The 60,948-nt window shown below is 42.3% G+C and overlaps 2 protein-coding genes across 4 annotated transcripts; one reads left to right on the top strand and one right to left on the bottom strand.

The window, feature by feature from the left end:
• Positions 1-2,818: 2,818 nt before the first annotated feature.
• slc4a1ap.S (solute carrier family 4 member 1 adaptor protein S homeolog) lies at positions 2,819-23,822 on the bottom strand. Of its 2 annotated transcripts, none has more exons than XM_041564212.1 (14): positions 22,629-23,822; positions 20,365-20,557; positions 19,877-19,999; positions 18,743-18,803; positions 17,726-17,865; positions 15,191-15,351; positions 14,393-14,462; positions 13,812-13,995; positions 11,316-11,415; positions 11,000-11,213; positions 9,700-9,801; positions 8,578-8,648; positions 7,989-8,061; positions 2,819-3,277 (listed from the first exon to the last, which is right to left on the bottom strand). In XM_041564212.1, the coding sequence occupies exons 1-14, from the start codon at positions 23,820-23,822 to the stop codon at positions 3,099-3,101; spliced, it is 2,865 nt and encodes a 954-aa protein (XP_041420146.1). In that variant the 3' UTR covers positions 2,819-3,098. The 2 variants fall into 2 exon arrangements, with proteins under 2 accessions (XP_041420146.1, XP_041420147.1); XM_041564213.1 differs by lacking the exon at positions 2,819-3,277 and adding an exon at positions 5,289-6,285.
• A 25-nt stretch (positions 23,823-23,847) lies between these two features.
• supt7l.S (SPT7 like, STAGA complex gamma subunit) lies at positions 23,848-34,589 on the top strand. Of its 2 annotated transcripts, none has more exons than XM_018264903.2 (5): positions 23,848-23,983; positions 26,604-27,154; positions 27,655-27,979; positions 29,332-29,569; positions 34,165-34,589. In XM_018264903.2, exons 2-5 carry the CDS (start codon positions 26,742-26,744, stop codon positions 34,425-34,427), a joined length of 1,239 nt encoding a protein of 412 aa, XP_018120392.1. In that variant the 5' UTR covers positions 23,848-23,983; positions 26,604-26,741; the 3' UTR covers positions 34,428-34,589. The 2 variants fall into 2 exon arrangements, with proteins under 2 accessions (XP_018120392.1, XP_018120391.1); XM_018264902.2 differs by having other exon boundaries at positions 23,945-24,082.
• Positions 34,590-60,948: the final 26,359 nt, after the last annotated feature.

The raw sequence follows: 60,948 nt of genomic DNA, 5'->3' as shown, positions 1-60,948 counted from the left end.
TCTTTGGCAAATTGTAAGCTCTTCGGCATGTCTTTTTTTTACAGGTAACTAGACCTTCTTTGATCTTCCTGGAGCTGATCAATGGATCATTGAGTCTTTTCCATTTTGGCTATTCTTCTATCCATTTAAATGGTAGTTTTCTGTATTCTTCCTGGTCTTTTAGGTTTTGGTTGCAAAACTAAGGAGGCTGTTCCCAGTAGTGGAGTAGCTAAGGGCATAGTATCCATTATGTATGATCTAGTCTTTAACTCTCAAGATGTTTTGGAATAGAGGTTGCACAACTGGAAGCCGTAGTTGTTTGCACCGTCCTCATATGAATCTCTTAGGCTCAATGGTGATTCTTTCCCCTCCTGAGCTCAGGTTGTTCCCAATTATTCTATGCCAGGAGTACTCTATGAGCTCTACTCTATGAGCGGCCCAGTGTTGCTGCCAACATTACTGGAATCACAATGTGGACCTCACAGTAGGAAGGCACTAGCTTAGAGGGCGCATAGAAAAGATGTGTTTACATCTTCTAATAACCGGTAGGGATTAGCTCAGGCCTTTTATGATTTCAAACTGAATCAAAATGAAATTGGCTGCTGCTCACACAAACTATTTTAAGCTTCTAAGAGTAAAACAAATCTTGGCCGGAGGAACGAGACATCACTTTTGGTGCCAAGCTCTCCAAATAAAACAAAAACCAATGGCAGTGCAATATAAATCTGAAGAAAGTGCAAGCAGCTGAATCATTGTATCACTGTTATACACTCTGGCGAGACATTGGGTCCTGTAAGGCCCTGTAAGCACATACTTTGGGTCCCATCAGTGCTAGGAGGAAAGTTGTAAATGGCATTTTTAAGTCTCAGAAACATGAGCATCCCATTAAAAATTGAGATGGATCCTGTAGATACAATAGCAGATCCCATAACTGGCCCAGAAAAATGATATTTGTTCTTTAAGGTTACTGTGGAGCCCTGATAATTTGTAATTGATGTCCCAATGTTAATGTAGGAACGATGATTGGAGAACCTTTACAACTAGATTCAGATTTAGGATGGATTCTGGAGAAGGCCTCAAGGTTCAGAAATAGACATTGTGCAGCTGAAACCTTGGTAGACTAGGTGAAGAGAACCTACATTATCGGTGAGGAACGACCTTTTATCGTCATACAGAAGGGAACAAACTTTATCTTGAACTTTTAATACAGTGTTGGACCAGGTTATCATATGTAGAACTTTATCTTCTAGATGTTTATCCATTTTATCAAGACTCGAACCAGGATGTTTTAATCACACACCCAATAAGTCAACAGGCTTCCAGTCACAAAGTCCCTATGGCCTTAGCCATAAACAGTGAGTGAAATAATTCCCCTGGTGCAGATGTGTTCTGGTTAGTTAAAAATCATTAACACATATCCCTGTTAAAGCACTGGAATGTTGGAGCAGCTCGACATTATCTGCATGCTCATGGGATGGAGCAAAGGATAGATAGTATACAGTAAATGCTTTACTTCCTTTGGTAGCTTCACCACTGAGAGGCCCTAAGCAAGTCCTTGTTGAATCCAAAGTTGGTAGACCACGGAATCTGTACACTTAGGGATTACCAATCCTCGACCATGCCTGTATGTTCAGGAGATGTAACAAAAGATAGATGATATATGTTCTTCCATTGGTACATGAAGAGGTCCTAAGGAGGTCCTTTTTGCATCTTCAGCTGGTAGACCATGGAACAGGAATGATCATACCTTGACTATGCCATGGCACATCACATAGATATAAATCAACTTAAATTCCAATTTCAGGGCAATAGTTGAGTTGAGATCCAACCACAAAGCCTGAAAGCATTTGAAACACCACATGTTGACTGCGAGGCTGCAGTAAAAGATCTTACCGCAATAAACCCACAACCAGTATGACTTTTGGCAGTAGTAGCCATTGACAGAAGTTAACTGTTAATGAAACCGGCCTAAAAGACTGATTATGGTAGACTGAAGGAACAGGCGTCCAGCTGCAGATTGTCCCGACATTGTGAGTCGGGGTTTCTTCTCCAAGTTATAAACATCTGAGGAGGAGAATAATGAAGATTTATGGAGATTTGGCCTTCCGGAACCGAGTCCACCTGCTATATATAATGTATTCTGTGGAAAGAGTACATTTTGTTCGTGTTTGGGGTGGCTACCTCTCTTCTGTTGAAGTGTATCACTGGGGTGGTGCAAATTTTGGTATCATGTTGGGCAGAAGACTGGCACAAACCTACTAGGATAGTTCAGGATGTGATGCCAAGGCTCCTTACTAGTTTATTAGTACTGCTGGTCTCTGTCTGCTATTGTGAGATCTCTGATCCGTGTATTGCCCTCAGCCTGCCCTGACCTATTGCCTGCATTTTGTGCCTTGTTTACCCCTGCCTGTTACTTTTTATGTGCCAGTATCCCTGCCATGGCTTTTTACCCCACCAGTGGTACGATACCTAGAGTATCTCATTTAGCCTGCTAGTTAATCCTATATGTGCCTACCTTCTGTCTAGCTTGTATCTACCTGTGCCTTCCTGCTTGGTGAGGACCCATCCTGCCTGTTTTCCACTTCAGCTTCCTCCTTGGCTCTCAAACCCTAAAAATGACATGCGGCCACCTGGTGATCTGTAGTGGACCCTGAATTCCCATACTAAGTCTTGGAATATATCTTTACCCTCTCTTAAAAAAAAAAACTGTTAAGGAATGTGAAAAAAGTCACAAATAACTGTATTAGGAACCATGGACCCCAGAAATGAGAATTCAAGGTTCTACTGGGCTCTCCATTATGTCCATGTGACTGCAAGAAAAGGAGGAAGAGTTTGGTGCTGACTTTACGTGACATGATTTTTAGTAAATCACAAATTCTTTGCCAAAAACAGCCCCGTCTGACATTGCCTGTATTTTATACGGACATTTCAATGTTATATGGAGAATAAAAGCTCCAAATCATGTAGTCGGCAAAGAGTCACTGAGATGACATTTCCAGTTGTACTGGTGTCATGCTGAGAGAACTGGGACAAACCCGTTTTTTCCAAGAGTTGTTTGGAAGGAAGCCAACCCCTATGCTCCCCTTATCTTGGAAATGTATGAGAAATGTCACAGAAACCTATAAAATTTTAAATATTGCAAAAGAGAGAGAGATTGCCAGTGCCCCAAAGGGAGACCAAATAGATTGAAAATTGCAGAATCTGAAACAATTCCAGGGTCCCATGTTCATGTTGGTGAAGCAATTGAGCAGATCCCAGCACTGCAGGACTCCGGTTCGCCTGAATCCTGAGCGTTTCGCTGAAATTGAAATGTTAAAATCATGTTATTCTAAAGCTCTAGATCACCGAATTGGACACGTTTTTTCAGAATGAATGCAATTCTTCCAGCTTAGTGACATTAGCGATGTCTCCCGTGGAACTCCCGACCCAGCCCAGCCTTTTAACCAACTGGATGGTTAATTCAGGAGCGATTCTGCAAGTTCCATTTGGATAAAAAGGCTGAATTTGATAGACGTTTATCAGCCTCAGTTACTATGTTACTAATCTTCATGTCTGGAGAATGAGAGGAGATGAAGAAGGCAGATCAATGGAAACCATTTGGCCAGGCTTAAAAGCTAAACTGTGGTTATGCAGCACCACCTATGTGCAGCCAACAGGTAGTGATTAAAGGCAAAGAAATAAAATTCCATGTTTACTTTCTTTAATGAAAAAATAAACTTATCTCCAATATACTTTATTTAAAAAATGTGTACCGTTTTTATAAGAAACCTGACTGTATGCAGTAAAATTCTCCCTTCATTTACTGCTGTGGATAGGAATTGTCAGACAGTCCCTAACTGCTCTGCAGGGAAACAATCATACTTATGAACAGCAGGGGGAGCCCCCGCCTTACTTCCCAGCCATGCAGAACTCAAGCAGCTTTGTTTGTTTCCCTGTAGAGCAGTCAGAGACGGAGTAGAGATTTTATTGGATTTTATTTTTGCCTTTACATCCCCTTTACTGTTTCCAACTCCAGCTGCAGGGACAAAGATCATGGAGGCAGATTTAAACAGATAAACTGGGATTCTATTTGGAGGATTATTTTGCTGCAGCCACTGGTTCTGCAGAGTTGGAGAAAGTTTGTATTAAACAATACAAAAACTATAAAATCCACATTAGATGACATGACAACACAGGACCCAGTGCAGTCTGTATATTCTGATTATTAATCAGTCTTGCTGTATCAGCTTCTGGCAGATATTATTTGACTTGTGCTGTTTTGATCATTTATGACAATCCCTAAGCAGCCCAGACCACACTGAGCATGTGCACAGTCTTGGTCTTGTAAGATGTATAACAAAGTCAGATAACAGTAGGGGGTGCATTATCCACTATACACACACACACACACCAGATGGTACAACTGAATCAGTGAAGGCACAACCCACCTAGATATGGGGCAGACACAGCAGAACCACCAAACATTTACCTCCACAAGATATTTTTAATGTTGTCTTAGAAACCAGACTACAACCTACCGTATATACTCGAGTATAAGCCGATCCGAGTATAAGCCGAGGTACCTAATTTTACCTACGAAAACTGGGAAAACTTATTGACTATAGTATAAGCCTAGACACAACTACAGCCCTGGCTCCCAGCAGCGCACCTTCCGCCAAAGAGACTCCCCCAGCGATCGACCGGACTTCTTTGCAAAGTTGATGGTGACAGAGAATTGTGCAGAGAGTGCTGTGTGTCATAAAACCATCACTGATCTTTCGTATAACCAACAGATGGCGCTGTGTGATATTGCCATCACTGTTAATCCTTTATTCAACCAACAGATGGCGCTGTGTGATATTGCAGTTACTGTTATTCTTTCATATAACCAACAGAGGGCGCTGTGTGATATTGCAGTCACTGTTATTCTTTGATACAACCAACAGATGGCGCTGTGTGATATTGCAGTCACTGTTATTCTTTGATACAACCAACAGATGGCGCTGTGTGATATTGCAGTCACCGTTATTCTTTGATATAACCAACAGAGGGCGCACTGTTATTCTTTCATAAAACCAACAGAGGGCATTGTGGGATATTGCAGTCTCTCCCCAAGTGAACTGTTGGTATAGGAATGATTAAAAGTGACTGCAATCTCAGCTACTCGGATCGGGTACCGCTGACCCGAGTATAAGCCGAGGTAGACTTTTTCAGCACATTTTGGATGCTGAAAAACTCGGCTTATACTTGAGTATATACGGTAATCAGTATTTACAGCTTCTGAATTGTACAAGAGGGGGTGACAATAATAATTATAATAAAAGAAAAAATCCCCAAACATCACAAATTTATTCACACCAACACAGTAACAGTATTAAATACTCTAGGGGAATATAAACTACATGCCTGTTATAAAAGCCATGGGCACTTAATTTCTACTGGTCAGCTGCTGCCAGGATAGATTACGCAACTATTTGATTGGCTGCTGTAAGGGGCCAGGGCAATTTTTTTTTGTAGAACACTGAAAGCCCATTGGGTTTCAGGCTTGGGTTTCAGGAAAACAAAAAAGAGGAAACAATAGGAAAGACATGAGGGTGAGAAACCAACAAATATCCCCCAACACAAGGATTCTCTAGTAAGTGCTACACCTTATTGGTTCTCTCCCAGCAACTGCATGTATGCAGGTAACAGAACTAGCAAACTTGTATGCTTTAGGGATGCATAGAATCCTGGATTCGGTTCGGGGTTCGACCAGGATTCAGCCTTTTTCAGCAGGATTCGGATTCAGCCTGGCCGAACTGAATCCTAATTTGCATATGCAAATTTGCATTACGTCCTTGTTACAAAACAAGGACGTAAAACATGTTTTCCCCTTCCCATCCCTAATTTGCATATGCAAACTAGGATCCGGATAAGTATTCGGCCGAATCTTTGGCAAAGGATTCGCAGGTTCGGCAGAATCCAAAATAGTGGATTTGATTCATCCCTAATGCTTCTGGCAAAGTCATTATCAACATTGCATAATATTCTGTGCTGGTGAGGCCATAATAAGCAGGATGAAGAACACAGAGTTTGCATTTCAGCTGCATGTGGTCAATGGGAAGTCCTAGACGTGAAAGACTATGCAGGCTACAGGGAGACAAGTTACAGTTCCACAGGACCCATACTTTATTGGACTAAGTGCACGACGTAGGAAGCAGGTGTCCCCCAGCCGTTCCCCCTCCCTGTTCTGCCACCAGCAAATGGGCAAATCCAATATGGTATTTTAGGAGTTGCATCAGTAGCCATATTTCTCGTTTAGATGCGTTTTTCCATCACCTGTTTGACCTGGGAGAAAATCGACAAACTCGTTAATAAAACCAAAACCACTGAAAAATGTAATTATTTCTTCTAGCTCCATAATTCCCCCTGAAATCCTTTGTAATGGGGTACCAGGATTATCAGATCTGCTGTATGTACAAGTTACACGTACAGTTGTGTTCAGGATAATAGCAGTGTGTTTGAAAAGGTGAATAATGCTCAAAACCCTTATAATAGCTTTTATTTCCTTACACACAAATGCATTGGGAACACTGCACATTGTATTCCAAATCAAAACATGAAGAAAAATGTATCAAATGGGTGTTATTCCTTTATAGAAAGTGGAGAAACATGACCTCTACAAGTTTTTTGATGTATTGAAACTGATCCAGGATTCCTGTTATGAGATAAATAGGCCCAATCTTGCTTTTATCAGTCCACAAAATGTTGAGCCATATCTCTTTAGGCCAGTCAATGTGTTATTTGGCAAATTGTAAGCTCTTCAGCAGATCATTTTTTTTAGCTTCACTTCACATAAGCGTCTTCTAATTGTAACAGAATCACAGGTAACTTTAGATCTTTGATCTTCCTTGAGCCAATCATTGGCCGAGTCTTTGCCATTTTGGCTAATTTTCTATCCATTCAAATACAAGTTTTCAGTTTTCTTCCACATCTTACAGGTTTTGGTGCCATTTTAAATAGGGATGCACCGAATCCACTATTTTGGATTTGGCCGAACCCCTGAATCCTTCAAGAAAGATTAGATACCGAACCCTAATTTGCATATGCAAATTAGGGGTGGGAAGGGGTATGACATTTAGTACTTCCCGCCCCAAATTTGCATATGCAAATTAGGATTCTGATTCTGTTCGGCCCGGGCAGAAGGATTTGTCCGAATCCGAATCCTGCTGAAAAAGGCAGAATCCCGAACCGAATCCTGGATCCCTAATTTTAAAACATTTGAGATCATTTTAGCTGAGCAGCCTATCACTTTCTGCACTTCTTTATATGTTTTCCCCTCTAAAATCAACTTTTTAATCAAAGTACTCTGTTCTTCTGAACAATGTCTGGAACGAGTCATTTTGCTCAGACTTTCAGAGAGAAATGTACTATAACCAGCAGCCAGGGGCGCTCCGCTAATGAGGCGAGTTGAGGCCACTCCTGGTAACTAAGAACCGAATTTCTGCTTTTCAACCCGGAAATTCGGCTCTTCTAGTGCAGAGAGAGCAATTGAGCTCTCTGCACTAGCGACGTGGACCCCCCCCCCGTCCGACGATGAAGGTGAGTGCCGTGGGGGAGGTGGGGGCGGCAAAAACAAAGGCCGTCTTGGGTGGCAAATTGGGCAGGATCGCCCCTGCCAGCAGCACAACATTTGCTCCTTCCTTCCTTAAATAAGGGCCGGAATTGATACCTGTTTTTTTCACAGAATGAAAGACATCACTAATTGAGTGCCACACTGCTATTATTTGGAACAAGCCTCAACAAATGATTTAATGACACAGAATCAGCAGCATGTCATGACTGTTGGATTTCTATTACTCTACTACACCTACTAGTAAATTATTTGAAATGTAGAAATATAATTTCTATAAAAAAAACAGCGAATGATCAGGTTAGTGATGTCGGACTGCTATTATTCTGAACACAAACGTAGTACTGGCAGGGTTGTACAGTGATGTAACCCTATTTGCCTGTATTGTTACTCCTAAACCGTGCTATAACTTAAATACCTGTAGGAGGCATCCACACGCAGTAATCTGGGTCATCTTTTGGGTAGTGGGTGGACAGAGAGCCTGTTGGGGGCTGAAAAACAAAAGTGTGCCATTTAATACATATCATACTCCCCTTCTGTTTTGAATTATTTGGTGGCATGAAAACTAAACACTGGCATAGGATAATAGAAAATAAAAGTGTGCCCAACAGAACCGCCCTGCAAACAATCCGTTCAGAATATAGTCTATTCTCATATCACATAGTGATTATCAGCAGGAGAACTGAATGGCGGAAACAAATCCCAGTGACTATTCCCTGGATGCAGTGTGGGGGCACCAGTAGAGGCCCAATTCTATACTATTCAAACTGCTGTCTGGGTGGGTCTTCCCACTACTTTTGTAAATAGTCCGTGAAGACAAATGCACAGGATTTCAGCTTAAGCAGAGGTTATTATCCAAGCTTAGAGCTGAGCTCTCACGTAGGTTGAGAACCCTACAGAAACAAATAAAATGGCTTTTTGAATCTGTTTCCATATAACGGTGGAGCCTAAGTGAGTGGAAATAAGTGATCAGAGACCCAGCAGCATTCTGGAAAAGCCTTACTCACCCTGCTGGGGCCATGCATCTTCCTTGGCTTAACGGTTTCCTCTTTCTGTTTGTTTTCTTCCTTCTGGGATACTGTAGGAAAACAAAATCCTTAATAAAGTCTCATCGTGGTAGTTCCCCATAGGCACTGGCAGTTTTGTAATATCACAGTGTTGTTTACATGCAGCCCCTGCCAGCTTGTTGTGTCTATGCTGCAAGCCACACTGTCAGCTGAGCCTTTTACTTATAGCCGACTATGCAACTAAGCACATGCCTTGTTCTGCTGTGTCCATGTACTGCAGTCTGTCCACATTCTGTGCACCATTCACTTTAAAGGAGAAGGAAACCAAGTCGGTGCAAAAACCCTCCCCCCCTCCCCTGTGTTGCCCCCCTCCCTCCTCCCCCCGGCCTACCTGTCCCGCTGGGAAAATGCCCCTAACTTGTTACTTACCCTTCTGCGCAGGTCCAGTCCAGGGAGTTCACAGACGCCATCTTCTTCCACACGATTTTCTTCCTGCTTTGACCGGCGTTTTGGTGCATGCGCAGTAGGAGCATTTCGCCGGTACGGATCTACTGCACATGCGCCAAAAGTCACGAAGGTTTCCGATTTCACTTCTTGACTTTTGGCGCATGCGCAGTAGATCGTACTGGCGAAATGCTCCTACTGCGCATGCGCCAGTCAAAGTAGGAAGAAGATCGCTTGGAAGAAGATGGCGTCGGTGAACTCTGTAGACTGGACCTGCGCAGAAGGGTAAGTAACAAGTTAGGGGCATTTGCCTGGCGGGACAGGTAGGCCAGGGGGGAGGAGGGAGGGGAAGCAACACACGGGAGGGGGGGAGGCTTTTTGCGCCAACTAGGTTTCCTTCTCCTTTAAGCAGTTACAGTCCACCTGTTATGATTCCAGACAGACTGCTCCATGCATGTGCTGAATACTTCAGGGTAATATTTTAAGGATCACAGAAGGAAAATGTATCTCCTTCATAATTATTCCCCAGTTCAAATGAAAGGAGTTTTGCTGCGCCCTAGCTTTTTGCTTCTGGCAGACTGGCTGGGTAGAACTTCCCTTTGTACCAATCTGCAAGACCAGACAATACACTCATTATATGTGACTCAAAGCAGTGAAATGACTGGTTGTGCTGCTCACCTTGGGGTTCTCTTTTGCTGGGGATTGGAGTCTCGTCATCTGGCTCTGAATCCTTGGTTTTCTTTGGTCCCAAATGAGGAAGTTTGTCTTCCATTTCTGGAACTGGGAGCATAATAAATGCAAATCATTAAACGGTCAGTCATTTATCATATGAGCAGCAAAGTGTTCTCTGCACATTTATATTCAACCATATGGGTAGGAGGTGCCATATTGTTTCTCTTAGACAGTACAGTATGAGGGTATAGCTTATTGTGTGCCCAGAACATTCCTTCTCTGTATATTTGTATTTATACATATGGAAGGAGGTGCCATATTGTTTCCCTTAGACAGTACAGTATGAGGGTATAGCTTATTATGTGCCCAGAACATTCCTTCTCTGTATATTTGTATTTATACATATGGGAGGAGGAGGTGCCATATTGATTCCCTTAGACAGTACAGTATGAGGGTATAGCTTATTGTGTGCCCAGAACATTCCTTCTCTGTATATTTGTATTTATACATATGGAAGGAGGTGCCATATTGTTTCCCTTAGACAGTACAGTATGAGGGTATAGCTTATTATGTGCCCAGAACATTCCTTCTCTGTATATTTGTATTTATACATATGGGAGGAGGAGGTGCCATATTGATTCCCTTAGACAGTACAGTATGAGGGTATAGCTTATTGTGTGCCCAGAACATTCCTTCTCTGTATATTGTATTTATACATATGGGAGGAGGAGTGCCATATTGATTCCCTTAGACAGTACAGTATGAGGTATAGCTTATTATGTGCCCAGAACATTCCTTCTCTGTATATTTGTATTTATACATATGGGAGGAGGTGCCATATTGTTTCCCTTAGACAGTACAGTATGAGGGTATAGCTTATTATGTGCCCAGAACATTCCTTCTCTGTATATTTGTATTTATACATATGGGAGGAGGTGCCATATTGATTCCCTTAGACAGTACAGTATGAGGGTATAGCTTATTGTGTGCCCAGAACATTCCTTCTCTGTATATTTCTATTTATACATATGGGTAGGGAGATGCCATATTGTTTGACTAGTTATACCAGTTATACCACATTGTGCGCTCAGACCATTCCAAGTGTTTATTTATTCTCCTGTGGAATCATAAGGAAAAAGCACCAGCATACAGATCTGTGAAAATAGTTACTGTGCTTCTGGGCACCCAGCAAAGGGTCATTCATTCAGAAATAATAAACTCAAATTTACAGGAAGTGACTGTTGCTCAACACATTTAATAAGAGCCACAAATTATGTCACAAAATGGTTAACGTCTTGGGACTAACCTGGCTTATCAACAGCAGAGGATTGGGGTGAGCAGGCAGTTTTTTGAGGGGATCCTTTATCAGCTTCCTCCCTCTGGGCTGGTTTCTCGCTAGAATCCTCAGTAATCTGTTTACATTCCACCTGCATTTCTTCCTCTTCTTCTTCCTCCTCATTCTCATCGCCTTTCATATTAAAAAAACTTTCCGGAAGGTCTGTTCGCTTTGGTGGCAGTTTCTATGGGAAAGGAATACAATGTTACACTTACCTATATACAAATAGGCCCTCAGGCTACAAAATAAGGTGAACTCTTCAAGATAAAATAGAAAGAGAACTTACCCCAACGGTACCAGTTTTCAGTTTAAATTTTCTTCCGCCTTTCATAGCTCCGAACATGGGCAAAGAAGGTTTTTTCGCCTTCGGATCTGGTGCCACTGGACTGAAAGAGTAACATTCAGCAACAAGGGTGTAAGATTTAAGAAACAAGAACAGAGATACTGCAAGTGCTCCCATTACTGTGGGCAGCTGGAAGTGATAGTGTCGATGCGCTACTAAACCGATACGTTAATTTTAGTATTTGATTTATTGGGGGGGGGTTAGCAATTGCATCAGATGGAACCCTATGTTCAGACACAGTCCTATTAGAATAAAGTTAATCTTGAAGAAGTTAAAACCCCACCTACAGGGAGCCCTAACATGAAACCCACCTGAAGAATCCCGGGATCCAAACCCCATCTGAACAGAGTCCCGGGATCCAAACCCCACCTTAATGGAGTCCCAAGATCCATACCCCGCCTAAATGGAGTCCCAGGATCTATACCTCACCTAAATGGAGTCCCGGGATCTATAACCCAACTAAATGGAGTCCCAGGTTCTATCCCCCGCCTAAATGAAGTCCCGGAATCTATACCCCACCTAAATGGAGTCCTGGATCTATAACCCACTTAAATGATGGCGTCCCAGAATCTATAACGCACCTAAATGGAGTCCCGGGATCTACCTGACTCTAAAGCAGGCATGCCCAAAGTCAGACACGGGGGCCAAATGTGGCCCATTTTCAAATTTACACCGGCCCTCATGAAATTAATAATAATGCGGCCCCCCAGCACAATGCAATCAGGAATTGCGTAGCCGTAATATTTGGGCACATGATTAGTGAAATGATCTGCCACTTGGTCTATACTGCTGCCTGTGTGCTGAAGGTGTTAGTAATAGACAAGTACTGGCACGGAGTGACGCGCCGCTCTCACATATTGCTTTAGGGCTGAAGGCGAAAATGACGTGGCAGTACAGTAAACTAAAAAAGTAAGCGAGAGCGGCGCGTCACTACGTTCCAGTACGTGTCTATTGTTAACACCTTCAGCACACAGGCAGCAGTATAGACCAAGTGGCAGATCATTTCACTAATCATGTGCCCAAATATTACGGCTACCGATTTCTTGTTTAAATGAGGCGTGGAGAATAAGTCCAAATAGATTCCACTTCTCCCCTTCTTAAACGCCGTGTACGCGTCCATCTCCGAGACTGAATGATCCTGATCGACAAGCTAGTTACCTCAGAATGGATGTCAGGCTGAATGGTCTGCCCCCACACATTTTCACCTCACCAAACCTGGCCCTCGTTGCAAAAAGTTTGGGCACCCCTGATCTAAATGGTGCCTGAATGGAGTCTCTGTATATAAACTCTCACCAGAATTAAGTCCCTGGATCTAAAATCCACCTCAATCAAGTCCCTGGCTATAACTCCCACCAGAATTGCAACCCTGAATTTAAACCCCAACTGAATGAAGTCCCTGGATCTAAGTACAAAAAGCAGTAACAATGAATTCCCTAAATAGCTGAAAAGGCATCTGACTCTGTGAAGCCTCTGTGTGCCCTACAATACAAATTAACAGCCATTAGCTTTGTGCGGATTCAGTGATGGCTGGCAGACTAATATAAATACAGTACATGAGAAACATGCTGTGGTTTATAGGAGGGTCACACAGGCTTGGGGACAAGAACGCTTACATCCTTATCCCATGTGCTATCACAGGCAGCTGCCATCTGCTTCTCCGTATCAGACTTACTGCCCCTTGAGTGCACAGCATATCAGTAAATCTGATGCTTTAAAGTCCAGCAAAGAGCAGAGAAGTCTGACACAGTCTAATGCACCAGAGAGAACTATCTTAGCAATCTGTGTACTTTGCATGCAACGGCTGTTCATCTTCTAGCAAAATTGGAATTAAAAAAAAAAGAGCTTAGTACGTTACAACTCTTCCGAAATAGCCTTCCAGGTGATAAATAGGGAGGGATGATGCCATGAGCATTTGCCTGGGGTATCATCTGGCTTATTGTGTTCTCGAAATGCTTGTATGACATTTTAAGAGTAAGCTTACCAACTTGGGTTTTAAAATTTGTTTTGTGTCTCTCCAGTGTAACAATTACACAGCTGTTCGCATGCGAGAGTCACGGATCCAAGCTAAAGGCAGTGGTTTAAATGACACTGCGGAAGAAGAGAACCTAAATATAATGACAGCAGCACGGTTGCACAGTGGTTAGTGTTTGTGCAATGAGATTCTTTGTGCAATCCCAGCCAGGGCACTCAAAATTTGTGGATTTTAATTGGCTCCTGAATTGACCAAGTATGTGTGCGAATGTGATAGGAATCTTAGACTGTAAGTTCCACTGCAACAATTACAGTATAAATTAACCTCCTGAGTTCTCTAACACAATCAAAGACAGAAACAAAGACCAACCCCAAAGAGGCTAAGATTATGTCTCAAACACACAAAGTTAATTTACTGGTGCTTTCACTGCTAAAGTTGATCCATACAGGTTTTCTGCCCTCGCTGACCTGAGTTCCGGAAGCTTTGTTGGCTGCACAATCTTTATCAGCCCTTTCAATCTCTGCTGTTCCTTCTTGAGCTCAAAAGAGCGCAAGTGGAGCTTCTTGCGTGCAACGTTATCGAGTGTGGCCCCAGATTTTATTTCTGTCATGAAGGCATCCAGCGAGTCCTGAGCTTTGCTCTGAGAATCAGCTGTGGGGGAAGAGAGGAGAATGAGAACAAAGTGACATTGAAAATGAACCAAAAAAAGAGAAAACGGCAACGGTGAATACAGAAAGATAGCGGTAACTTCAAGACTACACTATGGGAGACAGGAGAATTTTCAAAAAAGAAGTTATTCCATCGATCAGGTAGATGCAGGGCTTTCCTTGTCCTTTAATGTGACCAGACCTGTAAAGACCAACACCCCAAGCCTTGGTGACACTCAATACAATCAAGAGACCATTCACAATACTGCACTGATCAAATTGCTTCTACAGTAGTTATCAAAGTGAACTCATTCTCCTTCCAGAAGAGTTTTTGCTGTACTTCACTCAAGAAATGCCAGTAAAATACAGAGACAACACGCAACCCACAGGATTGAGGTTACCTGCATGAGATGTCTGCAGCTTGATGGCAATGTCAGAAAGCTCCTTTTCAACAGCATTTAACTTAGCAACCTTAAAAGAAAACACATTGACAAAAGCGAATAGCGTGAGCGTCAGAATCAAAGTCTAATACAATAGATAATACATAGCTTTTAAGCTAAATAGCACTCTCATTGTATGAGTGAATGGTTTAAAGCAGGGGTCCTTTTTTAGCCTTGAGTCTCATTCAGATGTAAAGAGAGTTGGGGAGCAATTCAAGCATGAAAAATGTTCCTGGCTGGTCTAAAATACACGCTGTGATTGGCCATTAGGTATCCCCTTTGTGGACTGGCACAGTTTGGCAGTACACCTTGTTTTTATGCAACTAAAACTTGCCTTCATGCTTGGAATTCAAAAGTAAGCTCCTGCTTGGAGGTCACTGGGAGCAACATTCAATGGGTTGGTGAGCAACATGTTACTTACAAGCCACTGGTTGGGGATCACTGGTTAAAAGGATATATAGGGATGGCAAATTCTCCTGCTAGAGAGCCCTAATTGCAAAGGGGAGTTCTGTTTCTTTCCCTTTATAAAAAAAATGCAATTAGTACTTTATGCAGCATTCCTGTATTAAACACCAGACTATTTATTAAGCTTATGTTGAAGATTGGTGAGGATTGCGCCTCCATCAAAGGAAAACTTACAATGCTCCCTTCTCTTGGAAACACCCACCCAGCCAATCAAGAAGATCCCAGAATTATATTAATTCACAGCTTCAAGACGGTCACAGTTTTGCTATAACAAAATCACAGCAGGTCACCAACCAGGGAGTCATAGGTTTCTGGTTTATCTTCAATCTTCCCGGCCTTTTTCATGCGGTTCAGCCTCTTCCTTTCCACCAGTCCCGTGCGGTCGAGGAACGTGTCGTCATCACTGTCGTAGAAATCCTCGTCCTCCCAATTTTTAGCTTTTCGCTTGCGAGCCACTGAATGAAACAAACGAACGGCCTGTCATCAATCTTTTTTACTAATCATACTCAGCATTTCTAACTCACACATTCACGATTAGCCTTAAAGGGATCCTGTCATCAGAAAACATGTTTTTTTCAGTTAATAGTGCTAATCCAGCAGAATTCTGCACTGAAATCCATTTCTTAAAAGAGCAAACAGATTTTTTTATATTCAATTTTGAAATCTGACATGGGGCTAGACATATTGTCAATTTCCCAGCTGCCCCTGGTCATGTGACTTGTGCCTGCACTTTAGGAGAGAAATGCTTTCTGGCAGGCTGCTGTTTTTCCTTCTCAATGTAACTGAATGTGTCTCAGTGAGACATGGGTTTTTACTATTGAGTGTTGTTCTTAGATCTACCAGGCAGCTGTTATCTTGTGTTAGGGAGCTGTTATCTGGTTACCTTCCCATTGTTCTTTTGTTTGACTGCTGGGGGGGGAAAAGGGAGGGGGGTGATATCATTCTAACTTGCAGTACAGCAGTGAAGAGTGATTGAAGTTTATCAGAGCACAAGTCACATGACTTGGGGCAGCTGGGAAATTGACAATATGTCTAGCCCCATGTCAGATTTCAAAATTGAATATAAAAAAAACTGTTTGCTCTATTGAGAAATGGATTTCTGCGCAGAATTCTGCGCTGAAATTCATTTTGGAATTTTTTTTTTCCCCATGACAGTATCCCTTTAAGAATCATAGTCATAGCCTGCTCTGGTAAGGCGCTATAGATGGATGAGCAGAATTTCCTAAATGGTCCATTGCAGAGAAGTAAGACAGAGGGGTCCACCCGTGTGTTGAGATTTGGGTGACTTCTAAGAACTCTTTGGAATAACAATGTTTTCAAACACCTGTAACCTTGTTATTAGATAAAGTGAGGTCAGATGTCAAACCAGCACCAAAACACAAGTCTGTGTAAAGGAAAGCATGCAGCTCCCCGGGTGCTATACTGGCTAACAAAACCCCTGCAACTTTTTAATTTAAGTCCCAGCAGGATTAATTAGACATGCTATACTGTATATATAGCTATGTAGCCATTAAAATAAAGCAATCTTCAGGCTCCACGTATATCACCTTGCTCATCTGAATAACACACCCAATTATCATAACTTGTACTCCCCATCACGGGCCCAGACAGGCACTGCCACAGAGCACTGCTTTATTTTGAGCCTGTTTGTCAGTGCCTTAAAGTGGTATTTGCCTTTAAAGGGATACTGTTATGGGAAACATGTTTTTTTCAAAACACATCATCAGTTAATAGTGCTGCTCCAGCAGAATGCTGTACTTGAAAACAGTTACTCAAAAGAGCAAACAGATTTTTTTATATTACATTTTGAAATCTGACATGGGGCTTGACATATCAGTTTCCCAGCTGCCCCCAGTCATGTGACTTGTGCTCTGATAAACTTTAGTCACGCTTTACTGCTGTAATGCAGATTGGATTGATACCCCACCCCCCAGCAGCATAACAACAGAACAATGGGAAGGTATCCAGTTAACAGCTCCCTAACACAAGATTAGGTAGATCTAAGAACTCAATAGTAAAATCCAGGTCCCACTGTGACACTGTTACATCGAGCAGGAGAAACAACAGTCTGCCTGAAAGCAGTTCCATCCTAAAGTGCTGGCTCTTTCTGAAAGCACATGACCAGAGAAAATTACCTAACATGTCTGCCTACAGACTAATATTACAAAAAAAAAAAATACACTTGCTGGTTCAGGAATGAAATTTTATATTGTAGAATGAATTATTTGAAGTAAACCGGGTGATTTAGAAATAAAAACTACACCATAAAAATCATGACAGAATCCATTTAATTTAACTTTAAGTATGTTATAGAATGGCTGATTCAAAGACACTTTTCAATTGGGCTTCATTGTTTTTTTTTTTTTATAGTTTCTTAATTTTTTTACTCTTTCCAGCTTTCAAATGGGGGTCACCGACCCCATCTAAAAACAAATGCTCTGTAAAGCTACATATTTATTGTTATTTCTACTTTGTTTTACCTCTCTTTTTTACCATTTTTTATCAGTGACTTGAGGGGGGACCATATGGGACATAACTGTTGCTTTTAAATCTGAACTGAATGCCAAGAATCAATTGCAAACTCACTAAACAGTTATGTCCCATGTGCCCCCCCTTACAGTCACTGACTAACTCAGAGTTAGAGAGCTGAAAAGTAGGAAGTAACGATATAACTAAAAAAACTATATTAGAAACATTTTTTAATTTTGCGCAGCCTATTTACCCAGTTTATATTTTAATACTGAAGAATTCATTTTATTCTGACATGCCAAATCATAAAGCTGAACACCTGCACAAGACTGGTGGCAATGAACAGAAAAGAGCACTTACCTGCCTCTTGGCGCAGCAGGCCTCTCATTTCTAGCATACGACAGGCTTCCAATGAGCACACTACTGATGCTTCTTTCTTTCTCCCAGAATGCACAGCTTCTGCCACCACTTGCTTCCCTGAAGCATCATCTACTGGCAACCTATAAGCAAAGAAATAGAATTTCAGAACCAACAGCAAAGCAGGGGGGCACAGAAGAAAAATTAAACTAGCACAGAAATAGATCTATAATATGCCAAGCCCCTATTTTGGTGTATAATATGGGAAAGGCTCTAGGCACGTGTGTGTAAGCTTTGGGGAGCACACAGTAAAGGTGAAACCCAAAACATACACAATAAGAGAAAGTACAGCAAAGACCAGTGAGTTGGAGAATGCACCCTTGGAAATAGTATTAAAGGGCAACTAAAATCTAAAATAGAATAATGTTAGAAATGCTGTATTTTGTACACTAAATATAAACATGAACTTACTGCACCAGAAGCCGAATTAAACAAATGATTTATGATTTTAAAGTTGGCAGAGGGGGCTGTCATCTTTTACCTTTGTTATACATCTCTGCTCAATGTGGTCTGGGCTTCAGTTGGGAAGTTAAGCTTAGGGATCGTCATAAATAATCAAAACATATATCTGCCAGAAGCTGATACAGCAAGATTAATTAATAATCAGAATATACAGACTGGGTCTGTGGATACAAATCTACACAGTTGCTACAGGGAAACAAACAAAGCTGCTCGAGTTCTGGGAAGTAAGGTGGGGGGCTCCCCCCTGTCATTTGAAAGTATGATCAATTCCCTGCACAGCAGGTAGGGACCGTCTGAAGTTTCCTAACTGCAGCTGTCAGAGCAAGTAAAACTAAGGGTGAATTTCACTGCATACAGTCAGATTTCAGGCACACATTTTTTAACTAAAGTATATTGGAGATAGATTTCTTTTTCATTAAAGAAAGTAAAAATGGGATTTTATTTTTTTGCCTTTACATGCCCTTTAAAACAAAGGCACCTGCATGCGCGACTACGTACTTGACTCTGCACAGCCACATGCCGGGGCCCTGTTCTTCATACTCATATTCCAGCTCTTCCCCTGCAAAAACACCAAAAGAAAGGACGTTAACACTTTAACCATTAAAAAAAAAAATTTAAATTCTTTGTGGTTTTGAAGATATTTAATAACATTTTGGTTCTGCAGCTTTTCAGTTTGGAATATTGCTAGGGTAAGTGCAGAATGGAAGATGAATCGGAAAGTTTGTTAAAAATATTAGCCAGAATATCTAGTCCTAGGATTCATCTGCTTTCTGGTTGTCAATGTCACTGACCTTGGCATCCAAAAAGTATCATTAATTTCAGAGTGGGGAAATGAAAGGGAGATAGGACGACAAACATCACACATAACAACAAAAAAGGTCAGTTGGGAACGGTCTTAGATAATTACTGACAACATCACAGTAAACTTTCCCTTTAAATTGACAGCACAGTTCAAGCTTCGGAACATTTTATGTCAGTTCGACAATTCATGAGCTTCTATTATACAGACATTACGTCTCAGTCAGGACAAAGGTGTGGCCAATATCTACAATTTCATATGAAACCAGCTGGTCTCAGACTAAATGGGCAAAGGACTCTTGTATATAAACCTATAGTATAGAAACTACTGCAATTCAATAAGGATCACAAATCTCAGATACATAAGTCACAGTTATCAGTATATCTGTGCAATTCTTTGTGTAAAGGTGGCCACTCACGGGCAGTTTATCGCTGCCAATATCGGTCCTTTAGACCGATTCGGCAGTTTATCTGCCTATGTGTGGTGGCTCCCGACGAGTCCTCCCGATCGATATCAGGTCAAAAATCGCCCAGATATCGATCGGTCAAGTTTGATTTTTCGTACGATCCAGGACCGCATCGGCTAGTTGATGCGGTCCTGCGACCCGTCGGAGCCCAATCATAGTATTGTATTCTAGTCGTTTGGCCCCAGGGCCGAAGTTGGGATTCATCTGATATTCCCCAGCCGTTAGTGGGCATATCAGGTTAAGATCTGCTCGTTTGGCGACCTTCCCAAACGAGCGGATCTTATAGTGTAAGGCCACCTTCAGATGACTACATTAACTCCTTATTTTCCAACGCCTATTAAGTGAATTGCAAAGAGGATTAAATTACCTTCCCTGTCGAAGAAGCCTTGGAGAGCTTTTTTGGGGTTCTTCAAGTAAAGAGCTTCCTTTTGTTCCTGAAACTCTGTTGCAATTGGGTTTTCCTCATTATCTTCTTGGAGCGCATCCTCTCCTGCAAGACACAAACCATCAGTGCTCCCAAAAAGTAAAGCAGAATCCTCCCCTTCCTCCGGGCTGCCCAGTCTGGCACATTAAGAAACTGTCGACCCATAGAAATACACACAAGCCTCCGCCCAAAATGGCCCCATGTAATGTAGCTGGTGATAAATAGGGGCTAGCTACAAAACTGTTCACATGATACATGGGGTATGCACGTGGGGTGGAGGCATACGAAATAGCTAAATAACTAGAACAGAGGATACCCATCCCAATATACATTTAACAGAAATAAAGATATGAACATGTATATCCTAATTAGATTCGTACTTCTCATTGGGTAAATAAGGCAGTAATATTTAAAGTAATAATAAACCTTACCCATTCCCCACATGCATCCCCCATCATCCCCCAAGCTCCCCGGGTCCTTCACATTCTTGTTGTCTTCTGAACTTTCTTCATCATCTGAATCATCTCCCAACATCTTCTTCTGCAGGCTCTCCCTCTGCCTCCGTGCTTCTTTTATCTGAGTTACTGTGAGCTCCGATTCTTCCTCCTGGTCCTCCTCTGGGCCCTAACAGGTACAGATACAAAAATGGAGGTCATGCTGCAGCTTAGTGGGAAGGATGAAGCTCTGAGTTCTGCAGCATAAACACATTACCTATTACCCACCAGACAGGTTGTGGTTGTAATTGTGCCAGTGCACCCCTCTCTCGTCATCCCTCTTGGCTCAGCTCTAACACATGTTGTATGTCTTCTTTTAGAAACTGTCACTTACAAGCCATTTGGTGAGTTGGGCTGGCCAGGGTATATAAAAAATGAGGAATAGCAGGTGGCACTAGGTTTGGCTTAGATCAGGAGGGCCCATACTTTACTAATGGGAGGTCTACCTTTAGTGATGTTGTCCCATTCTGATCTACATCCATAAAAGCATTGTTAGCTTTCTGTGCCATGGAACATATTACTCAAATATTGATTTATGAGAAAATGTATATTGTTATATTTAACAAACAACTCTTTCTTATGCTACCTTAACATAATAAATACCTGAATGAAAAGCATCGAATAGGAGGGTGATTTAGACAAGCAGTGTATTGAGATCTACTGATCACCAACTAAAGGTCTACTGGCAGATCTCGATCTAACTTTTGGGCAGCCCTGGCTTAGATGCAAGAATATTTGGGGATGTGAGAGTTACCAAACAACTGACCCGTGAAACACTAATACAATGGATGTATTCTTGGGATTTTCTGCATTAAAGATCTTTCCATAATTTGGAGTGCTATGCCTTAAGAATAAAAAAAAATACTTTACGGGGGTAGCTTATCTTTAAATGACATGTTCGTACAATATACACAGTGATATTCTCAGATAATTTACAAACAGTATTTTTTATTATTTAGGTTTTTCTTCAGCAGTTCTGCGCATCTGCTTGCTAGGGACCCACATAGGGGTAGATTAAGTAAAGGGCGAAGTGACTAACGCTGGCGATTCCCAGCGTTACCACTTTCAGGCACTTTGCCAATTTACTAACGTGCGCAGGTGTAACTTCGCTAGTCAAGTCCCAAAAAACGCTGGTGTTTTCCTTTTTTCAGAGTGATAGCCTTCAAAAGTACTTAATTTTTTTTGGGTAACCGGGTTCCCCAATACATTTTCTAACATATGGAGCATTAACTATACACTGGGCTCATGTGTAGGGAATTATAACAACTCTATTTTGTTTATTAAGGTTCCCTGGACGTGTGTAATGTAATGTATTTGCTGCAACATATACGTCCATTCAACTTTATATTTTCCTGTTGTATGCAAATTAGCCTAAGTGAAGACCTCTAACGAAGTTGCGCTAGGCATAATTGAACGCTAGCGCATCTTTGCTTTGATTGCCGAAAATTTGCCAGCGTTCGGCGCCCTGGACGCAACTTTGCATTTTAATAAATTAGCGTTGTCTGAGCGAATTTTCACCTGGCAAAGTGTTGCCATGCCTGTGAAGCCGTCGCTGGCAAATTTTCGGCGCTTAGTAAATTTACCCCATTGGCAGTGTTTTGGATGAGAGACTGGAGGATGAATTGGGGGAGAAACTGAACAGAAAGATAACTAATAAAAAGTAACAAATCTCCTCTTATTTGGGGTGACTAATCTCCCCGAACTGCCTCCCGCCGACTATAATGAAAATCGCAGACGGTAAGGTACTCGGATCGCACGGGTTTCCTCATGAAGTAACTTCAGGCGACTTTGGAAAACAAAGCAGTCCGAGTGCCTTCCCTCTTCTTTGGGGCATTAGTCGCCTTAAAGAAGAGGAGATTTTTCACTGGGCGACTAATCTCCCCGAATCTGCCTGTATGCCCTGACCCTTAGTATGTTATAGCTTGGCTAATTCTAAGCATCTTTCCAATTGGTATTCATTTTCTTTTAATTTTTTTTTTTTATAGTTGCAGGTCTCTTATTCAAATCAGTGCATGGTTACTAGGGTAACTGACCATAGCAACTAGAATGCTGAAATTGCAAACTGGAGAACTGCTGAATAAAAATCTAAATAACATTTGCAAATTGTCTCAGAATATAACTTCCTACATCATACTAAAAAGTTAACTCAAAGGTGAATAACCCCTTTAATAATGGAAATTCCAGGTGGAAACGAATCTCACCTGCAGTATAAAGAGGCGCGTGCTTCCCCCAAATTTCAGCACGTGGCCCACTTTAACTCGACAGTAAGTTTTTGCTTGAATCCTCTGTTTGTTTAGGAAGGTTCCATGGGTGCTGCCCAAGTCATAGACATAAAATCCAAGCTCCTCATCTGGGTCAGAACCTTGAATGTGACGGTACTGAAGAACCGCGTGGTAACGGGAAACAGACGGGTGCTCCAGGGAGACGTGGCAGGAAGGGAGTCTGCCGAAAAGAGTCCAACTCACATTGCTGAGGTTCTTAGTAGACACAATGTTTCCCCCTTTCAGGATCTCCAAGTTGTAAAGAGTTTGGGGCAAGCCGGACCACACAGGTTCCCTATAGGGAATGGCAGGGCAGGTTTGGTAGGCGTCAGAGGGAAGCCTGGCACTGCCAGCCGGGGGCGTTTCAGCACTGGGGGTTCTGTTGCAGGCGGGGGGAGACGGCTGTGATTGGGCTACAGGTTTGTCTCTTGGCTCAGTTGCCTTTTTAGTGTCACTGGGACGGGCACAAAACATGGGTTTCTTAAAGGATTCTGTGACCGTGGGCTTCTCCCTGGGTGGACTAAAGGCAGAGGTTCCCTCATTACTGGGGCTCCTTGAAGTAAATTCCACATAACTGGGCTGGGGACTCTGTTGCTTTCCTGGAGTGATACCCCTGGGAGAACTGGATTCCTCAGGGGAGTGGGAGCCAGTAGTATTGACACTCTCATCCTCATTGGTCCAGCGGCTTGGTCCCCTCCCCTCATTGGACTGGGTAACAAGGGGCCCCTGGGAGGACCTGGAAGTCCGTTGGGTTTGTGTTTGGGCCCCAAGCCCCTCACCGGTATCCCCGGTCCCCTCAAAGCTTCCGGCACAAACATCCCCGGTGCCCTCACTGCCCCTGGGCCCACAAGTATCGGACTCTTCACTGGCCCCGTCCCCTGGGCTCCTGTCCTCCTCACTGGAACCCCCAATGCTCTCAATAATCTTGGTCTTTGGACTGTGGGCCTCATTGGTGTCAGTATCGGCTGTGCCGCCTGTACTGCGAGGTTCCTCACTGCCGGAAGTACCGCGGCTCTCAGCGCTGTCCCCTTGCCCATTATTCTGGGACCCAGGGCCCCCCGTATCCTCCAAGGCAGCGGCCACGGGATGACTGCACAGTTTCCCGCCATCGGGGACCAGTGGAGGGGTCTCCATGTATCAACCGGTTCAGGAGGGGAATCCGGAACGCACTACACGAGCTCCCGTTCCAGGAACTACAGTGCGGAGCGGCCCACAGCTGCTTCCGGTCCTGAGCAGGCGCCTGCTGATAAGGTCACTTCCGCCGTACTATCAGAGTGCAGCACTGAATTGAAACTGTAAGTGAATAGGGGACGGTCACGGAGAGATTTAATATTATGCAACTGCCATTGTTTCCTGAGATATCTCCCATTACTACTCTCATTTCTAGCTGAAGGGTAAGTTCACTCCTTTACTCACAATGGCCGCACTGGATAAGCTTTGGTTGCACAGACTTCCTGGTTATTGTTGCATTAGGAATATTTGTGTTTGTGGCATTAAAGGGCTGCTTTACCTTTAAGTGAACTTTTAGTATGTTATAGAATTGCCAATTCTAAGCAACTTTTCAATTGGTCTTCATTATCTATTTTTTTCTGTTTTTTCAATTATTCAGACTCTTTCCAGCTTTCAAATGGGGGTCGCTGACCCCATCTAAAAAACAAATGCTCTGCAAGGCTACACATTTATTGTTATTGCTACTTTTTATTAATCATCTTTCTATTCAGTCCCTCTCCTATTCATATCCCAGTCTCTTATTCAAATCAATGCGTGGTTGCTAGGGGAATTTGGACCCTAGCAAACAGATTGCTGAAACTGCAAACTGGAGAACTGCTGAATAAAACTCTAAATAACTTAAAAACCACAAATAATAGAAAATGAAAACCAATTGCAAATTGTCTGAGAATATTACTCTCTACATTATACTAAACGTTAACTAAAAGGTGAACAACTCCTTTAAGTACAGAGCAGTGAGACTTAGACACAGGCATTAGATGGGAAGGGTGAGGTCTCTGCCTCTGTTGTCAGGAGGTGGGGGTATTAAAGGGGTAGATCACCTTTCAGTTAAACTTTTGATATGTTATAGAATTGCCGATTCTAAGCAACTTTTCAATTGGCCTTTATTATTTATTTTTATAGTTTTTTTTAATTATTTGTCTTTTTCTTCTGATTCTATCCAGTTTTTCACTGACCCCATCTAAAAACAATTGCTTTGTAAAGCAGCAAATGTATTGTTATTGCTATTTTTTATTATTCAGCTTTCTGTTCGGGGGCTTCTCCTATTCATATTCCAGTCTCTTATTCAAATCCATGCATGGTTGCTAGGGCAACTTGCACCCTAGCAACCACATTGCTGAAATAACAAACTGTAGAGCTGCTGAATAAAAAGCTAAATAACTCAGAAACCACAAATAATATGATATAAAATGAAAACCAATTCCCAATTGACTCAGAATATCATTCCTCAAATCATATTAAAAGTTAACCTGAAGGTGAATGATAACAGTAAACCAAGGATCTATTTGTGCTGTAAATAAATGAATTGAATGGACAGAATACATGTTGAACTCAAGCTCTGTGTGTAGTTGGGCCCTGTTGTGAAGCGTGTTGTGAGTTTTGTGTGTTCAGCTGTAAGGTACATACTGGACTCCCATGTTTTTCTCTTTGCAGTGACTTCAGCTCCCCAGTGTCAATGCATTCATTGGTTCTCATCCCAGTGGTTCCTGGGTCATGCATTCAGGCTGCTCTATTTGAACAGTAGCTCGGGGGGAAATTGTCAAATTGGCTAGAATTGCCCCCCCCCAGTTGCCCACTGTGGAAAAAATGGTGCATGCACAAGTGTCTTTAAAGGAGACATGTAGGATAAATGAAAAAACCCTAATTTTGTTGGTTATAGATTATAAGTAATATATGGTGTTGCTTTTGCATGGTGCTAAAAATTAATATTATCTCTTAAAATAACCTCTTTATTGGAGCTCCCTATAGAAGTTCTCTGGTCCCTGGTTTAAGTTAGGGGTTGGCTTGTCCTTACAGTCCCTGCTAGAAGCACAGTAGGAGGGGGACAGCCAATCACAGCCCTGCAGTCACACAAGCACTGACAGGCTTCAGTTCCCTATCAGGTCCTGCTAGCTGCTGATTGGTTCCTGTCCTACAGTGCAGTGAGCTGAGAAGTGGAAGAGAAGGGAGGGATTATTAGGGTTTTTGCAGAAATATTCAATAAATTGGCCTGAAACACCACTTTTTTAAGCACAATTCTTCTATATCTTAATGAGTATAATGCACTGGTACATTCTTATTTTTTACACAAAATGTCTCCTTTAAGTGATGGCTATAGCTGGCAGTTAGGGGTCATTTATCTCACTCCCAAGTTGCTTAAAGGGGTTTTTTTTACCTTTAAGTGAACTTTTAATATGACAAAGAGGGTGATATTCTGACACGTTTTGAAATTGGTTTTCATTTTTTATTATTTGTGGTTTTTGCGTTATTTAGCTTCTTATTCAGCAGCTCTCCAGTTTGTAATTTCAGCCGTCTGGTTGCTAGGGTCCAAATTAGTAGGGTGCAAAAAAAAAAAAGATGAGACTGGAATGTGAATAGGAGAGGCCTGAATAGAAAGATGTTTAAGAAAAAGCAACAATAACAATAAATCTGTAGCCTTACAGAACATTTGTTTTTTAGATGGGTCAGCGACCCCCATGTGAAAGCTGGAAAGATTCAGAAGGAGAAGGCAAATAATCCAAAAAAAATGAAAAGTTGTTTAGATTTACCCATTCTTTAACATATTAAACATTAATATAAAGGTGAACCAACCCATTAAAATCACAATCGCCTAAGAGCCCCAAATTGCCCAGTGTGCACTGCCCGTAGAATGTTGGTAATGGGTTGAATTCTCATTTTACCTTTCTGTAACGTTGTGCCACGCAGGCCCAAGAGCTCGTGATAAAATCTGGGACTACGAGAAGCATCACATGCGGCTGAAAGAGAAGCCCAGAATGAGAAACAGATGATGTCATGGAATGAGAGTCCATTGTGTAAATATAATCACTAACACCACGAGAGAAGATGATGCGCTACTGGGGCGAGATCCCAGTCTCCTCTGGGCAGGCCAATAGAAGCTCCTTTGATCTCCTGCAGCGCGAGTTCCGAACGGTGGAAATACAGGAGCCTCCTCTACACCAGCCCTCAGCCAATAAACCCAGACCTACCACTATGCTGGACATTCCATCTGAACCCTGCAGCCTCACCATCCACACCATTCAGCTCATGCAACATAACCGCAGACTGCGCAGCCTCATTGCCGGCGCTCAGACTCAGAACCAGCAGCAGGTGGATGGAATGAAGGTGGAGGAGAGCGAGCCCCTTCCCCACAGGCCCACCTCTCCGACACTCCCAGATGATCTGCTGCCGCAGGACTGTAAGGTCCCCAAGTTGCCATTCCAGATACGACACAGCGACCCTGAAAGTGAATTTTACAGGTATGTAAATATATGTTTATTTTCAATTATATTATTTGTGTATGCAGCAAAGGTATACCATTCAGCCTCAGAGTGAGTGGTACTTCAACGTTCTTATGGCAGCTTACAAGGGAAGAAGCAGGGAGTCTGTGACTCAGGAAGTGGGTGGTACTTAAACACTGGTGGCATGTGACAGGGATAGGGCAGAGATTCTGTCTAAAGCAGTGTGATGGAATAGAGCAGTCTGATGGAAGCTTACAGGGTTGGGACAGGGATTCTGTAACTCAAGCAGTGAGTGAGACTAGAACACTCTGATGGAAACTTACAGGGTTAGAACAGGGATTCTGTAACTCAAGCAGTGACTTTGCTTTAATACACTGATAGCAGGTTACACGGGGGAGGGGCAGGGAGTCGGTTGAAGGGCTTATATTTACCATCACTAGAGTTTTCTGGACCATTTCAATGTGGAACAATAAAGTCCCAGACTGCAGACTGATGTCTTTATATTGTTCATTCTATAGAGGGAAAGGGGAACCAGTCACAGAGCTCAGTTACCATTCCTGCCGCCAACTCACGTACCAGTCCGTAGCCACCATATTGGCCCACGCTGGCTTTGAATCTGCTAACGAGAGTGTTCTGGAAACCCTGACCGACATTGCCCACGAATACTGCCTGAAATTTACCAAGATGTTGCGATTTAACGTGGACCGCGAAGCAAAACTGGGGCAGACGCCATTCCCAGATGCCATGGAGCAAGTCTTCCACGAAATGGGAATCGGGAGTGTTCTGTCTCTTCAGAAGTTTTGGCAGCAGCGTATTAAGGATTATCACACGTACATGTTGCAGGTAACCCATACAATAAATATAATTAAAAAATCTAAATTTATTAATAAAATCACATTTTCTCAGCTCGGACAAATTGAATCGACCCGAAAACTCAAATTAAATTTGATTAGGATTAGAAAAACTCGATTTGAATTTAAAAAACTCTTCTCTGAAGAAAAACTCGAATGTCAGGAAGGCTGCAAACTAGGGATTCACCGAATCCAGGATTCGGTTCGGGATTCGGCCAGTATTCAGCCTTTTTCTGCCCAGCTGAACCGAATCCTAATTTGCATATGCAAATTTGGAACAGGAGGAAAATCGTGTGACTTTTTGTCTCAAAACAAGGAAGTAAAAAATGTTTTCCCCTGCATATGCAAATTAAGATTTGGTTCGGAATTCGGCCGAATCTTTTGCAAAGGATTCGGGGGTTCGGCCGAATCCAAAATAGTGGATTTGTTGCATCCCTACTGCAAACATCACCAAATTGATCCCTGGACCTCTCCCATTAACTTATACAGCAATTCGACAGGTTTAAGGTGGCGAATAGTTGAATTTGAGTTCTTAAAGCAGTGATCCCCAACCAGTAGCTCGTGAGTAACATGTTGCTCTCCAACCCCTTGGATGTTGCTCCCAGTGGCATCAAAGCAGGTGATTATTTTTGAATTCCAGGCTTGGAGGCAAATTTTAGTTGCATATAAACCAGTTGTACAGCAAAACAGAGCCTCAATGTTGGTTGACAATCCACATAGGGGCTATTAAATGGCCAATCACAGCACTTATTTGGCACCCCAAGAACATTTTTCATACTAGTGTTGCTCCCCAACTGCTTTTACTTCTGAATGTTGCTCACGGGTTCTAAAGGTTGGGGATCCCTGTCTTAAAGGGTCAGAATCTCGAAATTTTAATTAAAACTCAAATCGAGTTTGAATAATTAACAATTAGAATTTGAGAGTTTTGACCAAAAAAAGAAAAAATAGAAAATTCGCCTGTGAATTTTCACTAAAGGACCAGTAACAGAAAACTTTTCCTAAAAAATATTCGTTAGTCTGCCATGAAAAAAAGACACCAACACATATTAAACTTTAAAGTCACTAAGTCTTTATTAAGAAATAACTTACCGAAACTCTGCTTCAACTGCTCTTCAGAAACGGCGACAGGACGACGATCCATCGTGCCGTGCCCGATTTCTCCTCCCTGGCTATCTCCTATAAGGAAGTCAGGGAGGAGAAATCGAGCGCCGCACGATGGATCGCCTTTTCTGAAGAGGTGCGCAAGCGGAGTTTCGGTAAGTTACTGGTCCTTTAATAAATCTGCCCCGTAATGTAGAGTTAGTAGTAATGTGGCACACTCCTATTGTATATTTGATGCTCCAGGTCAGCAAGCAGCTTTCAGAGGAGTATGAGAACATTGTGCACCCAGAGAGGGTCTCTGAAGATACCAAGCCTGTGAAGATTAAAGAGGAACCCGTCACTGACATCACTTTCCCAATCAACGAGGAGCTGGAGGGTGACCTAGCACCCGGGGACCAGTCGTTGCCCGTGGGTGTCCTGGGAGCTCAAAGCGAGAGGTTTTCTGCCAGCATTGAAGTTGACTCGTCACCTCAGCCCTCTGGTAAGGAAGTGGTTAAATCTGGAAAAGCAATAAAATACAGCAACTCGGCAATTCGAATATTGAAATGTATCATGTACTGTCTCTTTAAAAATTCAACTTCGACCATTCGCCATCTAAAACCCGCCAAATTGCTGTTTTAGCCTATGGGGGCCCTCCCAGAACCTATTTGGAGTTTTTTTTGAGAAAAACTGACTTATTCGCCCAAAAAAAAAAACTTCGACTTAATTTGGGTTGGTCTTTTTGAATTCGAATTTCGAAGTTTATCAAATTCGAACTTCGACCCTTGATACATATGCCCCTAAGTGTTCGGGCTGATCCAAATATCAAAAGTTTAGTACATCTCTAATTTTGATATCTTGACTGTTCTCTTACAGTGATTAGCTCCTTTAGTAGTATAGTTACTATAAATAAGCCTTTTAGATAAAGACTGCTAAGGCTTATTAAAGGAGAATTAAACCCTAAAAATGAATGTGGCTAAAAATGGCATTTTATACAGTGAACTTATTGCACCAGCCTAAAGTTTGAGCTTGTTAATAGCAGCAATGATCCAGGACTTCAAACTTGTCACAGTGGGTCACCATCTTGGAAAGTGTCTGTGACACTCACATGCTCAGTGGGCTCTGATTGGCTGTTGAGAAGCTAAGCTTAGGGCTCGTCACTAATTATCCAGCAGAAAATGAGCTTCCCTGGCTGTAATATAAGCTGATGCTACAGGTTTGCTGATTATTCAATTCTGATGCTAATTGCACTGGTTTCTGTGCTGCCATGTAGTAATTATCTGTATTAATTACTAATCAGCCTTATATTGTGACATTTCTATTCTATGTGTACTGTATATTGTGAGTGGCTCCCTAAGCTCAGTAAGTGACAGCAGCACAGAGCATGTGCAGTGAATCAGCAGAAAAGAAGATGGGGAGCTACTGGGGCATCTTTGGAGACACAGATCTTTACTGCTAAAGGGCTGTGGTTGCCTTGGGCTGGTACAGAAGCACAAAACATCATGTACAACATTTCTAGCTACTTCTTTAGTTCTCCTTTAAACTGATGCCCCGAGGATTCCTGACATAAAGCAGTTTTTTGCTAGAAAAGTAAGTAGTAGAAAACTAGGGATGCACCGAATCCACTATTTTGGATTCGGGCAAACCCCTGAATCCTTCAAGAAAGATTACACAGAAAACCAAACCAAATCCAAAACCTAATTTGCATATGTAAATAAGGGGTGGGAAGGGGAAAACCTTTTTTACTTCCTGGTTTTGTGACAAACAGTCATGCGAATTCCCTCCCCGCACCTAATTTGCATATGCAAATTGGGATTCGGATTTGGTTCGGCCGGGCAAAAGGATTCGGCCGAATCCAAATCCTGCTGAAAAGGGCCGAATCCCGAACCGAATCCTGGATTCGGTGCATCCCTATAAAAAACACCCTCTCTCATGCATACAATAAAGGCCATACACTGCCTGACACTTAATGCTATTTGACAGTTTAGCCCTTGTACTAAATGGACTGGTACTGTATGAATTCCAGCACACGTGTATATCCTCCTGATATGATTCTGTTCTGCTGTGGCTCCTCTTCTTCATCGGCCATTGCACTTGCCAACAAGGTGCATGAGCAGAAGACATTTTCAAACATTCTGGATTATCCACAATCCAACAAGATCACAGAATGATCCCCCGCCCAGACCCGTCCTACATATCCAGATGGCAAAGCATCATGGTGAAAATCAATCACTTTATGTCAAACTGCACTTAAAGGCCCATTTATCAAAGTCCAAATTTATCTCAATTTTTTTCTGGAAAAAACTCAGACCAAATCCGCACAGGTTTTTTTTTTTTGCCTTATTTACTAATACACTTTTCCGAAAAAAAATTTGCGGAAAAAAACCCGGAAGAATAGTGAAAAATACTTGTACAATTTTTTTCAGATTTTCCACCTGAAAACTCAGATTTGGATTCGGATAACAAATTTTTCGGGTTTTTGGCATTCGGAGTTTAGTAAATAACCCCCTTAAACTTGTGATAGTGATGTGCAGGTCGGGATTCGGGGACTCTAACCCCCCCTCCCTTAGCCTGCGGCCGCCCGCATCCTCGCTTCCGGGTTGCTTTTAAAGACCCGCCCTGCCCCGGCCCGCGGGTGACGTCACAAAAGGGGCGGGGTGAGCAGGCGCAGCATCTATAAAAGACGAACAATTTGACGGTGGCAACCCAATGTCAGGAAGGCTGCAAACATCACCAAATTGATCCCTGGATGTCTCCCGTTGACTTATACAGCAATTCGGCAGGTTTTAGTTGGTGAATAGTCGAATTTGAGTTCTTAAAGGGCCAGAGTATGATAAATCAAATTCAAATGTTTTTAAAAACTCAAATCAGATTTGGAAAACTCCTTAGTCGAATTTGATAAATCTGCTCCTAAGGGTAAATGGGATTGTTTATTGCAGTGCAGCATGGTTGGGCGGACATCCCCTTTGATACAGAGTTTATGATGCACAAAGAGGGGAAGGAAGCAATAGCACCACAAATGAAATACCGTATATACTCGAGTATAAGCCGAGGTACCTAATTTTACCTCCAAAAACTGGGAAAGCTTATTGACTCGAGTATAAGCCGAGGGTGAGAAATGCAGCCGCTTCTGGTAAGTTTCAATCCAAAAATTGAGGGTTTCTGCTCCCATTGGAGGTGCCGGCATCTCGTTTTTGGATGCCGGCAACCATTCTTGGACCCCGGCGAATATTCTTGGAGACTTTTCTTGGATGCCGGTGACTATTCTTGGACGCCGGCGACTATTCTTGGATGCCGGTGACTATTCTTAGGCGCCAGCGACTATTCTTAGGCGCCGACGACTATTCTTAGACACCGGCGACCGTTTTTGCGATTGACCCGAGTATAAGCCGAGGTAGAGTTTTTCAGCATATTTTGGGGGCTGAAAAACTCGGCTTATACTCGAGTATATACAGTAACATACTAGTGGTTAGACTAACTCTGTACCCTGTAACTCACTGGGGCTCATTTATAAACACTTGCACCGGGGCAGTAACCAATAGCAACCGATCAGAGGTTTGCTTTCATTGCTCAACCTGCAGGTGGCTGAAAAAAACCATTCACTGATTGGTTGCTATGGGTTGCTGCCCAGGTGCAATTTCAGATTAGCCCAGTGTTTATAAATGAACCTCTGTGTGTGTGTGTAATAGTTTTAGGGGTGGTTGTGTTCTTGTACATAGCCACACGTTTGTTATTCTGCTGCTGGCGGCAATCCAAGGGCTAATAATGCCTATAATAATAGCACATGTATCAGCGGCGGGGCCTTTATCTATAAATGATCTAACTTAATAGCAGCAATGTATAGTATTATTCTCCCCGTTCCTACTATTAGATGTGAAGAGGCGCTGCCATACTTCTCCGTCCCAATGAAGCATGCTATTAAGCTGAAACGATGCTTAGCTGAAATTACTATGCAAACCCACTTATTTGCCTGCTAAAGTGGATTGGAGTTGAAATCAATTTGCTTTTCAATCAGCTCCAAGAAGTAATGTTTTTTTTGTTTTTTTTTTGGTTTCCGAATTTTTTCTCCTCGCCAGCCTTGCAGCAGTCTAATGAACTGAGCAGCACGCGGGGGCCCTCCGCTGATCATTGATTGCACCCAATGTTCTTCTGAGAGGCTTTGATTTCATAACGCAGCGGCTCCTGCTGTTTATTGGACGCAGGCTGCTCAGAAATGGGTTTATTTACTGGCCTTAAAGGAAAAATACACCCTAAGGAAAAACAGAGAATGTACTATGATACTGCAGTATTGTGTTACAGCATCCCCATAGCTTAGTGTGTGCCCAGAACATTCCTTCTCAGTATATTTTTATTGATATATGAGCTGCCATGTTGATTCCCTTAGACAGTACAGTATGAGGGTATAGCTTATTGTGTGCCCAGAACATTCCTTCTCTGTATATTTGTATTTATACATATGGGAGGAGGGAGGTCCCATATTGATTCCCTTAGACAGTACAGTATGAGGGTATAGCTTATTGTGTGCCCAGAACATTCCTTCTCTGTATATTTGTATTTATACATATGGGAGGAGGGAGGTGCCATATTGATTCCCTTAGACAGTACAGTATGAGGGTATAGCTTATTGTGTGCCCAGAACATTCCTTCTCTGTATATTTGTATTTATACATATGGGAGGAGGGAGGTGCCATAGTGATCCCCTTAGACAGTACAGTATGAGGGTATAGCTTATTGTGTGCCCAGAACATTCCTTCTCTGTATATTTGTATTTATACATATGGGAGGAGGGAGGTGCCATATTGATCCCCTTAGACAGTACAGTATGAGGGTATAGCTTATTGTGTGCCCAGAACATTCCTTCTCTGTGTATTTGTATTTATACATATGGGAGGAGGAGGTGCCATATTGATTCCCTTAGACAGTACAGTATGAGGGTATAGCTTATTGTGTGCCCAGAACATTCCTTCTAAGTATATTTGTATTGATATAGTTACTGCCATATAGTTTCCCTTAGACAATACAGTATGTAGGGAATATATCTTATTGTGTGCCCAAGATATAAGCGTATGTCTTACTAATAATTCTGTTGAATTTCAGGATCTGATGTTAACACCTCCCCACTATGGAGTCTGGCACAGGTCAAAATGGAGCCCCAGGAGAACGAGGAGGGAACCGGACACGGACACAGCGTCCTGGGCAATGACGTGTTTGAGGAAGCCATGTCCGGGATGAGTGACTCTGCTATGCCGGGCAGCCCCAATGGATCAGAGGACAGCTACACCTCCCCTTCCCCCGAAAGTTTCATGGGCTCCTCCCCTGTCTTTAACCAACGACCCAAGAAAAAGATGAGAAAAATGTGAAGAGAGTCCCAGCTGGATCTTTGCAGAGACTCAACTGCTGCTCCTCCTGTTCTGGGGGGTTGAATTACCCCTGGGGACTGACACTGTTCATTATGGGGAGAATTCATTTTTGTAGATATTGGCAAATACTGACAAAAATAAATGGGCTTTGAATTAAAATTAGGGGGTTTCACCTGCACATCCAAGTCCTTTCCACTCTATAAATGCCACCACTTCACCATGTAAACGGTATTTGCATTGGGTCTTCATTTATGATGAGCTTCCCCCCAGATATGTACTTATGTACTACAGGTATGGGACCTGTTATCCAGAATGCTCGGGATCTCTGGGGTTTTCCGGATAACGGATCTTTCTGTAATTTGGGTCTTCATGTCTTAAGTCTACCAGAAATTAATTTACACATTAAATAAACCCAATAGGCTGGTTTTGCTTCCAATAAGGATTAATTATATCTTAGTTGGGATCAAGTACAAGCTACTGTTTTATTATTACAGAGAAAAAGGAAATCATTTTTAAAAATTGAAATTATTTGGATAAAATGGAGTCTATGGGAGACAGCCATTCCGTAATTCGGAGCTTTCTGGATGTCGGGTTTCCGGATAAGGGATCCTATACCTGTATTAAGAAAACACAAACTCTGAGTTCTTTTCTTAAACCACTAATGGCTAGCCTATACCTCACTCTATTGGAGAATGATTCGCTGCCTCTGGACCTCTATTGGGCAATGTAAGGGCCCATCCATCTAATGCTATTTATGTAGAACTTGCCCCTGATCTGCCCAAACCCTTAGGGGCAGATTTATCAAGTGAAAATTTAAATTTTTGAGTTGTTTGTAGTGGAATTCAACTAGAAAATAGTTAAAATTCGATTCGAGTTTTTTAAAAAAATTCAAATTTGATTTTCTAAATTTATCATGTACTGGCCCTTTAAGAATTTGAATTAGACTATTCGCCACCTTAAACCTGCCGAATTGCTGTTTTAGCCTATGGGGGAAGTCCTGGGGTCAATTTGGAGTTGTTTGCAGCCTTCCTGAAGGTTCAGGGGGGGGTTTATTCGGAGAAAAAACTCAAATTTGAGTTTGCGAGTCGATCCCATTCACCCGAATTTGAAAATTCAGTCTCTAGGTCGGTTAATCAGCTGCTTCCGCTACATTGTCTCAGGAGGCAGTTTCCAATGGGTAGGAGCTGCCATATTGTTTCATTTACAGACAGAAGAAAAGAAGGGGGTCGTTTATTGGATGTACAGAACATTATAGCTCCCAAAAATAAACTAAATACAACAGAATGTGATACAGATCAGCGTAGGCCCCACTAGGTGGCAGTATTGACCCTTCGGTTGGTTTTATAGGCACCAAAAAGCTCTCAGCAGCCCAAATTCTTTTTCCAGTTGGTATTTCCAAATGAAGATTAGCATCGCCTCCATTTGTTTCTATAGAAACGCTTGAAGGCAACAAAGGGAGCTCTGATATTGGGGCAAGAAAAGGGGATATTCGCCAGGACTTATATGTAGGAGGGGTAATACCTGACATGATTTCAGGATTAGGCATAAACCTTATAGGATATACAGTAGTGTTGCTGCTCATTCACAATCATTTCCAAACTTTTGTTTTTCTATCAATAAGTAAATAAATAAATACTCTGCTGACTCCATAGGACTGGGAATTAATTTGTGCTGACTTCTTAGCTGTGTGTGTCGGCCACAGGTACAATGGCGGTCACCAGTGATGGGCGAATTTGTCACGCCTCACCAGAAAATACGCAAATATCCCGCACAATTCACGAAAATGGCTTAAAATCCACAAAACGCGAATTTTTATGCCGGCGTCAATTTTGACGCCCGCATTATAATCAATGGGTGTCCGAATAATGTTTATGGGTGACAGATTTGACGCAAGCTACTATTCCGGCGAACGTCCGAATTTTTTGACGGCGGTGAATTTTACCCGCAGTTTCGTGAATTTATTCGTCAGTGGCTAAATGCGAAAATTCGCCGCAAATTCGCACCTTGGAAATTTATTCGCCCATTACGGTGACGTTCCTGCAAGTGAAAATACTCAGCCTTCAAAGGGATCCAAGAGGTTTATAGGGGGAACTCCACCCCTAAATATTTACCCATTCCAAGAAATTTAATTGTAAGCAATTTCACAGAGTCAATTTTTTTGTTCGGCAAATATAGATTTGCGGAAAAATTCCTGCACTTCGCAGTTTGCGATTTCTTTGCGTGAAACCATCTCTCCCTACTATACCTGCTATCCCACAGTCACACTCCCTTCCCAGAGACTATTATCCACTGTTACTATAGGCACCATCTCTCCCTACTATACCTACTATCCCACAGTCACACTCCCTTCCCAGAGACTATTATCCCACTGTTACTATAGACACCATCTCTCCCTACTATACCTGCTATCCCACAGTCACACTCCCTTCCCAGAGACTATTATCCACTGTTACTATAGGCACCATCTCTCCCTACTATACCTGCTATCCCACAGTCACACTCCCTTCCCAGAGACTATTATCCACTGTTACTATAGACACCATCTCTCCCTACTATACCTGCTATCCCACAGTCACACTCCCTTCCCAGAGACTATTATCCCACTGTTACTATAGGCACCATCTCTCCCTACTATACCTGCTATCCCACAGTCACACTCCCTTCCCAGAGACTATTATCCCACTGTTACTATAGACACCATCTCTCCCTACTATACCTGCTATCCCACAGTCACACTCCCTTCCCAGAGACTATTATCCACTGTTACTATAGACACCATCTCTCCCTACTATACCTGCTATCCCACAGTCACACTCCCTTCCCAGAGACTATTATCCACTGTTACTATAGGCACCATCTCTCCCTACTATACCTGCTATCCCACAGTCACACTCCCTTCCCAGAGACTATTATCCCACTGTTACTATAGGCACCATCTCTCCCTACTATACCTGCTATCCCACAGTCACACTCCCTTCCCAGAGACTATTATCCACTGTTACTATAGACACCATCTCTCCCTACTATACCTGCTATCCCACAGTCACACTCCCTTCCCAGAGACTATTATCCACTGTTACTATAGGCACCATCTCTCCCTACTATACCTGCTATCCCACAGTCACACTCCCTTCCCAGAGACTATTATCCCACTGTTACTATAGGCACCATCTCTCCCTACTATACCTGCTATCCCACAGTCACACTCCCTTCCCAGAGACTATTATCCCACTGTTACTATAGACACCATCTCTCCCTACTATACCTGCTATCCCACAGTCACACTCCCTTCCCAGAGACTATTATCCACTGTTACTATAGGCACCATCTCTCCCTACTATATCTGCTATCCCACAGTCACACTCCCTTCCCAGAGACTATTATCCACTGTTACTATTGGCACCATCTCTCCCTACTATACCTGCTATCCCACAGTCACACTCCCTTCCCAGAGACTATTATCCCACTGTTACTATAGGCACCATCTCTCCCTACTATACCTGCTATCCCACAGTCACACTCCCTTCCCAGAGACTATTATCCCACTGTTACTATAGACACCATCTCTCCCTACTATACCTGCTATCCCACAGTCACACTCCCTTCCCAGAGACTATTATCCCACTGTTACTATAGGCACCATCTCTCCCTACTATACCTGCTATCCCACAGTCACACTCCCTTCCCAGAGACTATTATCCACTGTTACTATAGGCACCATCTCTCCCTACTATACCTGCTATCCCACAGTCACACTCCCTTCCCAGAGACTATTATCCACTGTTACTATAGGCACCATCTCTCCCTACTATACCTGCTATCCCACAGTCACACTCCCTTCCCAGAGACTATTATCCACTGTTACTATAGGCACCATCTCTCCCTACTATACCTGCTATCCCACAGTCACACTCCCTTCCCAGAGACTATTATCCACTGTTACTATAGACACCATCTCTCCCTACTATACCTGCTATCCCACAGTCACACTCCCTTCCCAGAGACTATTATCGCACTGTTACTATAGACACCATCTCTCCCTACTATACCTGCTATCCCACAGTCACACTCCCTTCCCAGAGACTATTATCCACTGTTACTATAGACACCATCTCTCCCTACTATACCTGCTATCCCTCAGTCACACTCCCTTCCCAGAGACTATTATCCACTGTTACTATAGACACCATCTCTCCCTACTATACCTGCTATCCCACAGTCACACTCCCTTCCCAGAGACTATTATCCACTGTTACTATAGGCACCATCTCTCCCTACTATACCTGCTATCCCACAGTCACACTCCCTTCCCAGAGACTATTATCCCACTGTTACTATAGACACCATCTCTCCCTACTATACCTGCTATCCCACAGTCACACTCCCTTCCCAGAGACTATTATCCCACTGTTACTATAGACACCATCTCTCCCTACTATACCTGCTATCCCACAGTCACACTCCCTTCCCAGAGACTATTATCCACTGTTACTATAGACACCATCTCTCCCTACTATACCTGCTATCCCACAGTCACACTCCCTTCCCAGAGACTATTATCCACTGTTACTATAGACACCATCTCTCCCTACTATACCTGCTATCCCACAGTCACACTCCCTTCCCAGAGACTATTATCCCACTGTTACTATAGACACCATCTCTCCCTACTATACCTGCTATCCCACAGTCACACTCCCTTCCCAGAGACTATTATCCACTGTTACTATAGGCACCATCTCTCCCTACTATACCTGCTATCCCACAGTCACACTCCCTTCCCAGAGACTATTATCCACTGTTACTATAGACACCATCTCTCCCTACTATACCTGCTATCCCACAGTCACACTCCCTTCCCAGAGACTATTATCCCACTGTTACTATAGGCACCATCTCTCCCTACTATACCTGCTATCCCACAGTCACACTCCCTTCCCAGAGACTATTATCCCACTGTTACTATAGACACCATCTCTCCCTACTATACCTGCTATCCCACAGTCACACTCCCTTCCCAGAGACTATTATCCACTGTTACTATAGACACCATCTCTCCCTACTATACCTGCTATCCCACAGTCACACTCCCTTCCCAGAGACTATTATCCACTGTTACTATAGGCACCATCTCTCCCTACTATACCTGCTATCCCACAGTCACACTCCCTTCCCAGAGACTATTATCCCACTGTTACTATAGGCACCATCTCTCCCTACTATACCTGCTATCCCACAGTCACACTCCCTTCCCAGAGACTATTATCCACTGTTACTATAGACACCATCTCTCCCTACTATACCTGCTATCCCACAGTCACACTCCCTTCCCAGAGACTATTATCCACTGTTACTATAGGCACCATCTCTCCCTACTATACCTGCTATCCCACAGTCACACTCCCTTCCCAGAGACTATTATCCCACTGTTACTATAGGCACCATCTCTCCCTACTATACCTGCTATCCCACAGTCACACTCCCTTCCCAGAGACTATTATCCCACTGTTACTATAGACACCATCTCTCCCTACTATACCTGCTATCCCACAGTCACACTCCCTTCCCAGAGACTATTATCCACTGTTACTATAGGCCACCATCTCTCCCTACTATATCTGCTATCCCACAGTCACACTCCCTTCCCAGAGACTATTATCCACTGTTACTATTGGCACCATCTCTCCCTACTATACCTGCTATCCCACAGTCACACTCCCTTCCCAGAGACTATTATCCCACTGTTACTATAGGCACCATCTCTCCCTACTATACCTGCTATCCCACAGTCACACTCCCTTCCCAGAGACTATTATCCCACTGTTACTATAGACACCATCTCTCCCTACTATACCTGCTATCCCACAGTCACACTCCCTTCCCAGAGACTATTATCCCACTGTTACTATAGGCACCATCTCTCCCTACTATACCTGCTATCCCACAGTCACACTCCCTTCCAGAGACTATTATCCACTGTTACTATAGGCACCATCTCTCCCTACTATACCTGCTATCCCACAGTCACACTCCCTTCCCAGAGACTATTATCCACTGTTACTATAGGCACCATCTCTCCCTACTATACCTGCTATCCCACAGTCACACTCCCTTCCCAGAGACTATTATCCACTGTTACTATAGGCACCATCTCTCCCTACTATACCTGCTATCCCACAGTCACACTCCCTTCCCAGAGACTATTATCCACTGTTACTATAGACACCATCTCTCCCTACTATACCTGCTATCCCACAGTCACACTCCCTTCCCAGAGACTATTATCGCACTGTTACTATAGACACCATCTCTCCCTACTATACCTGCTATCCCACAGTCACACTCCCTTCCCAGAGACTATTATCCACTGTTACTATAGACACCATCTCTCCCTACTATACCTGCTATCCCTCAGTCACACTCCCTTCCCAGAGACTATTATCCACTGTTACTATAGACACCATCTCTCCCTACTATACCTGCTATCCCACAGTCACACTCCCTTCCCAGAGACTATTATCCACTGTTACTATAGGCACCATCTCTCCCTACTATACCTGCTATCCCACAGTCACACTCCCTTCCCAGAGACTATTATCCCACTGTTACTATAGACACCATCTCTCCCTACTATACCTGCTATCCCACAGTCACACTCCCTTCCCAGAGACTATTATCCCACTGTTACTATAGACACCATCTCTCCCTACTATACCTGCTATCCCACAGTCACACTCCCTTCCCAGAGACTATTATCCACTGTTACTATAGACACCATCTCTCCCTACTATACCTGCTATCCCACAGTCACACTCCCTTCCCAGAGACTATTATCCACTGTTACTATAGACACCATCTCTCCCTACTATACCTGCTATCCCACAGTCACACTCCCTTCCCAGAGGCTACCACTATCCCTTTTTGCCCCCCTTTATTGTTTTTACTGCTACTACCTGCTTTTCTTTGCTAAGATGAATATTTAGCATTTGTGCCCAGGAAGGTTTGAATCTTTTTGCATCAATTCTCCTCGCACGGCTGTTTAAAGCTTGGTTTAATAAAGCACTAAGAGTCATTTCAGACAGTATCACCTCCCACTGTTTATACTGAGCATTACTGGCTCTGAGCTTGGAGAGTATCTCTTTTCTTATTAAAATAAGATTGCTTGTGCAGGGAGCAAATTGCTTATCCTCAATGCGGCCTTTAGTCGTGCATTTCTTCCCCATACATTTAACCCTCACGCAGTTGGTTATGTAGAAACACCCGGTAATGCTATAGCCAATGTATCACAGTACTGAGTAAGTTATAAATTAGCTGATGGTAACATTATGATCAGAATATTCAGCTGGGACCCTTCTGACTGGTGCATAACTATTCATCCTTGAGTCTGAAAATTATGTATTTTGTCCTTTTGGCCACATGGTGTCAGTTCTCATGGTTTATTTATAAGGCACCATCATATTCCTCAGAGCTGTAAATAAACAGTGTATACTAGTTACCGTATGAGTGAAACATTTCGGCATGTACAGATTTGTGTGAACTTCCAGGTTTTGCCACTGGTAAAAATATTTGCGAAACTGTGTCAAAAATGTTCCTACACGTCTCGTTTTGCTTTGCGCGACAAAACAAAAAAACGCAACATAAAAATAAAAGACGCCTTCTACATCAACCAAAGGCATCTGAGCTGTCCCATTGTCTATATAAATACATACACATAACTATATGGTTTATTTATTATAAATAAGCTTGTAGTAATATATAATCTATAGATGGTACTTTCTGCTGAAACAGCAACATAGTGTAGTAGTAGATATCATAACTCGCCAATCAGATGTAATGTAAAAAAAAATCCCAGACATGTTTTTGAGAAATTGGCAACATGGGAGTCTAGTGGACAGGAGATCATGTAGGGGTGTGTAGCAATAAAAAATGCATGTGATTTTGCCCTCCCAATTTTTATTGGTAGCTCCAAAGCAGAAAGGTGCCAAGAAAAAAAAAAACCCTAGACTCTAATGTAGTTTGCTACAAAAATGACTTGCAAAAAAATTGTTGCACGAAAAAAACATTTGTTGTGCGAAAAAAACATTTTGCTCATCACTAGTGGATACGCTGAACATACAGATCACTCCTAAAAAATGAAACCAAGAGGTAGAAGGTTTTGTTCAATAGAGCTCAGATTCTAAAAGGAGTGTGTGACTTGAAGGTATTTCATTATTTTACTAGTGTTATAGATCGTTATGAGATCCATTGGGCCAGTGTCAGACTGGGATTCCAGGAGCCCATCAGAAAACCACTTCCCAAACCATTATTCCTCCTCTCCTCAGTCAACTTCTTTATTCTCCTAGTCTTCTATATCTACTTATTATATTCTTCCATCATTAAAGGGATTCTGTCATGATTTTTATGATGTAGTTTTTATTTGTAAATGAAATGACACTGTTTACACTGCAAATAATTCACTTTACGATATAAAATGTAATTCCTGAACCAACAAGTGTATTTAGTTGTAATATTAGTGTGTAGGTGCATCTCTGGTGATTTTGCCTGGTCATGTGCTTTCAGAAAGAGCCAGCACTTTAGGATGGAACTGCTTTCTGGCAGGCTGTTTTTTTTCTCCTACTCAGTGTAACTGAATGTGTCTCAGTGGGACCTGGATTTTACTATTGAGTGCTGTTCATATATCTATCAGGGAGCTGTTATCTTGTGTTAGGGAGCTGTTATCTTGTGTTAGGGAGCTGCTATCTGGTTACCTTCCCATTGTTCATGTGTTAGGCTGCAGGGGGGGGAGGGGTGGAATGATTTCACTCCAACTTGCAGTACAGCAGTAATAAGGGCAGAGACAGACATGGAGATTCAGGGAGATTCACCTCTTCTTCGGGCGACTAGCCTCCCTGAAAAGCTTTCCCGCCGGCTAGACATATTGTCAGTTTCCCAGCTGCCCACTGTCATGTAACGTGCTCTGATAAACTTCAGTCACTCTTTAGAGTAAGGACGCAAGCGAAGATTAGGGGAGAATCTAAATCGCCGGTGGGATGGCACTCGGAGCGTTTAGTTTTCCAAAGTCACCCGACGTTGCCTCATGAGTAAACTTCGGGCGACTTTGGAAAAAGAAGCAATCCGAGTGCCATCCCGCCGGCGATTTAGATTCTCCCCTGATCTTCACATTTGTCCTTACCCTAAAGAGTGACTAAAGTTTATCAGAGCACAAGTCACATGACTGGGGCAGCTGGGAAACTGACAATATGTCTAGCCTCATGTCAGATTTCAAAATTAAATATTAAAAAAATCTGTCTGCTCTCTTGAGAAACGAATTTCAGTACAGCATTCTGCTGGATCAGCACTATTAACTGATTTAAAAAAGAAAATATTTTTCCCACGACAGTATCCCTTTAAGCATTTTACTGCCTAAAGAAATAGGGAATGGCCATAAAATAGGCTAAATGGTTAGAAGCAAGTAGGTCCACTGTTACCTGGGCCCACCGGGGGGTTTCCTGGTATCCCAGTGGGCAAGTCCAACACTCCATTGGGCCCATGGGAGGAGGGGGGATGAAGACAACAAACAAGTCCAGTCACCTGTAGGGGAGCCCAAGCATTTTCAATGTCCTTTTCTCCATCCATTGATGGCAGTGCACATACAGTAAGTCAATCCCTCTTTGGTAACAGGATCAGACATATCCTACACCCTGTGGTGATGTCTCTGCCGAAACCTGTCTAAATCTTATGTAAAAATCCCAGTAGGCTCCACTGACCCAGATTGTGCTGCCTACTGACCTCCTCAAGCCCATGACTAAGTGTCGTAGAGACACGAAACGCGTCAGGTGAGAAATGTTTGTACAATAAAGGTTTCAATTTTTATTCATCTTTTGGTCTGATCTATTCATGGCATACCGGAGTGCCTTGCACCAACATTTGTTTGTTTGCTTACGGTTTACCCGCCCCCTTGAGCTGAGGGCTTGGGCCACTCAGTGTTGGACTGGGCCACCTGGATACCAGGAAAACTCCCAGTGGGCCCAGGTGTTAGTGGACCCTCTTGTTTCTAAACATTTGGCCTATTTTTTTTCCCTATTTCTTTATGGGGAAAATGCTGAATAATGGGAGAATATTGTAACTATATATAAAAGACTAGGAGAATAAAGAGGTTGAGTGAGTAGAGGAAGAATAATAGTTTGGAAAGATCCACTGTCTAAGTTTTTCTGGTGGGTTCACTGTTTTAGGTTTTCTGGTGGGCCCAAGGTCTAAGGCTTTCTGGTGGGCCCCTGGCATCCCAGTCCAGCACTGGGGCCACTTATCTACTTTGGTGAGTTATGTTAATAACTGCCTACCGTATATACTCGAGTATAAGCCGAGTTTTTCAGCCCCCAAAATATGCTGAAAAACTCTTCCTCGGCTTATACTCGGGTCAAGCGCAAAAACGGTTGCCGGCATCTAAGAATAGTCGTCGGCGTCCAAGAATAGTCGCCGGTGTCCGTGAATAGTCTCCAAGAATATTCGCCGGCAACCAAAAACGAGACGCCGGCACCTCCAATGGGAGCAGAAACCCTCAATTTTTTGATTGAAACTTACCAGAAGCTGCTGCATTTCTCACCCTAGGCTTATACTCGAGTCAATAAGCTTTCCCAGTTTTTGGAATTAAAATTAGGTACCTCGGCTTATACTCGGGACAGCTTATACTCGAGTATATACGGTATGTTTTGTGCTTAACTGTTTTCGCTTCGAATATTTGACCTCCTCCCCCATGGCCTGATCATGGCCGCAGGAAGAGCACACGGTATGTGTGGGTGGGATTGTGGCTTTATAAAAGGGGTGAAGCTGGGACTGGGGGTACAAGTGGTTTGAGGTGGAAGCCCCAGTACCCCCAGTCTGACCCTGCACCCAGTCCCCGGTGCAATCGCAAGCCCTAACCCCAGGTAATTATACCACTGCTCTCCCTGATATAAACAGACCCAGGTGCCCGACAAGATAAAAAAACAAATCTGTGACTATTGTGTTTGATCAGAATCGTTTATTAAAGGAAAACTATACCCCCAAAATTAACACTTAAGCAACAGATAGTTCATATCATATTAAGTGGCATATTAAAGAATCTTATCAAACTGGAATATATATTTACATAAATATTGCCCTTTTACATCTCTTGCCTTGAGCCACCATTTTGTGACTCTATCTGTGCTGCCTCAGAGATCAGCTGACCAGAAATACTTCAACTCTAACTGTAACAGGAAGAAGTGAGGAAGCAAAAGACACAACTCTGTCTGTTAATTGGCTCATGTGACCTAACATGTATGGTTTGTTGGTATGTTTGTGAGTACAGTGAATCCTACGATCCCAGGGGGCGGCCCTTATTTTTTAAAATGGCAATTTTCTATTTATGATTACCCAATGGCACCTTCTACTAGAAAAGTATATTATTATGAAAATGGTTTATTTACATGAAGCAGGATTTTACACATGAGCTGTTTTATGCAATATCTTTTTATAGAGACCTACATTGTTTGGGGGGTATAGTTTTCCTTTAAGATGCATTTTCTTACTTGATGTGATTGTTCAGTAGTCGGCACACGGGGCTCTTGGCCAGTGTCACCCCATAATTATTCTAACATATCTATTAATTGCTGGTAGACGCCTCCCGCACCATCATTTATGCCCCTCAAGCCGATTCCCGTGGAGATCGCTGCCAAATGAGCCAAACGTATTGTGCAAATTCTGTGGGCAGTCTAATGTATTTCCAAATGCTCATATATTTTAATTACAATGTTTTTTTTTCCTCCTCTTAATTGCACAGTTCTCAGCAGTGCCCTGCCATCCTTCTCTCGTTAAATCTGAAACCCCAAATTTCTCACCCTGTGGTGGCACGTTTGTGAAAATTTTATAAGTAAGACGTCACGCTGAAAGAGATTCGCAGGATGTGCAGGAGAAATGGGGTCACCCCCTCCTTGTTTATTGTACATAGTCATAAATAATGGGGTCACTTAATGTTCTCTGTGCAAAGCCTTTTCATTACTGTGTGTTAAATAATGTTGAACAGATAACAACAGCAAGGAAATGGCAATAATGTCTGTCTAGATTGCAGCCTTGTGCCTTTATATGGTCACAGAACAACCCCTCAGTGACTTCTAATATCCTTATCATTTACAGTAGGGGGCACATTATCCCTTATAATACACAAGTGATACTCAGAGTTCCCTGTATAACTCAGCCTGCAGCCTTGTGCCTTTATATGGTCACAGAACCCCTCAGTGACTTCTAATATCCTTATCATTTACAGTAGGGGGTACATTATCCATTATAATACATGAGTGATACTCAGAGTTCCCTGTATAACTCAGCCTGCAGCCTTGTGCCTTTATATGGTCACAGAACAACCCCTCAGTGACTTCTAATATCCTTATCATTTACAGTAGGGGTACATTATCCCTTATAATACATGAGTGATACTCAGAGTTCCCTGTATAACTCAGCCTGCAGCCTTGTGCCTTTATTTGGTCACAGAACAACCCCTCAGTGACTTCTAATATCCTTATCATTTACAGTAGGGGGTACATTATCCCTTATAATACATGAGTGATACTCAGAGTTCCCTGTATAACTCAGCCTGCAGCCTTGTGCATTTATATGGTCACAGAACCCCTCAGTGACTTCTAATATCCTTATCATTTACAGTAGGGGTACATCTCAGAATGCTGTGAGAATGATAACTTCCCATTTAAATGGGCACTATCATATTAAAGGGGTTGTTCACTTTTAGTATGACGTATATAGAGTGATATTCTGAGACAATTTGCAATTGGTTTTCATGTTTTATTATTTGTGTTTTTTGAGTTATTTAGCTTTTTATTCAGCAGCTCTTTAGTTTGCAATTTCAACAATGTGGTTGCCAGGGGCAAAATTACCCTAGCAACCATGCATTGATTTGAATAAGAGTCTGGAATATGAATAGTAGAGGCCTGATAAGTAATAAAAAGTAGCAATAACAATATATATAATAAAGGAAGGTTTTTTTTTGCCAAAAAGTCCAAAATAGTCGAATTTTCAGGGTTAATTCTAGCGCAGAGCACAGAAACTTCCAAACAGGATAGGGACCTCTCCCTATCAGGGGGAGCCCCCACCTTACTTCCCAGCCATGCAGAACTCAAGCAGCTTTGTTTGTTTCCCACAGTCAGCGACTGTGTAGAGATTTGTATTGGATTTTATTTTTGACTTTACATCCCTTTTACTGTTTCCAACTCCAGCTGCAGGGACAAAGATCACGGAGGCAGATTTAAACATGACAACACAGGACCCAGTACAGTCTGTATATTCGGATCATTAATCAGTCTTGCTGTATCGGCTTCTGGCAGATAATTATTTGACTGTTTTAATAATTTATGTTGATCCCTAAGCAGCCCAGATCACACTGAGCATGTGCACAGTCTTGGTCTTGCAAAGATGTATAACAAAGTTACAAGATGGTGACCCCCTGTGGCCAACTTTAAAAGAATAAATCATTTGTTTAATTAGGCTTGTGGTGCAGTAAGTTCATGTTTATGTTTAGTATACAAAATACAGCATTTCTAGCCTTATTCTATTTTCGTCTTTACTTCCCCTTTAAAAAGGAATCATAAAGTGAATGGGAAATGATCCAGAGAAAAGGACAAACAGAGAAACCTTAAGATTTCTTAATAAAAATGTGTGCTAAACACTGGCACAACCAATGAAGCTTCATAAATATATCATTGTGTGAATGAGGCCCCTATAGTTCAAATTCTACATAATAATTGTTATTATATCTTCTACATTTGTGTCCATTCCCAAAGTCAATTGCCAGATTTGGCTATCAATCACCACATTTTACTGATGTGGTTGACTTGGCCTTTGGTTGAGGGCCATTATAACGTTATTCCTTTTACATTCATTCATGGCATTTTACAAAATACATCAGTTAATAGCTCTCCTCCAGCAGAATCCCACATTGAAATCCATTTTTGATTCGAGCAAACAGAAGTTTTTAAATTTCATTTTTAAATTTTTAATGTGGTGCGAAACATATTAGTTTCCCATGTGCCCTCAGTCATGTGATTTGTGCTCTGATGAACTTCACAAGTTTATCAGAGCTCAAGTCACTTATTCCCCCAGCAGTCCATCAGCAGAACAATGGGAATTTAACCAGATCAGAGCTCCCTGACACCTGCATTGCTAAAAATGCTCCCCACCTAGTTTTATATATGAGAACAGCACTCAGTAGTAAAACACCAGAGCCCAACTACAACTCCTTCAGTTATATTGAGTAAAGCTGGCCATAGATGCAAAGATCTGATTGTTCATATCTTCGAATGATCGGACATCCCCATCTCCAGACCTGTCACTAACCTTTCAGATCAAATAAAGTAGTAAAAGAACAGATCAGCCGATGTTCTGCCCCTACAGCAATAATACGAAAGTTTATGTCCGACAAAGCTAATGACAGTCTCCCACTGAAAATCGTACAATCGCCAATACATGCAGAGATATTATCGGCAGCCGTCAGAAATCTTTTAACTTGGCCAAACGATCGATCTCCATGGGACGAAAAATGTCAGGACTCTCCACACATGGTCCGAAAATCATACGAATCGAGGATTAGTATGGATATTTGTATCTATGGCCAGCTTTAGAGAAACAATAGCTTATCTGAAAGCAGTTCCATTGGGATGTGCTGGCTCTTTCTGAACAGCAATTTTTGTTTACGGATCTGCACACACACAGTTTTCTGCAGTAGGGAAAGTGCCCCTTTCTTTATTTTATAACACCACCGGTATCAGCGTTTCAGAGGGTACACCCTCCCTTCATTGATAATGTTGAGACATTGATACCAGTGCTATTATAAAATAAAGAAAACTGCAGAAAACTGTGTATATGAGGATCCATAAACAAAAATTGCTGTTGCTGTGGGTCCTTGCCGGGTCAACGGAGAGCCAGCAGCACTATTGCAGTATAAGTCAATTACAGGAGTGTGGTTTATCTAATACTGGCTCTTTCTGAAAGCAGAGGATCTGGCACAATGCACTGAGATGGCTACATACACACCAATATTGCAACTTAAAAAAATACAGTTATTGCTTCAAGAATACATTTTTTGATTGTAGAATGATTTATTTGCAATATGCACAATTTAATTTAGTAATAAAAACCACACGAAAATCATGACAGAATCCCTTTAATATCTCTATAGTTTGGGGATGTGTAAGCCCTGAGCACGAACACGTTGCTATTGCTAAAAGGTATGAAAAAATAAACTTGTATTAATCTCTGTGTAGGATGGTAAAGGTTTCGCAAACCTTCAATCCTGTTAGTTTCCCCAGGAGGGTTTTTAAACAGCTAGACTGGGTCCTTTATTACAGTTGTGTAAGGCATCAGGTTACCCCAAGATTATAAAAAGGGAAGCACATTTGCTTGGTCTCTTTTGGTCCCCACATGCTGGAGGAGGTGTGGTGTGCTCAATAGGGCCTGGAATACAGGTTCCAGTAGAAAAGGATCATTTTGTAATAGCCCACTCTAGGAATGAAAGACAGGAACAGGGTAGTTAGTAGAGCAGCCCTAAGGCTCCAACAAAGAGAACAGGAAGGGGTTTCTACACTGTGGTGTCAATGTTGCCAGTATAGGGACCCAAGTGGCCAGACTCAGGGACAGAGAGATCCTTGGAGTGTGGGAAAACTGTGAGTTGTGAAAAATTGGAGTGTGTGCTGCCACAAAAAAATAAAATAAATGGTACCACTCTAATAAACCAAAAAAATATGGTAATTAAGTAAATAAACCAGGAGATTCACTCACAGTTCACCTCAGTCCCAAGGTGCAAAATCTAAGACGCTGAATCCAAAAGGAAAAATGTAAGGATCTCCAATAATCAAGAACTAAATATTTTTGTAAAAAAGTAGAACATTTATTAGGACATGAAACCTACCACTGTGAGTTGTGCCTAGTGCTGGGGATTTTTTCACCAAAGCAGGCAATGCTACATCTGATATTGTCATAGAGCGGCGTGGCCAAATATGAGAGTTATCAGTAGCTTTTCACACTGCAGGTCCGCTGTGGCCATGAACCCCTGTTTATTCACTGCCTGTAGTCTACGGATGAACCTGATTCAGCAGGAGTTGGTATTAAGTTGGACATATACGTCTATAGATGAGAAATAAAAGAGTCCGAAATGAGTCTAAATCAGGACATTTCCCTTAGATAAGCATCAACACTGGCGGTGTCCTCTCTTTGCCTGAGCTTGTTCATCAGAACCTCTAGTATTTGGTGGCTCCCTGAGGAATTAGGCTGCAGACAGCATTGCATTTTGTTAGGTTGACAGTAACAAGGTCTTCGTGTCAATAAAACAAATGCAACGAGGCAACGCGTTCCTGCTTGGAATGTAACGAACATCAACAAAACCTTGTCTTGTCGTCAGGAACGATGATTCAGCATCTCCAAACAACTCACTGTTATCAGCTTGTCTGGAAACTCATTTTAATGAGAGCAGCGATGGTGGACGGAAATCTCTCGAGGGGGGGAAGAGACACAATGACAATTTGATGATCCTGCAGATTGCGAGTAGCAGCCTTATAATAATAACCTGCTGTACCAGAGCCAGACATTACTCTTATTGCTCCCTAACCCATCAGCTTTATTGGTATAGGTATTATGTGTCCCACTACCTATGTAATTAATCCTGTACATGTCATACCTCCAAGTATACGAGTATTAAAATTGAGACAATTTACTAAACACTCACAAAACAATCCAGCCAACTCAGATATGCTCCAATCCCCTCAGACCAATGTTCATCTTCCGGTTAGATTGGATTCGGCAAATTTTGACCAGGTAATTATATTGCAACTATTAGGAGATCACCTGTTGAAAACAAACATATGACTGGTTGCTATGGGTCACTACATATGATGCAAGCTTTGCACTCAAGAGTTAACTTGTTCTGTCTGTAGCCCCTAAATCCCAGCCATGACTGAATCTCACAGATTTTTATTAGGTTGATGTCCTTTCAAAATGAAATATCACTGCTAGAGGGTCTCTATGGGACTGCAGAGAAAATTGCCTATTACTCTCTTTTCTATTAATGAGGAGCCGAGTCCCATCCCAGTTATAATGCGACGCTGCCCTGCACATTAACATGAACTCACAGGACATGTTCCCGCTATTAAAAGTTATAAAGACAACAACTTGGATTCTCAAGAAGTAGACTGGTTAAATAAAAGGAACAGGACTGAATCAGTTCACAAACACAGAAAGTAGTGCTACACAATCAACTCACCACTTTTTGTAGTGTCGGGTGCCGACTGTGACTCTGTCTGCTCAGGTCCGGTCCCTACTTCAAAACATATTTCAGCAGCTCTCCAATATAGTGAAATTACAATTTATTTGTGCAACAATGAAGCTTCAAAGTAAGGACTCAATCAGTTATTTCTCTGCCCCATTACTACAACCAGTAGTAATAATCAAACAAGACTTTTTCTTAGAGGAGCTAATTCATGGGGGAAATGTACCTAAAGTAGAACTAGAATGGGATGTGGCTGTGGGATAGCAGGTATAGTAGGGAGAGATGGTGTCTATAGTAACAGTGGATAATAGTCTCTGGGAAGGGAGTGTGACTGTGGGATAGCAGGTATAGTAGGGAGAGATGGTGTCTATAGTAACAGTGGGATAATAGTCTCTGGGAAGGGAGTGTGACTGTGGGATAGCAGGTATAGTAGGGAGAGATGGTGCCTATAGTAACAGTGGGATAATAGTCTCTGGGAAGGGAATGTGACTGTGGGATAGCAGGTATAGTAGGGAGAGATGGTGTCTATAGTAACAGTGGGATAATAGTCTCTGGGAAGGGAGTGTGACTGTGGGACAGCAGGTATAGTAGGGAGAGAAGGTGTCTATAGTAACAGTGGATAATAGTCTCTGGGAAGGGAATGTGACTGTGGGATAGCAGGTATAGTAGGGAGAGATGGTGTCTATAGTAACAGTGGGATAATAGTCTCTGGGAAGGGAGTGTGACTGTGGGACAGCAGGTATAGTAGGGAGAGATGGTGTCTATAGTAACAGTGGGATAATAGTCTCTGGGAAGGGAGTGTGACTGTGGGATAGCAGGTATAGTAGGGAGAGATGGTGCCTATAGTAACAGTGGGATAATAGTCTCTGGGAAGGGAGTGTGACTGTGGGATAGCAGGTATAGTAGGGAGAGATGGTGTCTATAGTAACAGTGGATAATAGTCTCTGGGAAGGGAGTGTGACTGTGGGATAGCAGGTATAGTAGGGAGAGATGGTGTCTATAGTAACAGTGGATAATAGTCTCTGGGAAGGGAGTGTGACTGTGGGATAGCAGGTTTAGTAGGGAGAGATGGTGTCTATAGTAACAGTGGATAATAGTCTCTGGGAAGGGAGTGACTGTGGGATAGCAGGTATAGTAGGGAGAGATGGTACCTATAGTAACAGTGGATAATAGTCTCTGGGAAGGGAGTGTGAATGTGGGATAGCAGGTATAGTAGGGAGAGATGGTGCCTATAGTAACAGTGGATAATAGTCTCTGGGAAGGGAGTGTGACTGTGGGATAGCAGGTATAGTAGGGAGAGATGGTGCCTATAGTAACAGTGGATAATAGTCTCTGGGAAGGGAGTGTGAATGTGGGATAGCAGGTATAGTAGGGAGAGATGGTGTCTATAGTAACAGTGGATAATAGTCTCTGGGAAGGGAGTGTGAATGTGGGATAGCAGGTATAGTAGGGAGAGATGGTGTCTATAGTAACAGTGGATAATAGTCTCTGGGAAGGGAGTGTGAATGTGGGATAGCAGGTATAGTAGGGAGAGATGGTGTCTATAGTAACAGTGGGATAATAGTCTCTGGGAAGGGAGTGTGACTGTGGGATAGCAGGTATAGTAGGGAGAGATGGTGCCTATAGTAACAGTGGATAATAGTCTCTGGGAAGGGAGTGTGACTGTGGGATAGCAGGTATTGTAGGGAGAGATGGTGCCTATAGTAACAGTGGATAATAGTCTCTGGGAAGGGAGTGTGAATGTGGGATAGCAGGTATAGTAGGGAGAGATGGTGCCTATAGTAACAGTGGATAATAGTCTCTGGGAAGGGAGTGTGAATGTGGGATAGCAGGTATAGTAGGGAGAGATGGTGTCTATAGTAACAGTAAGCTTATACCATTTGGGAAGGGACTAGAAACGTTTAATTGTGGCTTATCCTGAATTCTATTATGCATGAATTTAGGGAGAATGCTTAATTGCTCTCCCAGCTACACAGGAATGAATATTAGTTAAGGGTAAGATATGTGATGAAATATTTTTGCTTCCCTTCAAATTCTTGAAACAATGGTGGATAGTTACACCAATGTTTTCCTATATGTGTAACCTTGCAATCAATTAGTCAAACAATAGGTTGGACCTTAAACGAAAAAGTCCAACATGTGCTCCCTTACTCCCTGTTTGGGTCTTTGATGTGTAATTAGAGAAGGTACAGTGAGTAAATGTAGACATGTGAGTAAAAGAAAATTGTAGTGATGGTGAGTTCTGATCACCACCTTGTCTGTTTCAGAGTTGGTCACTATATATCATATATAGAATTGACTTTAATAATTCAGCCATTTGGTACGGCTGTAGAATTTCGGTTTAAAGAACAAGTGACTCTCCTGATTTATTTGGGTTTAACCCTCTCGGGTTTGGAGCTGACAGGCACAATTTAACTATGCTGGATGCCTTTAGGTCAGGGATCCCCAACCTTTTGAACCCGTGAGCAACATTCAGAAGTAAAAGGAGTTGGGGAGCAACACCAGCATGAAAAAATGTTCTTGGGGTGCCAAATAAGTGCTCTGATTGGCCACTTGGTAGCCCCTATGTGGATTGGCAACCTACATTGATGCTCTGTTTGGCAGTGCACCTGGTTTTTATACAACCAAAACTTGCCCCAAGCCCAAAATTCAAAAATAAGCTCCTGCTTTGAGGCCACAGGGAGCAGCATCCAAGGGGTTTGAGAGCAACATGTTACTCACGAGCTACTGGTTGGGGACCACTGCTTTAGGTTATATAAACGCATGAACCAAACCAATCAACGAGTAAAATATATATTTTTTTATCATTTCTTTCTTTTCAGAAGTGCAAGTGGATTCGATATTTTTTAGACTTCGTGCTTTGCTTTCCAAATGAATAAGACTAGGGAGAGTTGTCTAATGTGCTGTTGGCTCTACTGTGGAACCAACTCATGAAATAAAGGAGGAAAAGTTCTATTTTTCTCACTTATCTTTCTTATCTTGCCAGTAATTGGGTGATGTAAAAGACTCCCTAGTGAAGGCAGAATTCCAACCTCTGCCAAACATAAAAGATCCATCATTCTTCCTAATTGTGGTGCCTGAAATGATCAACTGTCAGGACAGGAATAGGGAAGAGAGAACATTGTAACAGGCTGGGAAACGGAAATAAGAACTTTTCTTCCCAAGTTATTAAAAGGAAACTTGAAATGGACCATTGCAATTCTGTGCTTAATAGGATACTTTGCTTTAAGGTTTTAGTACAGTAAAATCCTTTGAGCAAACTTAGTGGACTGTTCCTGCTGAATTGTGCTTAGTACAGGGAATACCTATGCTGCCATAGTTTTATGGGATCTCTCTGTACAGACTATGAGCAAACTTAGGGACTGTTCCTGCTGAATTGTGCTTAGTACAGGGAATACCTATGCTGCCATAGTTTTATGGGATCTCTCTGTACAGACTATGAGCAAACTTAGGGGACTGTTCCTGCTGAATTGTGCTTAGTACAGGGAATACCTATGCTGCCATAGTTTTATGGGATCTCTCTGTACAGGCTATGAGCAAACTTAGGGGGCTGTTCCTGCTGAATTGTGCTTAGTACAGGGGAATACCTATGCTGCCATAGTTTTATGGGATCTCTCTGTACAGACTATGAGCAAACTTAGGGACTGTTCCTGCTGAATTGTGCTTAGTACAGGGAATACCTATGCTGCCATAGTTTTATGGTATCTCTCTGTACAGACTATGAGCAAACTTAGGGGCTGTTCCTGCTGAATTGTGCTTATAATACATGAGTGATACTCAGAGTTCCCTGTATAACTCAGCCTGCAGCCATGTGCCTTTATATGGTCACAGAACAACCTCTCAGTGACTTCTAATATCCTTATCATTTACAGTAGGGGGTACATTATCCCTTATAATACATGAGTGATTCTCAGAGTTCCCTGTATAACTCAGCCTGCAGCCTTGTGCCTTTATATGGTCACAGAACAACCCCTCAGTGACTTCTAATATCCTTATCATTTACAGTAGGGGGTACATTATCCCTTATAATACATGAGTGATTCTCAGAGTTCCCTGTATAACTCAGCCTGCAGCCTTGTGCCTTTATATGGTCACAGAACAACCCCTCAGTGACTTCTAATATTCTATATTATCCCTTATAATACACTTTAGACTTGCCTTGAATGACAGATGATAAAAGATGAAAAAATCACATTTTTAGAATAAAGTAGAAATTGTAAATTGAGTTTTTTGGGCAAATAATGAAAAAGGATCTTCAGGGGATGTCAGAAGCATTTAAGTGTGTCACGCGCCCCTTCTCAATTATCCCTGCTCTGTAGCTTCTATTTCAGCCTGTCTGGATTACACACAGATATTGCCTTCCGCTCTGTAGACACCATTACATTTTTAATGAAAACCTCAACCTTCGGTATCAGAGACAAAAGACAGTTTAGCACCAAAGGCAAAACCAACCACATAACAAGCCTGGGTTCTTTATAAGGGCAAAATGCAGCAGTGTGTGTGTCACTCCCCAAATCTAAACTGACTTCTGATGTCTGACAATTCCAGACTAGACTGGTCCCTCTCACATACTGGCACTGCTCATTTCTGGAGAGGTGTAAACATTGGACCTTTTATTTTATTGCCCTAATTATTTTAACTGCAGTGATACATGTAAAGAACTTGCTGTGAGCCAGCAGATATTTCATCACCACTATAGACGGTTGCTTTTCTGTGTCACTCAGCTGCCATAAAGCAGGGCAGGACTGCTGCATCCAATGGGGATCAGATAGGACCTGTGCAGCCACTGGGACAGAATGTTCTGTTATACAGATAGCTAGAATCTCAGCTGCCATAAAGCAGGACAGGACTGCTGCTTACAATGGGGATCAGATAGGATCTGTGCAGCCACTGGGACAGAATGCTCTGTTATACAGATAGCTAGAATCTCAGCTGCCATAAAGCAGGACAGAACTGCTGCTTACAATGGGGATCAGATAGGATCTGTGCAGCCACTGGGACAGAATGCTCTGTTATACAGATAGCTAGAATCTCAGCTGCCATAAAGCAGGGCACAACTGCTGCTTACAATGGGGATCAGATAGGATCTGTGCAGCCACTGGGACAGAATGCTCTGTTATACAGATAGCTAGAATCTCAGCTGCCATAAAGCAGGGCACAACTGCTGCTTACAATGGGGATCAGATAGGATCTGTGCAGCCACTGGGACAGAATGTTCTGTTATACAGATAGCTAGAATCTCAGCTGCCATAAAGCAGGACAGGACTGCTGCTTACAGTCTGGGACAAAAAGCTCTGTTATAAAGACTGGCAGATACACAACCATAGGATAGCTTTACTTGGTTCATTAAATTCTCATATTTAACTATTTCTTTTTTGTGATTTCTTCAGAATTTAACAGAAATCAGCTAAATATCTCTGAGTATATGAATCCTTGCAGCTCACTGGTGTAATAGAGAAATAATTAAATGCTCACAGTGTTTTTCATTAAATGCTTCCACTCTCTGACACGGACATGCATAACGGCATTTCATAAGGGCTTTTTCTTGCATGGTAACGTCTACATTCCTTAATCTCCAGTCATTTTGGCCCTTAAAGTTCCATTCTTATAATTATCTCTGATAAACACCGTGTCCTGTCTAAGCTTGTTTAGATAGAATTTATATACATAATAATGTTGCTCAGGCATCCGTCCCTAAAGTTTAGAAGTCAGAAAATAGTCAGACACTGAGCAGGGAGCCATTAGCCGGCATGTTAGAGACTAGAGACTGCCCTACATCCAGGGAAACAATGGAACCGCACTCTTTAAACAAATATAATTATGTTTTAATGGGCTCTTATCATTAATGCACTGTAACGATCCGCTTATAATGAAGCCCCAATGTGCTGGTTCTGACTGGAGACTGTTACCCTGTAACACAGGTTTATTTCATGATATTTTATTGTCCATTATGGAAGAACAACTTACTGATAACTGTTTTTATTTCAACAATATCAGCATATGGACAGTATACTATTTATAAGGCAAATAAGTTATCATGGAATCTGCATAAAATTGTGTAATAAAAACATGGCATTTGTATGTTATTTTCCACCTGCCAATTACTGACTCACATTCTGCCAATTCTAAACTGTTAGTGTATGTATATTTTCTTAATTTGTTGCTGTTAGAAAGCATTGTTGGGTAATTGCTTTGTGGTTCTGTATAACTTCAGAATACAGATAGAAGAGACAAGGAGAGGAAAATGGGAGAGGGAAAACATAACTGATTGATCATATCATAAAATCAGGGGATTCGTTCATTAAAGATAAAAGAACACATGGCTGCACCCCTCCTCTGGAACGCTCTCCCACGGTCTGTCCGACTTTCTCCCAACCTTTCTACTTTCAAGAAATCTCTGAAAACGCACTTCTTTCGAGAAGCCTACCCTCACTCTGCTTAACTACCAAACGCAATACCACATTTCTCACCCACTTAATTCGATCTTGCCCACTCCCACACCTTGTGTATTACTCCCTTCCCTTTAGACTGCATGCCTATGCATAGGGCCTTCCTCACCTTTTTGTACCTGTATTGATTGTGATGTTTGTTACTCCATATATTCTATGTATGTAATTCATGTGATGTAGTTGTATAATCACATTTACTTTACAGTGCTACGCAATATGTTGGCGCTATATAAATACATGTTAATAATAATAATAATAATTACTTTTTTAAAGATCACCTGACCTGGGAACCAGTTGACCATACTGGACTAAGGGACTGAACTTGGGGGGAGGATGGGTACTTTGTTGGGTTTCAAATAGCAAGGTTGATGTGTTTCAGGTAGTAAATTTGAGGGGTTGCAGGTAGCACAGTCAATGAGTCAGGCAGCAAGGTTGATGCATTTCAGGAAACAAGTTTGATGGGTTTCAGGGAGAAAAGCTGATGGGTTTTAGGAAACAAGATTGTTGGGTTTTAGGAAAAAGGGTTGATGGGTTTCAGGAAACAAGGTTGATGGGTTTCAGGTAGTAAGTTTGAGAGGTTGCAGGTAGCACAGTTAATGAGTCAGGCAGCAAGGTTGATGGGTTTCAGGAAACAAGTTAGATGGGTTTCAGGGAGAAAAGCTGATGGGTTTTAGGGAACAAGGTTGATGGGTTTTAGGAAACAAGGTTGATGGGTTTCAGGAAACAAGTTTGATCGGTTTCAGGGAGCAAAGTTGATGGGTTTTAGGGAACAAGGTTGATGGGTTTCAGGATACAAGGTTGATGGGTTTCAGGGAGCAAGGTTGATGGGTTTCAGGATACAAGGTTGATGGGTTTCAGGGAGCAAGGTTGATGGGTTTCAGGAAACAAGGTTGATGGGTCTCAGGGAGCAAAGTTAATGGGTTTTGGGGAACAAGGTTGATGGGTTTAGAAAAAAAGTTTGATGGGTTTCATGAAACAAAGTTGATGGGTTTCAGGGAGCAAGGTTGATGGGTTTTAGGAAATAAGTTTGTTGGGTTTCAGGGAGCAAGGTTGATGGGTTTCAGAAAACAAGGTTGGTGGGTTTCAGGGAGCAAGGTTGATGAGTTTCAAAAAGCAAGGTTAATGGGTTTCATGGAACAAAATTAATGGGTTTCAGGGAGCATGGTTGACGGGTTTCAGGGAGCATTGTTGATGGGTTTCAGAGAGCAAGGTTGATGAGTTTCAGAAAGCAAGGTTAATGGGTTTCACGGAGCAAGGTTGATGGGTTTCCGGGAGCAAGGTTGATGGGTTTGAGGGAGCAAGGTTGATGGGTTTCCGGGAGCAAGGTTGATGGGTTTCCGGGAGCAAGGTTGGTGGGTTTCAGGGAGCAAGGTTGATGGGTTTCCGGGAGCAAGGTTGATGGGTTTCTGGGAGCAAGGTTGATGGGTTTCAGGGAGCAAGGTTGATGGGTTTCAGGGAGCAAGGTTGATGGGTTTAAGGGAGCAAGGTAGATGGGTTTCAGAAAGCAAGGTTGATGGGGTTCAGGGAGCAAGGTTGATAGGGTTCAGGGAGCAAGGTTGGTGGGGTTCAGGGAACAAGGTCGATGGGTTACAGGAAACAAGGTTGATGGGTTTCAGGAAACAAGTTTGATGGATTTCAGGGAGCAAGGTTGATGGGTTTCAGGACAAAAAGGTTCATGGGATTCAGGAGCATGATTGGTGGGTTCCAGGTACAGGTATTGGACCTGTTATTCAGAATGCTTGGGACCTGGGGCTTTTCAGGTAACAGATCTTTCCATAATTTAGATCTTCATTCCTTAAGTCTACTAGAAAATCATGTAAACATTAAATTACCCCAAATAGGCTGGTTTTGCTTCCATTAAGGATTAATTATATCTTAGTTTGGCTCAAATACAATGCACTGTTTTATTATTACAGAGAGAAAGGGAATACTTTTTAAAAATGGAGTCTACGGGACAAATTATCTCCATAATTCTGAGCTTTCTTGATAACGGGTTTCCGGAGAACTGATCCCATACCTGTAGTATATTTGATGGGCTTGTGGTACCAGTGTACCAGGGTTTCAGGTAGTTTCATGTATTATAAGAGATAATGTACCCCCTACTGTAAATGATAAGGATATTAGAAGTCACTGAGGGGTTCTGTGACCATATAAAGGCACACGGCTGCTGAGTTATACAGGGAACTATGAGTATCACTCATGTATTATAAGGGATAATGTACCCCCTACTGTAAATGATAAGGATATTAGAAGTCACTAAGGGGTTGTTCTGCGACCATATAAAGGCACAAGGCTGCAGGCTGAGTTATACAGGGAACTCTGAGTATCACTCATGTATTATAAGGGATAATGTACCCCCTACTGTAAATGATAAGGATATTAGAAGTCACTGAGGGGCTCGGTGACCATATAAAGGCACAAGGCTGCAGGCTGAGTTATACAGGGAACTCTGAGTATCACTCATGTATTATAAGGGTTAATGTACCCCCTACTATAAATGATAATGATATTAGAAGTCACCAAGGGGTTCTATCACTATATAAAGGCACAAGGAGGAAATCAAGAAATAAATCTAGTGTTTTGGGTGTTTTAGCTAACGGGAAGCGCATACAGTTTTATTATTCATAAGAAATAAATCTAGCCTACAAATTAATTTCTCTACATTGAGGGGCTCTCGGGGCCCTAGAGCAATGTTTTTAATCCTTTGCAGACACAAGCGGAGGTACATAAGTCAGGAATCAATGACTGTTCTCTCAATGAAGTGGACGACAGCCCCTAAGAGATGAGGAATCTGACTGCGACTGTA

Source organism: Xenopus laevis, chromosome 5S (assembly GCF_017654675.1).
Source record: "Xenopus laevis strain J_2021 chromosome 5S, Xenopus_laevis_v10.1, whole genome shotgun sequence".
In the NCBI taxonomy this organism is placed as follows: domain Eukaryota; kingdom Metazoa; phylum Chordata; class Amphibia; order Anura; family Pipidae; genus Xenopus; species Xenopus laevis.
The sequence above is the reverse complement of the archived record's forward strand: the minus strand, read 5'-3'. Positions and strand labels throughout refer to the sequence as shown.

Coding starts and splice junctions, on each gene's coding strand:
- supt7l.S (XM_018264903.2), top strand. CDS start 26,742: ATGATGCGCTACTGGGGCGAGATCCCAGTCTCCTCTGGGCAGGCCAAT. Junction 27,155..27,654: donor CCTGAAAGTGAATTTTACAG/GTATGTAAATAT, acceptor TTCATTCTATAG/AGGGAAAGGGGAACCAGTCA. Junction 29,570..34,164: donor CTCGTCACCTCAGCCCTCTG/GTAAGGAAGTGG, acceptor GTTGAATTTCAG/GATCTGATGTTAACACCTCC.
- slc4a1ap.S (XM_041564212.1), bottom strand. CDS start 23,822: ATGGAGACCCCTCCACTGGTCCCCGATGGCGGGAAACTGTGCAGTCAT. Junction 20,558..22,628: donor CGCGCCTCTTTATACTGCAG/GTGAGATTCGTT, acceptor TGTACCTGTTAG/GGCCCAGAGGAGGACCAGGA. Junction 13,996..14,392: donor GCTGCAGACATCTCATGCAG/GTAACCTCAATC, acceptor CTTCCCCCACAG/CTGATTCTCAGAGCAAAGCT.